The sequence below is a fragment of the Apostichopus japonicus genome, chromosome 11 (assembly GCF_037975245.1).
Source record: "Apostichopus japonicus isolate 1M-3 chromosome 11, ASM3797524v1, whole genome shotgun sequence".
NCBI lineage: Eukaryota > Metazoa > Echinodermata > Holothuroidea > Aspidochirotida > Stichopodidae > Apostichopus > Apostichopus japonicus.
The window spans coordinates 19,870,390-19,942,478 of record NC_092571.1 but is presented as its reverse complement, the minus strand read 5'-3'; the positions used below and the strand labels follow the sequence as shown (position 1 = coordinate 19,942,478).

Below are 72,089 nucleotides of genomic sequence, written 5' to 3'. Positions count from 1 at the left end.
TATCTATATATATCTATCTATCTATATATATAAATATATATCTATATATATATATAGATATATATGTATAAATATAAATATATATATATCCAATATATATATATATATATATATACATATATATGTATGTATATATATATATATATATATATATATATATATATATATATATATATATTAGAAATAAAATTGCACTTCTTCAGTGTATTTATACCTTTGAAATTAGCTTGTATATGCTATTCTCTTACGCATAACACACTTTTCTCTTTCTATGCAATCATCTCTATTTACAACATTATTCCAACCTTAAGAAACAGAGTTTTTTTAAAGTGATTTCAGTCATTTTATAGATAAATTTTGTTTATCGTTGAGAGATGGTAAGTACCACCATCATCTTCGTTTACAACAACTCTCCCTCAAAGCAGCTAAACTGGTGTCATTTGAAGATACTTGCATATATTAAGTATTCCTTCATATACAAGACGAAGACTTGAGCAAGTTTAAAATAGTGCCAACAATTCTTGACGTTGTAACCGTTTACTTTATACATTAACAAACTGTTTTTTCTATTACTTTTACTTTTGATGTATTGATACACGTGTGATTGTGCCAAATGTTTCTCCTAGAATTTTTCCCTTTTTTACGTTTCCTACGTTACTGGTACTGTTCTCAGCAGCCTATATGATTACCTTGTATGTATTGTTTCCTGCGTATGTGTATTTACAGCTAGTGTGTGTATTACTGTTTAAGTTTTTTTTTTGTAGTCTTAGGATGATTGGTTAGACTATCGTCCCGAGCTAACATCATCATCATTTATATTGTTCATGTTACTTTAAGACAGCCTTGTAGTGCGAGTACAACACATGAGTACCAATACTATTAGAATTCCATTCGTATTAGTGACTAGGAGTACAAGGCTCAACACGTCAGTACAAGTACTTACTTTTGCACTAGTATCAATTCTATATTCCAACATGTCCCGAGTACAAATTCATGAGGTCGAGTACACGTGTGCAATCAACCATGAGTACCAGTGTATACGGACTCACTTCATGATACCAAAGAAAATTAAATAACTGTAAGATATGGATAAATTGAAGGAAAAAAATGATATATCTCTTTAATGTAGGCTAAACCAAGAAGGACCTACCACATATGATAGAACTTATATTGATGGATAAGAAAAGCAAAAGTTACTTAAAGGGGTCGATAAAGTATGCAAATGTGGCTATAATCCATCATTTATACAAGAATATGGCATTTCTATCAGTTTGACCTTTTGAATACAAATATATTCCATACACTTTTTATTCGGGGTATTCTGTTCAAACCACTGGCATTTTGAAACGTAAGCCAATGTTTTCAAGAATAATAACACGCATGGTTAATGGAAGATTGCAAAATACTCACAGTATTTCGAAATCTATCTCGACATTTACATATACGGGGCTCAATGGGGCTGTTTTAAAGATAATTCTACAAACGTATCAAAGATCAAAACTTCTGAGAAAGTGACGTGTCCTGCTTTTGGGATATCACGTAGAGAGAGAGATATAAAGAGGTGGAGAAAGAGAGAGTCCTTTACAGGCAGATAAAGACGTGCTGGGAGGCAAAATGTCCATACGGGGTGAAAATCAAAACCAAAGTTTACGATGTAGGATATTTTTCTTTCTTCGTACAGAAAGTTAGTGACGATTTCGTTCTATACAGTACGGTACCTCGTTTTTACATCGGGTTCAAGTTCACAAATATTCAACAAGTGATTCAACTTTGTTTGATTTCAGTGTCGTGAGTGGAAGTGTTGGCTTGACCGAAACCAATAGTAAACCTTAAAACTATAGGTGTATTGCTTATTAGTACTTTTTAAGATCCTAAAGAAAATCACCAAAAATAGACCCCGGGGGCAAGATAACTAAACCAAGTTTAATGTAAAGATTCATTTTCATCCTCTGTCGACCCTAATGTCGGGGAGGTGACCACGTGATCATGTCGGCCTTACATTATCGCGAGTCTCATAAAGATTAAACATATTCTGCACATAATCAAAACTTTGAACAGATACATAAGCCTGTCGTGAGGGGGGGGGGTGGGTATCAGGGGTACAAAATGCCTGAAAAATCGGGGATCAATAATAATTTATTTTCATTCTCATAATCAAGATATACGCAGACTTCAAGAAGCGAGCCCGGGGACCTATATTTTCCCCTGGGCCCGATTTGGCTCCTGACGCACCCCCCCCCCCCGGAGGTGTATCAAATCATTAACAGAGGAGAAAGACAACGATTTAAAAAGGTAGCATGTGCAGCCCAAGTAACAAGATGCGAATAACGTCCAATTCTATCGCCCACTTTGTTACGCTTGCTGAATGTTTGGAAGGGAGGTAATACACACAATGAAATGTAATTACAATTAGATAACACATATACCAATACTATTTGAACCGGATTTGTTATAACTATTATCACGACTCAAAATTGTAAATAACACTGAACCCTTTCTTCTCTCTTGGGGTATTTTTCGTCATCAAAATGAAGTTTGATGACTTATTTGATTAAATGTCGAAAAAAAAAACTGGAAAAAAAAAAATTTTCAAAAAAAAACTCAGTCCCTTTGATTTTGGTTTTCAGTGAATGAAAAGTTTGAAAAGCGCAAAATTTGTGTTCATGAAATCGTGCACGGATTTTCACAACATTATTATTGAGGTTTAGAGTCTGTAAATCCAATGTGCGATGCTCTGTGTTACTGCTGTATATTGTTAAAAACATAGAAATGCACACAGTTCTACGAAAAAGGGAATAACCCGGGGGACATCAAAGGTAATTCAACCTGTGACATTTTCAAATATTTCTAGTTTGCCACTTACTATACGTGATTGATATTTCAAATAATAAACTAATGGAATACACTAAAGGCACTTTACTTCAGTATCAGTAATAATCAAAACTTGAAACGTACCTGGGGGAAATATTATTTTCATAACCATTACGTAAATACCACAAATGAATATCGTCTCATGAAACTGGTTAACATTAAAGCCTGTCGTACAAAAGAAACAAATTCACCGATTTGTGACGTCACGGTTATCCGCGTCCAGGGCCTGGTCGGTAGCTGGGGACAATTATACCACCGGGTATCTTTTTGAGGTCTTCATTTTTTGACATATATAATGAACATGAGAACACATCATCATTAATCTTCTATTTATCCCTTTCACCCTTTTTACCCCAAGCTCCAGGCTGTAACCACTGATTACCCCCCCCCCCCCCCTGCCCTCGTCAGGTCTGGTCACGGTTACAGACAATGAATGAAAATCAAGTACTGTTAAGATGCCACACTGGCCTCATAAATAAATGTACTATGTATACGTATGTACTATGGAATTCATCTAAATGTCCGATGAATGTCCTTTGGATATTGTGTAAATATATCCCAGCAATGTTCTATGGAGGTTCATGAATATTCATGTCATCATGATGACATTGCTCGACATATTAAACTGTGTACAAAACGGTTCTCTTGAGAAATACTGTCACGTGAGGATTGGCTGTAATGACACCTGGTTGTTCCATATGGCTGTTTGATGGATGTCCTATATGGATGTCCTGTGCATGCCACACATCCTGTATGGATGATTGTGGGTAATACCGTTCATACGGGGCAAAGCACTGAAGTTTATACTAAATATTGTGTGTTAAAAATGATGTGGTACTAGTATGGTAATGTTGGCTGGTCCTCTCCATAATACATACAGAGAGAGAGAGGGGTGGAGGGGGGGGGGGGTTGAGTGCATGCAACTGTAGTATTACTAACAGTTCAAAACGTTCAATGTGCAAACTGACTTTATACATCTCATCTTCAAATTGTTCCCCTAAAAAGAAAGATTTTTACAACACATTACTGCTGTATATTGTGGGTTTGCTAAGTATTTATAAGTGTAGTAGTCGGTACTAAAATTGAGCCTTTCTACATAAATTCCCATAAGATCTAATTGTTTTCCACCTTCAATATTTTACCTTTCTCAAGACTATTCACTATTTTCTCTTTTTCCAAATAGCTGAAATTTGACCTTTACCACTTTATGACAATAACAACTTGCTAATATAGCCTATATAGGCTTAGGCCTATAACATAAGTATAATGCCATTTTCATGGACATTTTCATGGTACCAAATGGCATCCGATCAATACTGGCCTCAAATATAAAAGAAAGTTAAAAAACTTTAGCAAGTGTGGATAAAATTTTGACGAACTTTGAAGAAACTAAAAACATGTTGATTTTGGGTTTGCAGGAAAGAATCACATATTTTAGCGATTAATAAAATAGTAAAGATCATTTAGTCAACATCCCAATGTAAAACATAAGATGACATTCATAGCGCTGTCGGAAGCAACAGTTAGCTAACAAGCTTGACATCACGTAATGAGGGAGCACTTTAATACCTTTAAGTACCCTCTAAGTTTATCGTTATTTCTCGACATATGAATGATATAATAGATACACTTATTTTCATGGAACAAATGGGGCCAGGTTGGATCAAGTGGAGGGCTCAAGGAGATATCAGTTGCATTGTAAACACTTATAGCCCACGTGTCAATGTATATGATTATATCTATTCGTATATACAAAAGGTGAGAAAAAAATTACTAAATGACGTCACGTCACGTCACGTGAGGTGAGGTGATCTGACAGGGAACCAGTGCCTTTCCATTGTTTTCTATTTGTTGAGTAATTAGCTGGTGGGGTGCATTAAGATATATAATGTAAAGCATAATGCATTTGCTTCAAAATTGTCATGAAATGTCATTCTCCAAAGAGATTTGTGTTTCGTTTATAACTTACTGACACATGTCGCTCTTTTGGCAATTTCGTCCAAAAGGCAATTGGTAATAAATAAATGAATAAATATGTAAATAAATAAATAATTAATACAACTCTTTTGGAAATATCATTTACAATACTATGTCTTCATTAATGAACAAAGCGTATGAAAATAATTGTAATTAACAAATTACAGCCACACACCTTCCGCTCTATATAACGTCATTTTCTAGACTTGCTTAAAGTCTCCTCTCTTCACCACGTCGGTCCCAAAATTGTCCCCCAAAACAGAGTCTGATATTTTTTTTTGTTCATATTTAATGTTAATTTTTTTTTAGATATTTGATCAAAGTAGTTTTGGTATTATACCTTGCACGTTAAATCGAAATGAATAGGCTGAGTAAACCTTGAAGATATTTCAAAAAGATGAATTCTTAAAATAACCTCGACCTTCCAACTAGCTTTCACCATCTCTCCATCCCGTCTGTAAGTATCCGTGGTATGACTTGAGAGTTATTTTATAAAAGGGCAAAAAGTGATTTCTTACTTTCTTCCGAAAATTACCTGATAGTAAAAGGAAACTCGCACTTGAACAGTTTTGACTCTCGTATCAACGTTGGTCATTGAACTAACGAAAAATTAATACAGCACACTGCTGTCGTATCGCGACATTCTGCTTGTCTCTCTATAACTCCTGAAAATGGGCATTAGTTGTAAGAAATAAAAAAAACTTGGATAAAATAAAAAGGTTTTGTGGAAATGAGCTAATTTTAAACCTATATGCTACACAATTTCTTTTATCAGTTCATTCTACAGCGGTAGCCCTCTTCAACGACATGTGATTTATATTGCGTTGACTTCTCGGTAATCTCCTAAAACGGTTGTTACTTTAAAGGCCGACTGCGTCAGATCTAAAAATGTAGTCATTTGTGAATCACCTATATACAGCATAGATACACTACACAATATATCCTGTGTAACTGTGAAACTCTGAAGGTGACCAAGTACGACGGAATTCGATTCGACCGTTGGAGGGGGGGGGGGGTGGGTGGGAGGGGAAGGGAGGGGACACAAACTGCGAGTGATATTAGGACATGGGACTCTGAATTGAAGGGCGAAGTATAGCAAACCACAATGTATTCTGAAATATTGGCCACACTTTACATTCAGTATCACAACTTAATACTACTTGGAAGGATTTTTTTTCAACAAAAGTACTGTTTTCATAAAAACAGGGTGTAAGTTACGTTCAAGAAATGTAAAACTTGCTATCTTCATTAATTCATATACGTCATTACCCCTGTCTTCCCATAGCATGGGGCGTAGATTTGTTATAGAAAACATGTACTATTGATGCGAATACGCAAAACTTGTCTGCGCTCGGGGCAAGTTTGGGGGGGGGGGTGGGAGGGGTGGGGATGAATAAGTGAGGTTAATACTTATATCACTGATCGCTGTCTGTTCTCGGTCAATTTCTCATATATTCATTTAGAAGAGACGAGATGGGGTGTGGTTAGGGTGTGGGTGGGGGGGGGGGTAATTATTGTTACGTTGCCCCACCCATAGTCTACGCCATATCCTGCAATTCTGAAACTCCGTTATATTTTATTAGTTTGTATACCGGTATACTATACCATGCAAATCAATGTCGAAATATTCCTAAAATTAGGCTAAGCAGTTTTTTTAGGCATCGAAATATTCACCTCTATTTATATATGGAGATGTAGCATGTAAGAATAAACAAATTAGAATATCAATTAAAAAATATCATTTTAAGAACGTAAAAAATAAAGAAAACAGGTAACTGACGTAAAAATATGGATACAATTTTGAATGTTAAATCTGTATCACTGAATGTCCTATATTTTTATAGCAATCATCACAGTGGACTCAATATACAATATGACGGTCTTCCTTTAATTAAGGGAAGGAAAAACACAATGTTGATCCGTTTATCTTATAACCTACCTCAAGTAGTCGATTTTTATGTCTAAACCACGGAGGCCTTTTCCTTTCATTGCTCTGTACAGAATCGCCTTTCACATGTGTAGAATTAGTTAACGTCCATGGCTCTATGACAAATGTTTTACGACTTCATGTGTATCTGTTCTTCTGAAAATAAACACATAACTCTTTCGTGCAAAGTGGAATTAGAAAACCGTACTGCCTAAGAGGGGAATTATGGGTAAAATGCTGTAAAAAAACAAAATGCTGTGACAAATTGAGATTGGTTGGTATGGACTTTCTTTGGATACAAAAGATTTGTATATATAATTCTCAAGAGCAGAATTAAATAAGTGCGGTTCTCATATAAAAAGTTGATCAAAGAGCAAATAATAGATCAAAATTTTCGTTCATTGGGATAAAATTCGGCATTTATTGATTATAATATAAGAATAGCGTGAAGGTCAAACAAGGTCTTGGACTGCAGAAGTCCTCGTTAACTCAATATATCACATAAATACCATACCACAATTAGAAGTAATGTATACATCCGCTCTTAACCACTTGATGTTGAAGAGGATTTAAAGAAAATCTAATAATGGCTGACGAATCCCGGATATCCCGGATATCTCGAAGGGGGAAGAGGGGAGGTAAGAATATCAGTAATACTAGTACTGAAATAAGTAAGAAAATATCGATAATATGTAACGAATGCATGCCGACGCAGCAAGTAAAAAATATCCAGTACTGATGTTCTTTATTATCACCAAAAATTATAAGTTTGGAGATTCAAATTCAAATTCAGAAAGGTGGATAACCTCCGACCCGCCCCCCCCCCTCCCCCAACTGGATCTGCTCCTAGGTGGTGTAAAAATGAGGATGATTTAAACCATTTAAAACAAAATCGTTTGTGAAATAGGCAGATTATGCAACAAGATACTAGGATATATCACATCTATATGACCTCGTGACCTCGGAAACGGTGAGGAATTTAGCGTGTAAGTCAATGGAGGAATTCAATGTGATATATACGACATTATTTACCATAAAGGTGATTGTTGTTTTCTTATTTTTAAAATGTTAATTTACACATTTTTGTTCAGCTATTCTCACATATTATTGAAATCGTGTTCGAAATTGTGAATTAACTATCGAACAACAAAAGACGTTTAATGTAACTTTCGATTGAAGTTTTGCATTTCAAAATAGAGAGACATTTTAAGAGCCATGAATGAATATGACACACAAGTTGTTTCGTGGGTTTGATTCTTTCTCGTAAAATATTTATTTTTCATAAAAACGTAAATGTTTTTATTTTCGTTGTTGTCTATCTCTCTTTTTCATTTAAGCAATTCGTCTCAATCTCCAATCAGTGGCGATGAAATTTAATCACTCTAAACTGAATTTTTTTAACTTGTCAAATTATCGAGAATATTTATTAGTTTATCCTAAATAACACCCACACTTACCTGCCACGACCTATCCGGATCAGCAAATGTGATCACTAAAGATATTTACAGACATTAATTATTATGGCTGCCATGTTCAATTCTCCTTGCGTCGCTAACATTTGCTTTTAATTTATCATAAACTTGTTAACTACACTTAGCTATGAGCACCCGGATGATTCTCGGCTTTATCAGTTAAACTGCTGAAGGTGTGTACCCGTTGACTGGACTAACCATACTACTCTTAAGGTTTCGCCAATAATTTTGTACACATATTAACAACAAGTGGATAACACTTTATTACAAAAAGCTTAAAATATGCAATTTGAACCATCTTTACAAGGTAAACTTACTAGTCAAACATAGGGACAGTTGTTTAGACTCCTAACCAGTCATTGGTTGAAACAGCCTATGAGTAATGGATTCGTCTGTTTTTTTCCAATTTTCCACAGTAACATATACTGACAGGTCTAACATGTGTTACTGTGTTATAACACACTTCAGTTTATACTGATTAACGGTTGTCTCTTATTCACAGCACAAAATGGATCAAGTCATATACATTGGGTGCACAGTAGCATCTGATGACAGGTCTAACATGTGTTACGGTGTTATAACACACTTCAGTTTATACTTGTTAACAGTTGTCTCTTATTCACAGTACAAACTGATCAAGCCATGTACATTGGGTGCTTCGAGGCATCGACTCTTCGCTACTTAGCGAATCACAAATATTTTCATACACATGCACACAACACGAGGATTCCGGTAGGCTATACCTAAATTTCTCTACAAAAGCATGCAATGGTCAAGGAATATATATCACTTCCAATGATGTATTTCAATAACCAAAATGACAAGAACGTACTCATTTCCCTTTATGATATCATGAATACAAAGATTCAGCGTGGAAAGTATCAGCGTAACAATTTCTCATTTTGGCCCACTTTACGTACTAGGCTTATAAACGCGCTGCATTACTCGTCGTTATTCAGTTTAAATACTTTGTAAGGGTTAAAATTAAATGGTGGAAATTTTCTACCGGTTTTTAATCGGCTGCATGGCCTGTTTTATGCTCGATTTTCAACAAAGTCTTTTAGATCTCATCAGCCTGTTGATGACAATTTGACAAAAAAGAGCAATTTTGTGGCTTAATTATAACTGGTTTTTTCTTGCTTTATTGATATCAGTTCAGTAATTGGTATCGGTTACGATGAGTGTAGAAAATTCACGAAGTAACCGAAAACACATAGTCATACGTGAATGGTATATGTGTTTCTGATTTAATCATACATATACCAAACTCCGGATATCAGCGATACATCAAAGCGAGAACGAAATGGTGTCCTATATGTTTACATGATTTGAAATCAGAAATAACGTTTTTTATATTTTTTTATCTTACGTATTTGGCACGAACGTTTTCCTAAATCTATGCCTTTCAATATTTGTAAAATAACTCAGTTCGACATTTCAAAATTAAAAGTTTTTAAGACAAACATTACCGAGTGTGACAGCGTTATCTGTCATCATTAATCATATTAAGTTTATGAAGTTGAAAGTTTGATTAGAAAATTAATGGTCCGATGAGATTATGGACTTACGAAATGGCTTACAGATACGAAAATTCGAACCTCTTCTTGAGACTATATTTGAGGAGCTCATTTCTGTAGATGGTAAGTTGAAACGGTATTATAAACATGACCAGGAAGGTTTTCTTTGATTCGGTAAGAAAAAAAAACATATAAAAAAAAAGACTAAAAGATAAACCGAGATAATTAAGTCAATGTGACATGATGGATTGTGTGTTTACATAGATGTTTATATATCGTTTTTATTGATTGCATTTTAAAATGAAATATAACAATGGTATGACTGTAGTTATTATTGTATCAAATAATTTATTACTATAGAAAAAATAATAAAGAATATCATCAGTATATTGTAGTATTACTGGAATAATACTTCATAATTATGTAATATCACTGTTGACTGCAGTATTACAATAGCATTCATGTAGTATACCGGTATCACCTCATTAAAGTATAATTAACTGATTGCCTTTAAACTACACTATTCATTTAGTATTATTGTAATATTGATGCAGGCTTAGTCATTATATTAATGTAATAGTTTATTAACCTGTCATTAATGTTGACTGCAGTATTACAATATCATTCCTGTATATATATATATATATATATATCACCTCATTATTGTATAATTAACTGATTACTGTAGACTACACTATTCATTTAGTATTATTGTAAGATTGATGTAGACTTAGTCATTATATTAATGTAATAGTTTATTAACCTGTCATTAATGTTGACTGCAGTATTACAATAACATTCATGTAGTATATCAACTCATTAATGTATAATTAACTGATTACTGTAGACTACACTTTTCATTTAAGTTTTATTGTAAGATTGATGTAGGCTAAGTCACAACATTACTGTACATAGTTAACTAACCTGTCATTAATGTTGAATGCAGTATTACAATAGCATTCCTGTAGTATATAACACAACTGATTAACATTCTATCTACTGCAGTATAGTACTGTAGAATAATCCGCAACACTACTGCTGTTATATTTGTCATATTGCAATATAGTACAATAAATGTACTGTGGTATTAATATTGTAACTATTGTATTGGATGTACGTACTGTTGTATAACTGTATACTATTGTTGTAATATTAATATATTTCTGTTGTATTACTGTATTATTGCTGTTTTATTAATATATTACTGTTGTATTTCTGTAGTATTTGATGTAATATTAACGTATATACTGTTGTTTTATTGTATCTATTGTATTGGATGTTCGTACTGTTGTGTAACTGTATATTATTGTTGTAATATTAATATATTACTGTTGTATTACTGTATAGTATTGCTGTAATATTGTTGCATTGCTGTTTACTTACTGTGGTATCGCTGTAATAATAATGTATAACTGTAGTATTACTGAAGTATTTGCTGTAATATTAACGTATAGACCGTTGTATTGCTGAAGTAGTGTGTTTAGTGAGATAGAATTGTCTTACTGCAGTTGTACTTTAGAACAGTACTATTGTAAATATTGTATTGGATGTACGTACTGTTGTATAACTGTATAGTATTGCTTTTATATTAATGCACTACTGTTGTATTACTTTAATATTAATGTTCTTGTGTTATATTAATGGAATATTCTAATTATAATATTACCGTTGTCTTATATATATGTTGCATTTACACATATACAAGAATGGACGTCCCCACCCTGCACCCCAAACTTCACCCACCGCCCCTCTCCTGATTCAATGAAGACAGTTATGATAAAAACAAAGACTACAATATGTTTACCCTCTGCATTGTTCCTTTACTCTATCAGTTTTTATCTCTTTAGCCCCCCTCCTCCTCTTTTTTATACCGTCACACATCGGGTCATGTTACCCAATTGAATATCTAGTGTACATGTACAGGGAAATTATATACTGCTGCATAAAGTTTTATGATAGCTTCCACGGAAATTTAGCACAATATAACTTTCAGGCCATCGGAGATTTTTCATCTCTTAAAACGCTCTTCATGCAAAACGAGAATAAAATAAGTCGTAAAATGTATTCTATGGACAATTGGTTTCAAAGTACACGCATATAAATATAGAAGTTTATTAATTTTTTTTACCCCTGCTTTTGCCAATATATTTGCGGCTAAGATTAAATATGGAGATTTAAAGAGTTTACTTGTTGATCGAAGTACTCGGAGAAGAAGAACGCTAAGGCAAATCATTAAATACAGCTTACCAGCATACACAGATAGTTTATATTAATAAATTCACTTTTGGCCACTCTGGCGTCCCAACGGAACCATTATGAGACGAGAAGGGGTGTTTGAGTGGACTTGCGCTTTATTCTCTGACGTCACCATGTGGTTTGATTGTTTAAGTGGTGCGTTGAGCCTAAGGATTACCTAAGGTGTAAAATAACTTTCTGAAATTCTATAGGTCCTCCTTTGACAAGAGAATAAAAAACATGTCTAGTTTAAACTTAAAACTTAATTAATTAAAACGTGGAAGAAAGAACAGACGGACGACATGAATTTTAACGCAAGATTTTAATTAAAAATTGGTTTAACAGTAAATGTCTTGAAACTTTACTTCAAGTAACTTTTTTGAAAGCAAACATGTTTCAATTTTTTCCAGAATATTATAGTAATTGTAAGATAGGATTAGCCTGAACATGTTCGGAAATGAAAAAGATCACAAGGACCCCATTTTGTTTTCGGAGGGAGCTTTCCTGACGTCAGACAAAACTTTGTGAAGTCTCATCTTCAAGATATTCAAAAGTGGAAAATTAATTATAGCCGGACAATTTCGGTAAAACTTTTCAGCGTATTGCATTCAACATGAGGCCAATGGGGCTAGAAACCGACACACACTACCACCAATGACGTCATCTTCGTCAGATCTGGTGAAAGGTGCAGCATAGCTGTGATACAACAGATGGCCTTAAAGTAATAAGGTATATCTTTAAAATTACACAGCTATGTAATATATCTTACATATTGATGCATGTAATGAACTTTCACAATCACGTAATGTACTCAACACAGTAATGTAAGATACCATTTTATAGCCATGAAAATATGTAACTCACATATAGTCATGTCATGTTACTTACATAGTCATGTAGTGTACCTCACATAATCATGTAATATAATGTAACAGTCACGAAAAGATTACCACACGCAGCCATGCAGTATACATTACATAGTGATGCATGTTAAAAAAAAATCATGCATCTTATACAGTAATGAGTTAATATCTCTCATAGTAACTTAAAGTACCTTACATAATTATATAAAGTATTTTAGCAGTCACGTAAAAATATCTAAAAATAAAGTTATATTACTTACCTAAAATAGTCATGTAATGTACCTTATATAATCATGTAATATAATTTAGCAGTCACGTAAAAATACATTAAATAGTCATGTAATGTACCATAAATAGTCATGTAATGTACCTTTAATAGTACCTTTCACAGTCATGTCATACATCTTACATTATCATGCATGTAATAATATTACAATATCATGTACCTTACACATTAATGTGTCCATACTTAAATAGTCATGTAATGTACCTTACATAATCATGTAATATAATGTAGCAGTCACGTAAAACATCATTTAATAGTCATGTAATGAACCTTAAATAGTCATGTAATGTACCATAAATAATCATGTAATGTATAGTCATGTAATGAGGGAGGACCACATATCAGCCTACTTGGGAGTCGGATTCAACAACCTCAGGACCACCCCCTCCTTTTCCTAAAACTGAACCGCCCCTGCTATATTCATCAGCCATCCTCCAACCGTTTTACTTCAAGCACACACTATTTATTAGGAAAGTGCCAATTCATTTCTGAAGTGTTTATTCATCCTTCAACATATTCGAAATCTACAAGTCGTAAAGATATAACTTGCTCACTAATGTGAGTTTTGCAGGATGGACTAAACCCGAACAAATTCTGGTTTAAACGAACCCCTCCCCCACCCCAGTATGTCTCACTACCTTCCCATAGTAATATTCTTTTATTCACATTTTTCATGCATGTCATAGTTTTTTACCTCTTTTTAAGTGGCATGTCCGTACACTTGACAGTGTCCCTAGAAGAATTTTGATGCGACGCAGAAATATAAATTCAAAATACCAAAATAAGTATGTTATTTTGAAATAATAGAGATATCCAAATTTTCACAGATAAATCTTACAAAAACCAAGCATGGGTGTTTGAGATGTAGAAACAACGAAGAATTAATATGGGTGAATTTATGGACTCCTTATAACAACTCAGTGAGTATCCATTTTCTTGAATTAAGCATTTACTTTTATTTCTCTGACTTGAGCAAGATTATATACATTTCAGAAATTTGGAGACCGAAACCTTCGCTACTCTCCTCTTATTTGCTCCTCTGTTACTCTGCGTCTTTATTGAAAGTGTTTTTATTTTTCAATTTTATTTGATCTTTCTGTTCGACAAGGGTAACAGGAAACCAGTAACACAAAACCCCATTGTCAGTTCGTGACAATTTTTCAGTTTCTTTCTCCCTCAGGTAGTAACAATGCAAATATCAACAGTTTATACAAATATTTGACCAAGTTATTAAACGAATTAATTTAATTTCAACTCAGAAAAAAAGCACTTTGATAAATTAAACAACAACTAGGGTGAAGAAATATTTGTTAGTTATTTTGTTGAGTCGTAAAAGATTACGAGTCTGCCGTTTATTTGATTGTAAGTGGTAATTCTTTGAATAATTAATTTATCTCTTCGATCCAAAAATGAAAAAAGTAGAACGCAAAAACATAGAAAGCTTACGGGACATTCATATCGAAATGCACGAACATGAATGTGCGTTCATCATTTCAGTAAAATGTGAAAATTTCGATGAATATGTAACCAGATAGTTAAGTATACACTTGGAAGATTGATTAAGTTTTAGCGGTTTTTCATTATACATATTTGCCTCTCCTTGGTAACGTAAATATTGCGAATTTTTTACAAGAGAACGAACTCCTTGAATTGAGTATAGAGACGTGCTCTTATACGTATATGCTTTACTGTAGATTTTAATTAAGGCATATATATATGTATACACATGCACACACAACTGTATTGATTTGGTGTAAAATAAACTTTCATTCGTACAAATAAACTGGTACTTTTGTTTAATTAGACAATTGTTTTGTCATGTTACTATGGCTTAATAAAAAACACGAAAAGATGTTTGAAGATACTTCGATTAAGCTCCAACTTTTTCGTGTAATTATGACGGCAAAAATCGACAATGCAGAAGATTTTCAATAGAAGCTTTCTCTTTTAAAAAAAAAAAAAAAAACACAGAAAAAATGTGTTTTAAGACACCACTGGGTATTAAACATGTGTATTATGTTTAATCAGGTTGCACACCAAACCTATTTGTTTCATATATACCATTAATTAAATAAAACAATGCCATAATAATTAAACAGTCTGACTTGTCACCAGTCATTCAATCTCACTTTCATGATTTTAAATATGATATTTCATTTTTTTTTATATAAACAAAGAAAAGTATGTTTGTTGGGAATACATACAATAAATTCTGTGCTAGTGATTGATATTTCGTACAGGGTAAGCAAACGACCGAAAATCGTTCTGAGGGCGCTATCTTAAAATGCTTTCCGTCATATATTGATTGAAGCAATTAACGCTGGATACATTATACAGGCCATGTGCACGTGACCAAGGTATGCACTCGACCGGCCATCCTTGCGGATTTCGAGATTAATCTCCCCTGAAAATGTGATTATTCTTTTCAGGAGAAATAAACCAAATTATACCGGTAATTCGCGACTGAGGTTAATAAAAAACATATTTTGCTTTGAGTATGATGGTATTACTTAGCATGGAGTCTCTTATAACTCCATGGTATTACTACGGAGCTTTAACATAGCTTCGTAACTAAGTCTTCATCACACGGTTGTCTTTAAAAGTCATCAGTATTAGCACCAACAGCCCAACCGCCCAACCGCCCACCGCCCAACCACCCATCCACCCAACCGCCCAACCGCCCAACCGCCCAACCGCCCAACCGCCCGCCCAAACAGCCAACCGCCCATGCAACCTTAGTTATTGATAGTAATGGAAACGTGCATGTGTATCTCAAAATGATTAACGATGGGAAGCTGGGATATGCTATACGGGAATTTTTACCTATCATTGTATGCCACCTACATTTTTACGGAGCAAAATCATGCTAAGGTGTATAAAAATTGACCACAGTACCTTCCACCCCTCCGCCCCCACCCCCCCCCCCACAGTCCGTCTACCCAGTGCATCCTTAATACCGTGTTGTTTGTAAATACACTGATATAAAATCTAGGTTTGGTTGACAAAGTGATGTCAAAGTCAACCTATTTATTTCGATTGTATATTTAACATAAAGTTAAGTTTGCAGAAAAAAAAAGCTGGCTTCCTTTTCCGTTACTCCGAAACCCAATTAAATCACCTTCTTTGAATGTAGGTCAGGTTTTGAATCGAATTAAACAAAATTTAAAGCCCTAAAACAATTATTGTGTCTTTGCAAAAGTTCAATTAACTTGTAACATAAGAAAGACCAAAATCTCTGAAGGAAACGAATTATTCTTTATGTCGTAACTCGTGGTCATCTGACATAGTTCTGTTTTTTCTTCTTCTTCATATTCCTTTTTATTTCTCTGTACCTTTCTTTTCCTATTTTTCCTTCTTATTTGCCTCTCAATTTTTCGTTCCCTCCATTCCTTGTGCCCTAAACTTAACACTATCTAAATGTAATGTTAGCTTTTGTAAACAGTCTCAAGGAGAAACTCAGCTAAAGGAAAACTGAAAGAATCCTCTTTTTGGACAATTTTCAGGATTTTGATAGAAATCGATATAATCCAACAAGAGGACGCCGTTTACTAAAGTAAAGTCGCATTTGCAAAAAAATAATGCAAAAACTTTGCGATGAAGCTGCAAGTTACTTCCATGTCACTGGTTATGTTTCCCACTCATCCTCTAAAGGGAAAACGACAGCAAAGTCTAGGATATGAAACAAAATATATAAAGAAAAGGAGACACATTGGTCCAACTCCCGCCATTGTAGATTGTAGTTTTATATAGGAAGTTACCGTATAACTCGTTTCTGCATTGCACATATTCTGACTAGTTGTTATTCATTTCATTTCAATGTGTAATAACTTGTGATGTCATAAATGGACAACTCATCAAGTTATCTTAGTTTTTCCCTGATGTAATCAGGACTCTTCAACTATTCAAACAAATTAAAATGAAGTCGCTTGATCCTTCCCAGGGCGTAACAACCATAGTGAATCAAGTTCAATATTTCATGTCCCAAACAGCATGAAGCTGATGGGAGTTTCTATGTGTGTGCTTTGTTTCCAAGCTATGTATTGTCTACATATTGCAATTCCAGACTTTGTAATTCCTGAAGTTTGAAGCCATTTCACTTAACTGCAAAGCATAACAGAAATTTAATGTAATTGGCAAAAAATACAATAAATCTACTTTTGGGATTTATTGTGAAAAAATCAAACGAAAAGCGGGAATTACTTATATATTAATAAAACAAAGGAAATGGTAATAGATTTTCGTAAGTGTGGGGCTATCCCGAGTCCTGTCCGTATTAAAGCCCATGATGTTGAGCGTGTGGATCACTTTACATACCTAGGGGTTGTACTTGATAATTCCTTGTCCTGGCATAGCCATGTTGATGCCACACTGAAGAAACTTAACTCTAGAATGCACTGTCTGCGTAAAATGAAAACTTTTCAAATTGATGAACGTATTCTGACCATGTTTTATACTTCCACCATTTGTGGGGTATGGAATTACAATTTGATTTCTTGGGGCGGGAATGCGAGAAAGGAAGATCAGAACCGTATAGACTCTTTAATCCGTCAGGCGGGCCGCATAATTGGCAACAGCCAACCCTCTTACTCATCAAGTTATACCCATCTACTCCAACAGAAATTAGACAAGATTTTAAAGGATGCCGACCACCCACTGCATAGACAATTTCAGAATGCAGTGATTCCTCGGAGCGGGAGGATGAGGCTGCCGACAGCCAAAACCAATCGTCACCCCTTCTCATTCGTCCCACAGTGCATCAGAATTCATAATCAAAATTACAATCGCTAGTGTTCTTGCCCTCTGGTTACACCTTCACTGTTTTTATCATACTTAGTCTTGCCATTATTGTCTTATTGTTTTATGTGAGTCATTTTCCATGTGCTGTATTTTAATGTTATATCCATCTTATTCTGTACATCGAGCATTTAATTACCCGAAATGGGTTTAATAAAGTGAATCTTATCTTATCTTATGGAATCAACATTATTGAGTTAAATTGCTGCATATTTTGGCACGCTTGATTGATAAGCAAATTCTTCTACCAGCGTCGATCAGTTTTCATATAGGAAGGCCTCCATGCGTGATCATGTGACGTGACATACATATTAACAAACATGACCAAACATCGCATAAAGCATGTGTGTTGTTTTCTTATAAATCAGGTTTTAAAATTTATGAAGCAAAGCAATTTTTGTCAGTGAAGTAGAACTTCGTCAATCCATTGTGCACTCAATTTTTTTTTTTTATGAAAACTAAAACTACCGAAACCACATTTATGCTTATCGCCAAGTAACATGTAAAACAATTTCTTCAGAGATTTATTAATATTTTTTTTATTCTTTGTACTTTTTTTTTATTGAATATGGTCTGCAGTCGTTTCTTCGAATTGTGACATACATTTCTCCTCTAAATGAAAAAACAGTCAACTAAGTACAATGTTTTATGACCAAAGTGCAAATTAGGGGCATATATTAAACATATTGTTTTTCGTAATCATAGTCTTAAATATCACAAGTACGTGAAACACGTGACGTTATGAACTCCATGAATAAACATCCAATGCCATCTAGTGGGGGCTTAGGAGGGGAGGGGAGGGGAGGGTGAGGGAGGATTTTCTTCCACCGGCGTAATATATGCCAATATTAGAAATAATAAGAGTAATTCCTATTTCAGAATATGGATAGTATTTGTGCTTTTGGAACAAAGGATATCTGAAAAATGTCAACGGGGCTCTCTCCTCGTGTTGACTCTGTCACTCTCAACTAAGAAGGATTTATCCAACAATTAGAAATATTATACAATGTCACTGCTGAACCCCATTTGATTTTATTCGTGGTGGACTGAGGTGTACATAACCAGTGGCGGAGCTAGGGGTATTGGTAGCGGGGGGGGGGGCGAGATTGGTCTGTAGGGGCGCTTTCGACACTATCTAGGCGGAGCGCCACCACAGATTGGCGCGGAGCGTACATAATTTTTTTGAGTTAAGATACTCCCTAGATCGCCGGAAATGAGCCTTTTCGGGCCTTGCTAATTTGCAGATATACGAAGAATAAATAGGTGTCATCGCCATTTTGTCAGAAATTACTCCAACAAAATGTGACAAATATCAATAGGTATTTGAAAGCGCAATAAAAATGTCAATAATCGCGAATAAGTAAAAAGGGGTAAAAAGCTGAAAAGGGCGCCAGCCGTCCATTTGAGTCCGTCAGGGGGGGGGGGGCATCCGCCCCTCTAACTGTATGGACGCTCCGCCACTGTGACATAACTAGTTCAATAGTATGCTATACAGTAACTTACAGTAATTACCACTGTGCTTCATACATATACGAAACCGTAGTGCAGCGAGTTGTCTTCGGAGAGAAAACAAAAAACAAAAAAACGAATAGGTGAACTCTGATGTAACGAAAGAAATATCCAATATTTTTGATCTGTTGGTTTAATCTCTATCTTGAAGAAGAACCGTCAACATTAACCTCTGCAAATATTCTTATTACGAGTTTATGAAATTTATTTCTAAAGTCCTTTCGGTGAAGAGAATTAAGATGCGATTACAGTTTAATAATCTTCCTTTTTCTACAGTTATAGAAGCAAGAGATCAAATTCACCGCATTAAATAGTAACTGATTTATATGGGGGCAGTTACCTATTGAATAAGGCCCGTTCTAGGTTCCTCCCTGTCAAGTTATTATTTTTTATTTCCTCCCTCCTACCCCTTACGTGTATCTTCCTCCCCTCCTCCCCTCCCTCCTCCCCTCTTTCCTTTCATATATTTACACCATAATTCACAAAAATATTATTACTTTTGCAGATAAAGGAGTCATCAGGTATACGTCTTCCATCAGTATATAATTTTATATCCTTTTCATTAAACCTCCCATCTTATTCATCATTGTAGATTGCTACTACGGACGATCAATCTTAATATTCTTATTCATCATCTGGAAACAGATTGTAATAAAGTTCATTAAATTGTCAATTCAAAGATTATATATTAACCAAACCGAGACAGCGATATTTATTGCCACCACCGCACACCGCCCACGGTACACCGACAATTCCTGCTTCCCCTATATCTTCATCCAGTGCGGCATATACAAATCATCATCATTGTTGACTAATAGTTGTAATTGGTCCCTTGTGGACGTGCAGGTTTTTTTCTTCATTTGACTTAACAATCTAGTTTGACAGTCATTATCTATCAGTACTTTAGTTGGTATGATAATATAGTTAATACTTCCACAGTCATCTTATGTTCTTCTCGAAAATGAATGTCATTACCAGGTCTATTCGTCTTGGTATATATCTCCCATGTTCTTCCTCAGAGCAGTCTTGACCAAATTCTCATAATGTCTACTATATAAGGTTCTCATGTTATCCTGACCCTATCTAAATTTGCTATTCAGTCTAAACGGAAGGAATACGGCGGTTAAAAACAAGAGACACAAACTATACCCATCACTTCCTCTCAATTCATAGCGTTTTTATACTAAAGACTATCTGTGTGCACCCGTCCTTACCCCACATGTTTGCATGGTAACATTGTTGTAAGCACTACGGACAATTTTAATCCTGCCGGGAATTGCCAGTTTGTCCTTGAAGAGAATGTTTATTCAAATGGTAATATGCACCCCTTTCACAGTAACGATTCTCAGACCATGCAACGTTCTTGATGCCCTGAGCTAGCCTGACTAGAGGGGGGAAGTGGCTAAGTGTTGGGAGGACTGCATCCCACGGCCCCTAGTGGCCCGTAAGCAGGGGGTGCGAGGGGTCCTTCCTCAACTCCCCTCTTCCCCAACCCAATGTCAAAGTTCCATATTGAATTTTATTCAATAAACAAATATTGTGTATTTTACGTCGTCTGTCGACACACAACGTAATGACTATAGGAGGCTCGATTGCAACCATACACGGTTGCGATGACAACCATATACAGTTACGGTGACAACCATACATGGTTACGGTGACAACCATACACGGTTGCGATGACAACAATATACGGTTACGATGACAACCATATACGGTTACGGTGACAACCATATACGGTTGCGATGACAACCATACACGGTTGCTGCTGTTTTTCGTCCTTTCTGTCTCCTTGTCTCGTTTGTCATTTTTTGAATTTGAAATTTCCACTAATTCTTGTTCCTTCTATTGTTGTTAAACTCAGTCGTCATTCAGAATGATCTCGTTTGTCTTTTAAAGCTTAACATATTAAAAATAACCCCAACCGACCGTGGATGAAACCTACATTTTCTTGATATTAATATTAAATTTGTCAATACCGTTCCTTTTCGTCTTATCTTTTTTCAAGCTCATCCGTTATCCACTTGGATAATATTTGTCTCGCCTGTCAGAATTATCCTAAAAAAAAAAAAATTAATAAGTATTTCTACAAATTTGGTCTATGCAAATATTTTATAAACTTACCAATGCAAACTATATGAAGTGTGTTATTTACGTAGACACGTAGTACATACGTCTTCTGGTCTCCATGCGCGAAACGAAGCAGGCATATTTTATGAAAATCATAAAAGTAAGGTCGCTAAACCCAACATTGTTTTTGAAATCAGCTCTTCGTGAACCAATTCCGTCCGCTTGAATATGATGACTGTAAGCAAACGTCATAAAGAGTACGGCGGCCTCAAAAGAACTACCTCCCCCACCCCAAACCCTGCGGTAACTGTGAAAGAGTTTTAATTGCGGTATTTGTAAAGGCACATATCCTACGTCTTACGCATTGTTGAATTTAATTAAAACTTTTCCTAAGGAAAAGATCCCTCTAGAAGTTCACATCAAGAATATGGAATAGTATAGAAACAACAACTGTGTGTTTACATTATGCATTACCATGGGCTGATGTGTCTGGACTACAATTATACTCAAATAACAATTTTGTGTATTGTGATATATCTTATACCCATAATACTTATAAAAAGATACAATCGAATTGACTTTATGTGTTACCATGTGCTGATATGCCTGTACTACATATATACTCAAATAACGTTTTGTGTATTGTTGTGCATCTTATACCCATAATACTTATAACAAGATAAAATCGATTCGACTTTATGTATATTACCATGGGCTGATTTGTCTGTACTACATACTCAAATAACAATTTCGTGTATTGTTATGTATCTTATACCCATAATACATATATAACAAGATACAATCGAATCGACTTTAACTTTATATATTCCATCGTGTGGTAGTTACGTTATATTTCCTTATATGGGCCGCGATTCAGTCAACAAAAAGAGAAGAAAAAGAAGAAGAATGATATAGAAGAGAGAGAGACATCGGAAATAGATAATTCAATTTTAATACAAGTTACAATTATTGCGCTCTGATAACGGAAGGGTGGGAAGTTGTGTTCTTCGAATCATGAATAAGCTTATTTAGCGAATTAACAAGGAGCAGCGAGAATATGGAGGACAAACTAGAGACACTGTTACACTTTTAGATCAACATGTGATACTGAATGGAGGTCAAACGGAACTAGATGTCGACCTAACCATTGTACTAAACAAACAATCAATTAGCATAGTTTAAACATGTATTCGTTTTTCAACATATACGAACATGCGATCATGTGAGAAGACTCATATTATCAATGAGCTGGACCGCAGTTCCATAATTTATCCTTCTGGTAACATGTTGAATATAACATAATATAGTTAATAAATAGGCTGGAAGTTTTTTTCACTGTTCTGGGTTTTTCAACTCATTACGATTTCAATTACACACACATGTATATATATATATATATATATATATATATATATATATATATATATATAGGGAGTGTTTTCTAAGGAGAAATCTATTTACAGTTTTATGTCATAGTTTATGTATAGCGTAATAGTCAAAACGTTTCACAACTTTCTTCGAGGGAGGAAGGTAGGAAGGGAGGAAGGCAGGGAGGGAGGGGGAGGAATGGGGGACAGTTACATGCAGGTAGATATCGACATTACTATTGCATAAGAAAACATCGTTAAATGTAAGCGACTGTGCCCGCTATAGCAATATAGTTTACGCTGTAGTAACTTCTTTGGTCAAACTTAGGCCTATTTACTATGTTTGCTGCTTATTGATATATAGTACCAACGGCATTTCAGTGTGTGGGATTTCCCTTGACACGCTCTTGCCATATATTATATCCATGATTTAATAAGATATAGCTAGAAACACAGTCTTTGTAACTCTTACCAGTTTCTTTAAATGTCCATCGCATCTATAGGGAGGCAATTACAGAGGGATATGTTTTACCTTGAGATTCTTTCTCCTCACTACGCTCCCCCGCACCCCCTCCCCATTCCCAGTCCTTCATCTATCCTTTCCTTTTCGCCCTTATGGAGGACCTTCAGCCAATTGCACAAGATTCTTTCGTAACAATGTGTAATTGCTGGGCATGCACTTAGTAGCCTTACCTATTATATTATAAGATCATAATCAATAATTAATTCAAATGGACTAAATCAGTTCAGCTACGTCAATTAATTTGTGTTTTACTTCTATAGTGCACCTTAAGTAGCCGCCAATTTGTAAAACTTACACTTTACCCGTTTCGCAGTTAATAAATTCGAAATCGTGGACAAACATGAATAAAATCCTACTTTTGCAAACAATTGTTACATCAGAACCCATTTCTGCATTAAATCTTTACGTTTTTAAAGTTAACGTATGAGAGCTGACATTTCGAACTACAAGAACAGAAATGAAAATAATTAAATTTTGCAATTGGGCAGCACGCCCTATTTAATACAATGTGCCTCATCTGTGAAAATATTCAAATACATAAGGGCATAAACTATTGCCGTCTTACAACAACCACCTCCCTGCATTTGGTTGCCAATTTACACTCCTTTTTTTCCAGACCTACCTCAATAAAACTTTGTTTGAAGTAAATTTAACAATCAATAAATGAATCTTTATTCCATTCTACATGTTTCTTCACCTGGATAAATTTGCAAAGCACATTTGTATAAATGACATGAAAAACAAGATAAAATAGTTGAAATAATTCAAATTTTCTGTTTTGTGCTTTCTTCAGCCAACGGATGTACAGTAAAACACTTTTTTTCTTTCAAATTTTTTCTACATTTTTTTTGCGGCTCAAAATGGTGATACATCGAGTCTGCATTTGATAAACTTGCTTTACCTTCCTAAGTGTGTTTACTCACAATAAGAACACATATGTTACGACACAGTTATATTCGTATATCAAACTAATAAATTATGATAGATGTGTATACAATGCAAACATAGCATTTCATCTATACCTATACCAAAAAAACAAACTTAAAATGTCGTACTCAAAATAATGTTGAAATTAATCAAACTACAAAACATTACAAATCATTCTACCAAATGACCTTTATTTAGTGAAAAAAAAATAACAATTTGGTCGCACAGATACCCTGACTACCCCCATTGCCCTTAGTTAAGCCTGTTCATGGGTAAAAGCAAATACACTTTCAACCACGACTATTAGAAATCAAGCAACACTGGCCAAGCCAATGGATTACATTGTGATATGTAACTATATACGTATGTTTATGTATCTGTGTGTATCTATATCTGTATATTGGTATCAATGTGTATGTGTATATGTACATATGTATATGTGTAGGTATATGTATTTATATTTACACACGTATGCGCGTAAGAATTTGTATTTGTGTATGTATATTTGTATATGTATCAATTTGTTTGTGTGTATGTACACATGTGTGTATGTGTATATGTATTTATGTTTACACACGTATATGTGTAAGAATTTGTAGGTGTATGTGTATATCTATATGTATATTTGTATATGTATCAATGTGTATGTGTATATGTACACATATATGGGTGTGCGTGTGTTTGCAAATGTATGTGTGGGTGAATTTGTATGTGTATGTGTATATTTGTATATGTATCAATGTGTATGTGTATATGTAGACATGTATGGGTATGTGTATATGTAGTTATGTTTACACATGTATGTGTGTATGAAATTATATATGTGTATGTGTATATGTATATTTGTATATGTATCAATGCCTAGTTATATATGTACACATGTTTGTATGTATGTGTATATGTATCTATGTTTACACATGTATGAATTTGTATGTGTATGTACACTCATATGTGTATATTTATATCGTTATATGTAGCCCATATGTTTATGTATATATTTGTATGTTTATGTATACATGCTTGACAGACTTTTAAATAATAAGTCTGTTTCTATATGGTTTTATGGTTTATTATTATATTCTTAATCTCTTAAACTTTGGTATGTCTTAACTTGTTTTGTTGATGTTCTTCGTTGTTATCATTTTTATCCTACTTATATATTTTCTGTAAATTTATGCTGGAATAAAGAATGAATGAATAAATTAATGAATGGCTTCATTGGTTATCCATAGCTGTCAGTCTAAGGAAGTCCATAATGGACTGTATGTGATATTTAACCAAACTATAGTATAAGAGAGTAGCATAATTTATCTGCCAATGGTTTAAGCTATATGCCATATTTACTGTTACAAATGAAAACAATTTCTACACATATGCAGAGTCTGTTTTCATAATTTTTAACATCCATACACCGTCTACGTCCATTTTGTTTTTAATTACTTCAATTTCTGCCCAGCCGTGAGTCTTTCCCGTGCGTTTCGTCACAGTTTTTTTTTTTTTTGTATTTGCAATAACTATCCTTCCATAACTACACACATACATCCGTCATATAGTTATTATTGCAGCAAGCACATATTTGACAGTCTGTTATACTAATCCAATCAAATGACGGCTTTATGAAAGAGAGAGAGAGAGATATAAAGCAAACAAGCAATTTCTCAACCATGTCATGATTAAACGGCGTCTGATATAAAACAGGACAAAACCCCCCCAAAAATGACGAAATCTTACGAATTTGATCTAACGTTTTGTTCAATATTAATTTTCATCTTATAATATTTGGTATTATATCTCTTTCTACGTAAAGTTCCGCCTTTATTTCCTGCCGTCCGATCGTTACCGCGCTCACTATGTAAGTTTGTTCGGTCATTGACCACGCATGCGTGTACAGTTACATCTTCAATGAACCTCGGTTCTGTCCATATGCATGGTCAATGTAAAAATGCGTTCAATAACTTCTACAAATATCTATGAAATTTTTAGGATTTTTTGTTGTTGTATAATTTGGATATTTTGTCGAGTTTGGTAATTAATTTCTTTCTTGCAATAATTATGATCTTATATATTTTTTCAAACATTTTTTTTTACTGTATCAGGATAGCCTGATTTAGTGCATAATTCTCGGGCTATTTCTGTATATTCATTGGCATGATTTGCTAATGAAAAATAAAGAAAGCACAAACAGTGACGGGTATTATGTCACATCACAAGTATCACGAGTTGTAGGCATGGTGGAACAGCCGTTTAGCTGTTCCACCAAGCTAAACGGTGGAACACATCACAAGTATATATCACGAGTTGTGAAAGAGCCAACAGATGGAATAGTGATTGATGTTAATCTTGGAACGCCAATTAAATCAATCAAATAAAATTAAGCCACCCCACCCCCACCTCACCCCAGCCGACCTCAGAACTTCATACAAAAGAATGACACAGATTGAAGGGGTGAATGCAATCCATATGCTGATATATTCAATGTTTCTATATAGCCCTACAGGGTTAAGATAATGTAATAAATAAAAATGACCTTCGCGTACTTATTGAAAGTGATACGGTCCATTTAGCAATGCGTGGTTATGCGTGTTGTGGTCATCCGATGGACCACGAATCGCGATCAACAATCCGTAAAGTTTAAGTTTATGTCCCACATGTGACGTCATATGTCATTATCACCAAAGACGCGTGACGAAATTCGAAGCGTGTCGACCCCGTGGTTCTGTATACTAGTTAACTAATAAGATTCTTTTTCGTAAGTTTTCATAGTACGGATATTATGAGGTCATCAACTATAAAGTGATGCACCTTCCGGAATTGGGTCGCACTCGCTTCCCTACTACGTAAATTAGCCTATATGTAAATTATATATATATATATATATATATATATATATATATATATATATATATATATATATATATATATGTATATATGTATTATATTGTGTATATATTGTAGCCACCCGACGTGAAAATCTCCCACTTTCGTGGTCGCTAAAGCGTCGTAAAATAACTGCCTGATTATTATAATAATGATTATTATGATTAGTTCCTTCATTCCGTTCATGCCCGGTGACGAAGATGATCGTAGTGCGGGGGAGGTGGGGTGGAGTTTCGAGGTCACGTGAGTTGAATGTTCGAATTGTCAGAATAATAATACGTCGCAAGTCTAAACTTATACAGAGATGGAATAAAACATAATTATAACATGTGCATGCCTGCAGCCAGTGTGCTGGGGTCACAAATTTTATTTTATACATTGTTTATTCCATTTATTTTCATTGATGTTAAGTTAGATCCAAGTAATATATCTTTTAAATTTTATGTAGGTCATTACATGCTTGTGGCATGACGTCATGTGATGTCACGTGACATGAGCTCACTTACAATTGACGTGTAGGATTTAATCTCCTACAACTTATATCCATTAAAGATTCACATAATAACGATGAAAAGTAAAATCACACAAGATCAAGCCTTAGCTCGCACAGTGCAAAATGTAATCTTATTGAAATGAAGCACCTTATAATTAACCACCGAATAGAGAGACCTGTTTGGGATGCTTACAATGACTACGGAAGTTATCCCCAAACCGCTGTTGAAAATAATGTTACTTCACATTAATACACGAAATATGATTAAAAAAATATATACAGAACAAGAACCCAGTGACCTTTCTATACCCGTCTTTCCGAAATTTATACCTCCACCTTGTAAAATAAAATTGTTCATGATTCAAGTCAGGCGAAAACTCTCATCTTCACGAACCCTCCTGCTCTACCCCCCTCCCCACACACACACACACTTACCCCATCCCCTCTACTGTCATTTTTATATATGGAATGGAAGGCTAGGGTATCTCGGGTTCCGTTACATTTTATACATGCACATTTCAACGTAATAATACAACAGGTAGTAGATATAACACTAAGGAAAAAATCTTGGACCGTTTCTAGTTTCGCTGATTGGATCCAAGGGAGAGCGTGAGTTTGGTGACTTTTCACTTGAGGGCGACCTTGGTGATTTGCGTTTTCCAGTTTTGGAGCCTGAGGTATTAGATTGAGTGGACGCTGTTGATGATGTTGATGAGGGGCGTTTAGAACGAGAAGGCTTCACAGACTGTTTCCCAGAACTGGTGGACCTAGTCGTACCGGTACTCGCCGTCGATGGTGTCCTTGAAGATGCGGTGGGGGAAGCGACAACTTGAGCAACAGCATCAGATCTTCTCCGAGCTCTTTCTTTAATAGAGTCAACTCTTTTCTGTTTTTGGGATTTTCTGCCACGGAAACTCCCCTTCAAACGTTCCTTTTCCGACATCAAATAGAGATCATGGTAATCGATCTTGGTGTTCCTAGTATACGGACATAGATTATCGGCCAGCCTCACGATTACATACAGAACTACAATGTAACCAATGCAAGCAACTGCGAGAATATTCTCTAAGTTCCAGCCTCTTCCACTTGGCTTAAATGTTATACATGTAGCATTGTTAGTATCTTTACGAATCTCGGTCGAACAGGCAACATCTTCATCATCATCATTACCGCCCGATATCGGTATCAAAACGACACACCCGCTATACGTAGAGATTAACCGTAGCCTTCCGAAAGTATAACGCGTGGGTTGCCCAAATTCCGTGAAATCAAACTCGGACTCAATACCCCAGGAATTCTGCAAGAATGTGCAGTAACCGCGGATATCGTCAGCGTCAACTTCATCCCAGCATATATGGAATCTATCGGTAGAGTTGTCGCATGTTCTTAATCCGATGGCATTTGGAATAATATTTATTCCAGAAGCAAATGATATTAAGGCAGCTATGAAAACAAGTCCTAAAATAGTACTATTTGTGCCATGAATATCCATGTTTATGCTGATTACTCATCTACTCTGAAAAAGATTAAAGAAAGACAGGAGAGATGTTGTTTTACACTGATGCAAAATATGAAAAAACTATGCTATTGCAGGGACATTTTCTCTGTATAAAGTAGTTATTTAATACCCAGAAAGACTCGCTGCTTTCCTCAATCGGTAAAAACAGAAATTCGTAACTATACAACTGAGTTTTTCATACATGTTGGTGGACGGATGTTGCTGGCAATGACACGGACACTATGGATCAGTTCAACCAATTTGTTTACTCTCTCCCTCTCACCTATATACCCGTCATTAGGTACAAGCCGTGACCACCCCCCCCCCCACCCTCCCTTACACCCTCTAAACTCGAAAAAGGAATTAGTATGGAAAGAGGCATTTGAAATAATAAAATACTCACTTTGTAGAGACAGTGCATATATATACGGTTTTCAGTCCATTAATGACAATGATAACATTATTTACTTTATTTATTTACTTTATTTTATTTTGTTATTATCGGTTGTATATTCTTTAGACTCAATACTTTTCGACGAGGAAAATTGATACAGAAGGCAAAACAAACGATAAATATATCAAAATAAAATAAAACTGTTAGCGAACTGCTTATCCACTAAAGAGCCTTTGTAAGAGAATGTGTAAAAGTAAGTTGGCCTGACGTTTCGATCCTAGCAGGATCTTCTTCAAAGGCTAAATGACAAGTAACAGTAACAGAAGGGACAAAAACATGCACAGAATACAGACAGTCTGTATTCTGTGCATGTTTTTGTCCCTTCTGTTACTGTTACTTGATAAATATATCAGTCAGCACTTACCACAATCAACACAATTGTCGTTAACGAACAGATTCCAAATCTGCTTAACTTCTGTCTCTGAGCTTTGTCCAAACGTTGGAATTCTTGTTGTTAACTCGGTTAACCTTCAACGTACTTGTGCACATATAAAAGCAGTTCCAAAGATTTATTTCTGATCTAAGGGAGTTAACCAAGACTGTTGGCCGCCATCTTTGTAAGCATATATGAAATGTACATATACTGTGAACACAACAAAAAACGTTTAGAACCTTGAAATGCTATACACAGATAGTATGCGTTGTGAGTAATAATTATCCCCGTTACGCTCGTCCGCCTTTTAACAAATAATTGTTTTTCTTTCATTGAAACAACCAGGATTTGGAATGACTATGAAATTCTATAATTAGAGAGGTTTTTGTCAAACAAGCGTTTTGCGTTTCAAAACAGAAAAACAAACTGAATGGTTATATGAACTATACCTGTTTGGTTATACCTTGAAGAAACGTATATGACCTCATAATGACAAAAATTAAAGGGACATTGTAGGCCTATGTGTTGTTGTATTTTTATTTCTCTTTCCCCTTCTTGCATAACCCTCTTGAGCAAGCCACTTGATCACGATATCATATCACAAACAACTCTTGATAATTTTGAAATATTATGTTTCCAGTGTGGAACCCGTATGTAGGCTATGCGTGTTGCAATATGTATAATATAAAAACACCAGCATTTTGTCTTCTTGTTATTAGTGTACTGTTGCTGTAGTAACCCCATTTGCTCTTTTTGTTGGTGATGTCGTTTTTGTTGTTGCTGTTCTTACCGAGTACGGTACGTCTTGATAAAACCAGTTTTGATTATCTTTATACTTCCACTCATTAAGAAACAGTCGAGGCTTTTGGATACATTATATATCCTTCACCAGTACAGCTCCTTTGTCGACAATGATGTGCTTAAAAGTCATAATCATTACCACCCTCAATATCTGAGCAATGTGGAAGTTGCTCAAATTTTCAATAATACTTTTCTGAAGATTTATTCTTTAAATAGTTCCCAAACTTTGAAGGAAGTTGAAATCAGACAAGATATGTGAACCTAAAAGCGAAAAAAAGTTATGCCTGATAGTGATGGAAGGAAAGCTTCGTATATATAGGCCTATACATATTGGCTGAAAATGCCTCCCAGATCGCTGGAAATGGCACTTCCCAGGCCTTGTAAGTTGCATCTTAGCATTTTCTCTTTTGAAAATACTAGCGATATCATAAAAACATTAAAAATAAAAAAATAAAATATGCTCAAGGGGGGGGGGCGGCCTCCCCCTTCGTCCCCCCCTTGGTTACGCGCCTGGTTGTGCCCCTGGAACAATTATGTCATCATGGGTCCCCCTTTTTGCACTCTTCATATATCCCATACTTTTCGGCCCGTTCATATTTTCTCGGGTGCCAAATCGATCTCCGGCCCCAGGGATATAGCTCGGACCCGCCCCTCTCGTCACATCTGAGCATTTTATAGAGTGACAAGAAGTATATACCAATGATTTTTTGTTTGATTAAGAGTGCTTGAATTTGAAATCATGCGTTGTAAATTACAATGAACATATATTTTCAAGGAAATTAACGTCAGTAAACCTACAATGCCATTTTGTTCACTTTGGTGAAAATGATCTAGCTTTTAGAGAACAATTATTTCACATCTCATCGATTTACACAACAGACATATTATAATTTACACCATATTCTGGGGCTGCGGGTGTGTGTGTGGGGGAGGGGTTGAACTCTGCTATTTAAAATGTCGCTCGGAATCAGTTGAAAAATAAGTATTCTTTCCCATCAACAGCAAGATGGTAACAAGTTTTTGTAGAAATAGTTCATCGCAATCTTTCCCACTTCTATCACCCCGATCGCTTACTATAAATGTTTTATGGAACCATGAATGCGTTGCTATGGCTAAGTGACAGAAAGTAGCTTTATGATGATTGGCTCTTGACTCCATTCTAATCCACGATCCACCAATCGCATTACCTTTTAGTGTTGTAGTTTATTGACTTGCCATTCGAGAACTTGTCCACCACGGACGTCAAAAAGCGCTACCAATGATGTCGTCAAAAGTAGCCCGTGAAAAAGGATATATTGGGGACACTAGAACTCAATTAAGACATGGTGATTTTTCTTCTTATATAATCTTGTTAGGTATCTTGTTACCTGGTTTATAGTATATTTTATGAAGAAGTCTGAGGTTAAGGCAAAAGGATTTCCGAAAGATTGCAAAGACCTTGTTCACGTTATACTTGTACCTGTTTAGCTACACTACACTTCTTAAGTATTGCTCGGCTATCCTATTGACGTATTGTAGCATGGTGGGCTCATAACTGACGCACTAAGGGATTTGATTAACGATGTCTATCAACCAAAAATCCAAATCACTCAACTCTATGCGTTTTTCATATGTGTAGTTCCTCAGAAATGTAATGATCCCAAAATATTTATTGTTCTGTGCCTACGCAACGTACAATTGAGCAGAATTTGACCACAAAATGTCTGCCGTGTCAAGTTCTTTCAAATCATACCCCTAAATTGACATATTCGTCGATAAGCTAACGGTAGTGTAGTCCTAAGTATGCATCCACTGACTTTGGATGCTGTTTGCTATGCTCTAAGCCGCTAAGCTCAGACAGGTCAGGTCCCAGAGAGTACTAGTGGTATCATACTGAGGTAATTTTGGTTATTTTTAGGGAGTAAGATTTCCAAATGCCCCAAAATGTGTAAAACTGGGGTGAGGGTGTTAAAAGCTTAAAAAAAACACAATTTGATCAGCATATACCTGAAATGGATTAAAACTCATCAAATATCATGTAACTCTGCTTGACTGCAAAAAGTGTACGTTGCCTGCTGTTTCGATATTTGAAAGTGTGTCAATTACAAAGGTGCGTCAATTATGAAGCCTTTACTATACAGTAGGATGGTGACTTCGAAGTTCGGCCACTTAAGACTTAAAACACCCCAAAACTAAATCTTCTGGTATAAATCACCAGAAAATATAGTTCATATGGTGGGAGAATTTTGTTATAGTACGATACACGGCCAAACTTTCTTTCCTGCAAACTGTTTTCACGTTGTTTTCCAAGAAGATTCTTCGTGATTGTGGAACTGGTATTTCTTGCTAGAGTATTGCGAAGTTCGGACACGCAACCCACAGTGTGGCGCTGGTGATAAAATTGGTGGCGCAGTTGCTCTTTCAGTAATTATAACAGACTTCATAGATCTTCGTCATTTTATTGACAAATATGTAAGTAATTTCTTGCACACGGGTCATTTTGGAGAGAAAATAACTGTAGCTTCGTACTTTTTGGTGAAATTTGGCTCTTTCTGTAGGTTTTCATGGTGAAATCGTGTGTTTCTTAGGGGTGGCCGATCTTCGCAGTATGCCGAACTTCGCACTACTGACTATATACTAAGAGGCATGTTGACAATTAAGTTAGGCCTATCATTATATCAGTTAAAAATGAAAATAAAAACAAAAACTGTTAGCAAACTGCTTATCCACTAAAGAGCCTGTGCAAGAGAGTGTGTAAAAGTAAGTGGGCCTGACGTTTCAATCCTAGCAGGATCTTCTTCAGAGGCTGAAAAGGCTTCTTTCTGCCTCTGAAGAAGATCCTGCTAGGTTTGAAACGGCATGCTCACCTACTTTTACACTATATTGGTTAGGTATTCAATTGCTCCTTGAGCTTGCAGTAAATTTGATACTATATGAATTTTATTTGCACAACAATCAAAACAGGAAAAACAATATCTAGGCTTGGCCTAGAAAAATACATGAAAGCAAGATAAGCTGAATGGCTATTACGATCTAGGCTGTTAAATATTGCTACTTTATTTAGGGTAGGCAACAGTGTTTTTGATTGGAGTCTTCTGTTGATTCAATATATTATTTTTATTGATTTGTTAGTTTTTGAAATGTTGTTTTTCAACTTTGCTCAACAAGGCTGCACTGCATTGATGCTTTTATCACCGTCAGTAGCCTACTGTAGGCCTATTTGAGTTGAGTATACTTTCATCCGTCTGATGTCAATGGGGATGTTAAATATTGATAAATAGCCATCTTGGGAGCAGGAATTGGTGTGACGATGTGGGTGTCCCTAACTTTGTATACTTTGGTGTAAGTACAGTGTGTAGCAACACCGATAGACTAAGTTAGTTTACTTGTAGGCCTAGGCCTATGTCAAACTAAAGTTAAATCTAGTAGGCCTACACAGCTTCAATGAAAATGGCTATCCCATGCAAAGTGAAAGAAAGAAGCAATGAGGCACTTTGAGTTGACAAATTATTTCACCTACTGATGGGATTTGGCTTAAACATCACATTTAAGCTATGCATGAATCTAGCATTAAGGTTTCCTTGCTGCAACTGTTTTTACAAAGATAACTTCTTAGTTAGTGTTATCAGGTCTAGGCCTACTGTAATCTGTTTTGGAGGAATTGACCGTCCATAGTAATTTCAATTGCAAAAAAGAAACCAGCCATGTTCATGGTTTATTCATGATATACAGAACTTTCTGAAATCTATTATGCATGTGACCAATAGCTTGCAGATTTTAAAGTTTGCATCATCTAAATTTGTAACTTTAAAACATGTTGCATTTTTCTTTGCCTCTTCCCTCATTCTGATCAAAATTTGAAATTGTTCAATGTTACGAACATTGCCTTTCTTCTGTCATCATTGAGATGCATTTTTTCACATACATATTCAATGAGAGTTTGATAAAATATTTGGAACTCTTTGGAAACCTGACAGTCTAGTGAACATAGTTCTTAGCTGCATTATCTTTCACACAGTGCTTCTAAAACTTATTACAAATCAATCAATTTGATTAGCCTCAAGTGTATTTTTCAGACTATTTTTCAGAAGTTATCAATCTTAGAATTCATATAGATCTTAGACCAAAAAATCTGGACCCCATTGTTTTTATTTTTTTTCTATCGTTGGACTATGACATTTGAGCATGAAAATGCAACTACCTAACTGTATTGTTTAATTCCCCAATTTCTTTTTACAGGCTACGGGATTTACAAGTATTCAAACCGGTTCTTTCGGTATGAAGGAGAGTGGAAAGAGGGAAAGAAACATGGTAAGTTGGCTTTCATTTTACAATACTAAACCATTTTGACAGACTATTGTTACAGACTCTTCTAGAGCTGAAAGCCTCAGTGTTTCAGAAGTTGACTTGACTTTGATATTGAATTTTGAAAGCATGCATTATATACTGTACATCTGACTCAAGAAATAATTTAGAATGAAATTTTTGTCAAGCAGTTTGAAGGTTCTGAACTTATCAAGTAAAACAACTACTGTATGTTTCCTGTGTACAAACACTGTTATCTTTGCACTTGTATAGGAATTTGCACATTTTGCGATGTGACACTAGATAATCATAGGATGAAAAATCCCCGAACTAGGACTGGGGATGAAAAAAGTCTTGTTCATATACCCAATCGATGTCACTAATAAAGTCCTTTAAAGTGGGACAAGTCTCAAGTAGAAGACTTGTACAGTAACCTAATTAGCATTATTGGGGAGACAGTTGGTTTCTATAACATGAGAAATTCAGGATTTAAGATATTATTATAATCATGGGTTACAAATGAGTGGGAAATATTTTTCCAGGTGGGATAAATAAGGTATAGGCACAGAGGTCACAAATTTGAGTTGAGTGATATTGTGCAAGTGGTCTGTTCAACAGGCGTTTGTAATATACTGTACGCTACCGCCCCAGAGGTCAGTTAGGTGACCCGAGTACATGTATGTATGAAGGAGTCAGAGAACATAACACCCTTCCCTCTTTTCGTAATTAACAAAGCAGACTGAAGACCCGGTAAAACTATGTAGACGATTTAACTTTCAGTTACATTGAAAGTTTTATCTTAAGTGTATCTAGGCTCAGCAGTATGAGCCTGTAGCAATGTTAATACAAACACACCGACTGGAAGGGACGATATCTTCAACATGTTTTGATTTACAAATCATGATGGTTTTATATCAATATTCATTAGTCAGCATCTTCATGCATGCTTAATACTGGGCATGTTTGGTGATGTTAGCTTCTGTTGACAAAAACTACATTCACTGGTTTCCTATCAAAAAGCAGCCTGCAACACTTTCTCTGTGTTTTTATCAAAAGTGGCAGATATTTCAACGAGATACACCGCCCTGCCCTACATATATCATTCCTGTTTCTCTTTCCATTGCTACTAATTTCTACCGGGAATATTTTTTATTTCCAGGTCATGGTAAACTCGTGATGGCAGATGGCAGCTTCTATGAAGGAGAATTTATTAACGGTGAAATAGAAGGCCACGGGTTCAGAAAATGGGCCTCTTCTGGAAACACTTACTCGGGTCAATTTTGCAACGGGGAACTCAACGGGTGCGGCGTGATGACTTATGGAACGGGAGCTGTTTATGAAGGAGAATTCCAGAACAACAGGAAGGAAGGTCAGGGAACTGTAAATGTTAAGATTTTGTTCCAATAGTTTATACTGTAAAGAGCAGTTTACATTATACTATTGTGTTGATCATTCATCAATATATTTAAACATCACTGGTTTTGCACATGGTTTAGAAAATGTTAAAATCTTGCTCAAGTATTTCATAAAATGTCTGGTAGACTGAGTTCTGTGGAAATTAAAATGAGAAAGGGTTTCATGCCTGAGAAAAAGTAAATCTTGAACAACCAGTTTCCTAAAAATGCCTAGTCTTAAAGTGTTGAAAAAAAACCCATGTAATTCTTTCCTCTCTGTTGACTTGCACTTACGGACACCCAGGTACTTTTAAGCTACTTGGTTTGTCTTTTTGCAGCATAAAGTTGGAGGAGACAGTAGCGTTCATAGTCTCCACTGAATTGTGAAAGATTTGTGGAACTGTTTTTGTTTTTATGTGGTAGAGATTCCAGTTACAGATCACATGTATGATTACTGACAGAGAGCGCTTTGTGTCTATAGATCAGAGCTTTCTATGTACAGTAGTCCAGTTCACATTGGAAGGAGAAGAGATCTTACAGGCTAAAGGCCCGGTCACACTACAGCGATATTTTATCGGAATACGGTCCGATTTATCCGATTTTAGGCAGAACAGTGAGGTTTGTGGTAGTAAATGTAATGAACGCAGTGGAATATTCGAATACCTACTCCAAATCTGAGGGGTTCTGGAACGGACTACATTCTGAAGTGACGTCACATCGAAAAACGATAAAAATCGTAAGAGAAATCGGATAGCTATCCGATAAAAGGAAACGGAGTCAATATCAAAAGTTAGGAGAGGGCTATTCCACATCGGAATGGCTCAACAGATAGCAAATCAGGTCCTTTATCACTGTGGCTGGAAGACCCAAACGAAAAATTGGCAGTTTCGATTCCTCCGGGAAAATCGGATAGTATTTCGATAAAATATCGGTATAGTGTGACTGGGCCTTAATTCTGTATTATGCGTATCTCTGCCTTGACTTGTAACGTAGCTGATTGACATTTGACATGATGTTGATAATATTAGTCATGATATATATATATTATATTATGCAAACGCTCATGCTTACGCAGATGGCATCCGCTCCCAATCAAGTAGGTAACTATTCCTTCCTTACAAGCATACATAAGGACAGCACAAGGCATTCATTAGCTTCTTGGGTAATGTTACAACAGATGACCATAAAAGCTGCGTTTCATGTTGGGCTGTAATTTGTCATCAGTTTGACCAAATTCTTGTATTTTTCACACATAGTTGGATAATGCTGAGTTGCAATCAAGTAAATACTCCTAATTAGCCAGTAAGAATTGAGCTAATTCAATAGAAAAAAAATTCTGTCCCACACTTGGAAGTACTGCAATGTGTTGTTTGTTGTTTCATTTGCATGCCTTTTTTAAAATTCATGACTTGTTGTATTCGTTCCTGATGAAATTTCAGTAACTTTATCTTTGCTTTTCCTGGTTGAGTGTTCTTAATATTTATTTTGCATGACAATCATATTACAATATATATTTTTATTTTGGTCTGCTCACAGGAAGAGGTGTTATGAAGTTCCCAGATGGATCAATATATGAAGGGCTCTTCCATGATAATGTACGCCATGGCGAGGGCTCGCTGACATTTCCGTAAGCCCATGTTTCTATCTTATCTCATTCCATAAATCCGCAGCTTTGGAACTGTTTCCTGATAGAAAATAGTCCTTCTATGCATGAACAGCTCCCAGCGAACATGGATGGAGAAAAAATAGAAGGATACTTATTTAAATAGTAAAATGTATTCAGAATACTGAACATCACAGATAGCCAACGGCTTTCTTGATGGGTGGGGGGAGGGGGTAGGGAGGGAAGGGGGCGTTGTGTCTGCTGGTGTTTTCGATAAAACAGCACACCTGGAACTGAGTGCAGTAGGCGGATGAAGCTGTGAAACTATGCAGATATTAGAGGGTGTTTGCAATCTGAACTAAGCAGCCCAAAAATAATTTTATTTGTATTCATATATATGTATTTTAAAGAGAAAACAAAAACTTTTAATCATACTTGTTGAGGACTGCTGTCCATTAGAACCACAGATGGTATTATTCTGCACCAGGTATGGCCCGAGGACTTCTGGTATCCCGTACAGGCTGTCCTGTTTCTCCTCTTCCGTTAAGATAGGGACATATCAATACGCAGGTGGTCTAGGTGGCATGCTTATTCTGTAAAAGATGGCAGTGTTGCTATGGTTTATACACCTAAATCTAAACTTTTCACTGAGATGAATGTTTGCATAATCTCTACAAGGCTTCTACCAGGTTTTACAATTTGTCTTTGTAATGTGTCTGTTTTTACAGCAATGGAGATTGCTATATCGGAGACTGGGTCCAAGATAAGAGGCAGGGAAGTGGTGAACTCAAGTTTCATGATGGCTCACTCTATGATGTAAGTAAAAGTCCTCTATGTGCCCCCCTGGTTCACCTCAGTTCTCACCCCATCCATCACCCCCTTCAGTCTTTGAGCTACTGGTAAAGTGTTTATTCATGATGTTTTAATTCTTAAAGTAAACTCAAAAATTACAAAAACAATATTTCCTGTTAGGTACTGAAATATGAAATTTCAACCACAGATTAACTCACTTATTTGTGAGAGTTTAAACTGTTGTCATGAATGATTTGTCAGAAAGGAAGGACTCATTGTCTGAAGAAACATTTGATTTTGTCCAAGTTTGAATGGATATCAAGCCCATACTGGTAGCAGCTCTAGGTAGGTACTGTGTTGTAGTATCGTTACATTTCAATCAGACAGGCCTAAATGAAATAAACTCCCTCAAAGACCTTGCCTCTTGGAGACAATCCAAACCTCTGTCATTCACTTGTTTTATTTATGATGCAAGAGGTTTGGGTGTACATCATCTTTCAACTCAACTGCCCTAATCATTCACCCGTGCCAGTGTTGCAAAATGCATTTCCTAAATTACCATCAAAGTTGAAGTAGTATAAAGTCAGAAAACATTTCTAACAGTTTTGGAACTTCTTCTCACTATTTTGTTCCTCTACATGTGGCCTTAAGCTCTACATATGGCTGTATCATTAATGTTAGCAACTTATTTCTATTAGACACTTACTTTGTTGGTGTAATTCAAATTCTTTGTCTGTTTCATGTTTTATTGCTGAGTTTGCTTTAAGTTGTAGTTTCATTTGAAATGTTTGCTAATTTAAAATGTACTCTGAATTTCAAGGTTTCATTTCAACTTCATGAATATTTCACACACACAAGAAAAAACAGAAAGATATTTTTTGGCTCAGTTGACATTATAATGTCATTCTCTCCATTGTTTTCAAATACATTGTTAAAATTTCACCAAACTTGAAATTATTGTTAATCAGGAAACAGTAATTTGACACTTTTTAGAATTACTTGGATACAGTAAGAAATTATGGTCATGTGACTACCTAGGCACATTTACATGACCACATATCTCTGCTCTGATTGGGTATTAAATATGCAAGTTTTTGAAGTGTCACAGTATACCCTCTGTGTAAGCTGATTTGAATTTGTGAATAAAAGAGATAAGTATCAACTGCCACAGTTTACTTTACCTCCTCACCTGCCTCAACACAATGTCAGCACACTTGCTCTTCCATTTCTGGAGTAAGGCAGTAACCCTCTTAGGTCTGCACACCCTTATCTACTGATCACCCTCTGGCTCAACAACCCTCCTTTTTCTGCCATACAAAAATACACCAGCAATCATTTAAGAGCAAAAACACTCATCAATTTCTCAGCTGTACCATCACCTACATATGCGACTACCTTTACTTTACTACTTGTTAGACTTTAAAAGTTGTCAGTATGATTTTTTGTCTTTTTTAATTAGTTCTCTTTGTTTTGTCCTTTAGAATGTAAAGTATCTGAACATTTGTATGCATCCATTATCACTTCTCCCTGTGAAATTCATTCCCATTTCAGGGCCAATGGAGGAATGACTATTACAATGGTGCGGGTACCTTTATCCATTGCTCTGGAATGACCTACGATGGTATGTGGATCAATGGCCGACCAGCAGGTATGTGTGCATTTGTTTTTCTATCTGACCGAGGACTTGAACAAAAGAATTCCAGGTCCTCTGTTGTGATTTCTAAAGAATCACCACGTCCTCGGAAGAATTCTGTTGTATGGGGTATTGTTAAGGTTAGGGTACGTGAATTTGAACAATGGAAAATACAATGGAGTCCTTGGTCTGAATGTAATACAAACATGTGTGTGTGGGTGTGTGTGAGATATATTTCATGAAGAGTTACAAGATCTGGCATCATCGCCCCCATCATGACCTCTACTCAGAATTATCATTTCACATGACGAGAGATTCCGACCTTCCACTACCACCCTGCCAGTTTGTAAACATTCAACAAAGATTTTAATAAAATAAAACTGTTAGCAAACTGCTTATCCACTAGAGAGCCTGTGTAAGAGAATGTGTAAGTGGGTCTGATGTTTCGATCCTAGCAGGATCTTCTTCAGAGGCCAAATGACAAGTAACAGTAACAGAAGGTACAAAAACAAGCACAGAGTACAGACAGATTAATGAGTATGGTGAACACAAAGAGACAGATGTAAGGGGATTAGTAGACAAGGGATGGAGAGAAAAAAAAAGAAGTCAAAGATAACAGATGTAGGTAATAGAAACTTGAATATTATCACTGTGGGACAGTAGAATGGAATAAAGTTGTCCACGTTCTTTTTGTGAAAAACAGTCATCAGATTTCCCAAATTGTAGCCTGCAACTCTAATTTCCACACAGAACACCAGAGAATAGTTTATCCAGTATTACAAACTGCTATACTACTGTAGATGGTCAAATCACTATACAAGATGGTCAAATCGCTATACTAGATGGTCAAATCGATATACGAAGTGCAAAGATGTCTAGTAGTTCTTGGACAGAGTAAACATAGTATTTTGTAAGAGACTTCAAACCTGCTACATGAAATTTGAATGCTAAATTATGTCCCTACCACCTCATACTGCAGCCACTAAATGCATCAGTGACCAATAAAAGAGTTACTTGTTGTTGGTGGAGAAGGCGGGGGGGGGGGGTTAGGGGGATGGATGGGGCAGATGGGTGGCTTGAAAAACTAGAAGCCATCGTCTGTAGCCAAGGATATAATGTCAGAGATGAGACAGCATCTGCCTTTGCCATGTGGCATATAAAAAGATTATTTATATCAACGTTGAGAAATATAACTCTTTCATGTGAAGCAAACTCCAGGACTGCTAAACTATAACCTGCATAGGACTTCACACTTTACAATGTCCTTAATTTTAAAGGTAATGAGAACACTCACTAGCCAGCTATGTTTGTGTTCTCCCCTTTTCAAATTCCATGGTAACGTTGGTCTTGCCCTCAACTTTTCAAATTCACATCCTAAATCACGAATTGGAGGCAGCAAAATATTCTAATACTTCTATTTTAGCATTTGCCATCTCATTATTTCATTATTTGCAATGTAACGTTGAGAAATGCTGATGCTGAACCCCGAGGGGCCATTTAAGCACTGATCCATGTATCTCACCCCCCTTCTTGAGCACCCATATACATTAGCCGCTGTAACCAAAGTTTCCCTTGGGAAAAATGAGTTTGCTCTTTGGGGGCCAATCGCAAGATATGAAAATTTATGTCAGCTTTTTAAAAAATATATTTCAAAATGGGGAAATAATGAGGGGGAATAGATTGCCACTATAGACTTATTGTCACCACTGGAGAGGCTGGTTTTGCTGTTGAAATGTTCAAGATAAAACCAAAGCTTTTGCCAAAGGTTTGGCAGATCAAACAAGGTATATCTGTCTTCTTATAAACACCTTCCAGCCTCTCTGGAGAGTAAGCAACGAGCTACGTTTAACAGTCTACTGTGACACGCAACGGCATGGATGGGATGGAAGGATTAATACCTCATAATCACTCTCGTTAAAAACTAAAAAAAACATTCACGAGGATCAGTTTCATCCTTGAGTTTGAACTTTGGCCGGTCATCAGGATTATTTAACCACGAAATATTTGCAATTTCACGCTTGGATGGTATTTTTGTCATCAGAAACATTTAGAACGGAAAGGAAAAAGTTCAAGCGCGTCCTTGTAGACGGTTGATGAAGGGAAAAGTTGTTAATTTGAGGAGAACCATTTACTGGATTGATATTCCTTGCAAGCATGACATTTCTCACATTTGAGAAGGATGGAAGTCTTTTGTTTTGTAAAAGTTATTTGAAGAAAAAATAATACTTTTAAGGGGTTCATTACAAGGGAATGATCTCTTAAGAAAAATAGACTTTTGGAGCCAGAATTATTACATTACACATTTATATTCCAGTCTAAAGTAGCCAAAAGAATATACCATAACTAGATACACTTGAATCAAAAGTTCAAAGGAGCTTCGTTAACTCTGAGTTTTCATCCATGGAACGCCAGGATCATTGATTCACAAATATTCCAAACAGTTATGATATTACAGTTTTATTGACATATTCTTTACCATTTCCCCCCCCCCCTTTGATAGCAAGAATTTTCTTAACAGTGTAAAGGATTTTAATTAACCAGAAAATGAAATCTCTTTGTGACTCTTGATCTCAATACCAGGAATTTATGATGAAAACTAAAAAAAACTAAGAATTGAGGAGATTTTGATTGAAAAGGCAAACATTCATCAGGGATATCAGTAAAGGCCTAGATTTAAAGGAATAACTTGGAAGCAGGCATATTGAACACTTACATGGAAAAATATTAAACAAAATAAGTTCGCACTGTTGGTTGAAGACCCCCCATCTGAATATCCTATTCCTACCATGAGATATCATTGATAGAATACAACCTATCTTGACTGGCAAAAGCCTCAATTCTTCCCTCAGAGCATTGTGGTCAAGTGGTTGAGGCAGTGGACTTGAAATCTGAGGTTTGCAGGTTCGAGTCCTGGCCCCAGATCATAACAGTTGTGTCCTTGGGCAAGGCACTTTATCTACATTGCCTCTCTACACCCTGCAGGTGTATAAATGGGGACCTGTGAGATAAACTGTCAGCTGGGCGCTGTTTAGCTGCTGCCGTGTGGATGGATTGTCTCTATGTTTGACAGGTTATTGTTGACCAGGGTGTAATATTGTGATGCACCATGAGCTCTCCATGATTGGTGGATATGTCTGCGCTTTATAAATCCTCATTATTCCCTGGAATGGATCACAGTGGGGGCTCTGTGATGTCATAACGGCAAACCTTTAAAATCTTGTCTTCCATATTATTATCTTCTTGTTGATTGATTCTTGAAACCTGATGTATATATCTGAAATATTTGCATAGCTTCTAAGGTCTTCATAGTATTAAAGCATTTCAACAAAAAGCAACAATTTTGTAGAAATATTATTATATTCATACACTGTGATGAGGTGATATATATGCTGTATTATCAAGAAAAAACAAAAAGAAAATATTAGCAGCTAAGGGGGCAATCCAGATGTATCACACAGTTCAAATATAAATCAATAAGGATTATTGATTATTAATATAAAGGGTAAGCAAGATTTTGAATAAGAGCTACGTTGCTGACGTCAAAGACCAGTTACTGTCACGCTTTCTTGGAGTAAGGGAACATTGACAGCTAAGGGAGCATTCCAGATGTACCACACAGTTCAAATATTTATTAATAAGGATTATTGATTATTAATATAAATGGTAAGTAAAGCTTTATGAATGAGATCTACCCTGATGACGTCACAGACCAGCTACTGTCACACTTTTCTCGGAGTAAGGGACTGTTTGGTGAGCCAAAATAACTCACATTCGATCAACCATATCTTGAGTTAGGGATAAAAGATAAAATTGGAATGGGGTTGTCAACAAAAGATGTGGAATATAGTTCTCCTTGAAGCAAATGTTTGATTTGTCTGCCACCAGAATGTATCCCTTTAAACTACTTTGATTTTCATTAAGCAGGAATAAAAAAAAGAGCATTGCCAAAAATTGTCATTTCTATCAGTTGGGGCCTCCCAGAAATCTTTGGACAAATGTGTGAAGAATCCAGGAAATTTGCCAATATTGCATAACATAAATACCCATGAGATTGTCTGCTAATGGAGAAATGTTAGAGGTTTGAAAGGAAACCTGGTCTTATTAATTGTATGTTTACTCAGAAATGGCATCTAAGGAATAACTTTCAAATTCCCAAATCTAGTAGCCAATATCAGGATTTTTTTCAAGAATTTTGATCAGGAAATTTTTTATATCAGGAATATTGGAAATTTTATTTCAGAATGGCTGTGTTCGAGACAAATTCATCTTTTTTCCTTCTCTGATTTATTTTGTTTTCATTTGATTCCCAATCGGTTAAGGACAATAAATGAGATAATAAGATGAATTTAAATTTGTACATCCTGGAACGGTTGTAATTTCTTAAATGGTAGAGTGTTTTCTGTACACATACATAATGTGATACTATTTACTGATTTATTCATGAATTCATGAATGAAATAACATGTTTCAGTTCTCATTCAAATTCGATCTTTGAAATATTTTGATACAATTTTACAGAAATCTTATCGGGAACTATCTCTAACAATTTCAATCCGTGTGATAAAAAAGCATTTTATGGTATTACTGATTGTATTATGTCATTTACCTCATAGACATAGGAGGGGGAAGGGTGGGGTGGGGGAAGGGTAGTAGAGGTTGCAGGATTATGTTTCATCCCCCTCACTCTTTTAATGAACATGCAGTCCATGGCAGTTCTAAACCATTGATTTTAGTAAGGCATCTAATTTTAGATTTTTTTCTCTCAAAACTTCAACAAAGAAGTCAAAATTTTGTCATGGAAAGTCAACATTTTGATGAAACCCTGAATTTGGTACACTTTAGGAAAAGTAGCAAGTTTGACATAAAATAGTCAAACTTCCAATGTCTCATCTGGGCCATCGTAGCATCTACATAGCAAACATTCTTCTTGTGAAGACCCCACCAACATTCTGCCCCCTTACTTTTTGATATCTTCCTATGCCATTGTAAACATGTGGTGTATATGTTACAATCTCTCATGAGGTGATTTCATACAAATTTAGAATGAACCAAACAAATGAGCCAATAATTGAGACAAGAGTATAACATTGCATTGTATGCATATATTGTACGTTGTTTCCTTTCTGTTAACTTTTCCTTTTTTTTCTGTTTTTATTGTTGTTTTCTTCCTCTAAAAGTGGAAGCAGCAAAAATAGTGCTTACAAACCCAGAATGTCAAGAAATCACCCAAGATGCAAACTTCACGATCACTGTCGAAATACAAACAGAAGACGACGAGCTGGTGACAGACGAAGAGGGCCGTGAACTCCACATCTCGGCTGGGTTTAGACACCAGGTACCAAACCAGGGGTCCCCGCTGCTAGATCTAATCGAAGACATGGAGGAAACACCTGTATCGACACCATAGTAAGTCTACCCCCCTTCAGTCTAATCATGTGATATGTTAAAGTTAAAGTTGAAGGTTTACAGTCTTGTATGAGGCTATGGCCTCCTCACACGACTTTACAACTTAACCCTTGGTCATTGGTAACTTGTCACACCCACACACCAAAGTGTGCACAATTCAATCAATCTCTCCTGGGGCACCACAGTACACCACAACCACGTGTCCCCCTGGAGACTTCCCATAGGGTGCAGCCACAAACCGGCGCACGCAACTATATTTACAAGTTACCTCGCAGGTCCCCATTTATACACCTGGGGGAAGAGAGGCAATGGAGATAAAGCGCCTTGCCCAAGGACACAACGCAATGATCTGGCCGGGGCTCGAACCTGTAATCCTTAGATCACAAGTCCACTGCCTTAACCATTTGACCACATCGCCCTCCCCTCCCCCCTCCCCTATGTCATAGGACCTGTGGTGGTATATGCTTGACCCATGCATGTCATGTCATACTGTATACACGACAAAGATGAAACAGACACCCCCCCCCCCCCACTCATGTCATCAGCAGTAGGTCGACTTGAGTGACGGACTTGTGTAAATGATGTCAATAATTACCGATTTAGGGTTAGGGAATCAGTGTTACGTTTCTAGCGAGTGGTCGGGATCCTCAAATGTGTGAATCATATATCAGAATAAATAAAATAAAGAAAAGTAAATCAAAAACTAATAGCTCTGCCCTTAGTCATAGTCAGAAACTTATTTCAAATTAAGGCTGTGGTGAAAAAGTTGGAGGCAATGCAGAGGAGTGTTTGAAAATAAGCCTGCCGAATTGCCGGGAACCATGCTATCAGAATTGAAATAACATACAGGCCGAACCTCCACTAGGGTCTCTTGAAAAGGTTGTTGAGAGGATCCATGTTGGCTGCATAACAGGGTAAAATTCACTGTAAAACAATCCCAGACAGTCTTAAGATAAATTCTCAAGGGTCGCTACGACTACTTACGGAATCATCGTTGGGGACTTACGGCAAAATCTTGTCATATTAGCCCTTCCTTCAATCAGTCATTCTCTCATCGAAGCGTCCTAAAGAGGACAGAAAATCTATACGAACCTACTGTAGGTGTTGTTTGTGCAGTTCAAGACCTCATTAGAGTACTGCGAAGTTAGAGGAACATAAGTGGGGGTTAGTGAAAATAAAATTGATATGAATTTTATGATGCCAGTGAGTACCCCTTCTGTTTCAGTCGTTGACAACATCTCGCTGATCCATTTACATGCTTCTTGGAATGATAGATTTACATTTAAAATTTCCATTTTCATCAGTTTGATGATTTTGACGTTTTTGCTTTTTTTTTGGGGGGGGGGAGGAGTAGGAGGGAGATAATTTGTATTTTAGTAGGAAACAGTTTTGATTGCATTCTTCAATTTGTGTTGATGGTAGATGAGGTTTAATCAGTGACCTTCCATCCCCTTTCACCCTGCCCTGTTTCTCTATGTCATCTTAAAAGTATGTTATTAATAAAAATCCATAGGCCCTAAATTGGTCCTCTTTACATCTTATTCTTGAGTTTTCAAAATTACCACAGTGTGGATGCTTTCAAAAGTCATCTTTCACAAGATCTTTCATGTCGGTTTGGTCTAGAGTTAGAAAATATTTCCCGACCTTTTTCAAGCTTTCTCTAGAGAAACCTCTTTGCTTCGAAACGTGAATTTATATTTTCATTTTTAAATTATTTGAACGTGACATGATCCACTTACAGTTCATAGAGTTATTGAGAAAGGAAATGGAAATTTATGTTGATAGTAATTATTCCACCGTGGAAACTGGAAACTACCAAACTATATTTCATGATCAACTAATCAAGCACAAAATATCATCCAAAATGTTGCTATGTCTCATCCCTGCTCTATTTTTTCCCCCCACTTTTTTGATGGATGAAAGGTTGAAGATAATGAAGTATTTTCATTGAAATGTATGCTGAATGTATGATAACATTTTTGCTGCAGCTATGATGTCGTCAAGTTTTGCAGATACTGAATATTCATTGATCTAAGTAGCTTCAAGATATGTAATGAACTATGCAAAATTCCAATGAATATGGAATGTATACTTGGCCTACACTTTGCTGTAGCTGTGTTTTAATCAACTATGAACTCACTGAATATTCATTTGGGGATGAAATGTTCAAGGTAATAGATTATGCTGAGATGAATCGTGAGATGTATCATTATGCTATTTTTGTAGCTATGATATCATTAACTATCCATTCACTGAATATTCATTTATGAATGAAAAGTTCAAGTTTCTTGAGCATGTACATGGAGATGCATACTGAGTATATGGTTACAATTTTCTTGCAGCTACTGTATAATGTAATCAACTATCCAATCACTGAATATTCATTTCTGAATGAAAAGTTCCAGTTTCTTGATCATGTACATGGAGATACATACTGAGTCCATGGTTGTATTTTCTTGCAGCTATGATGTCACCAACTATCCAATCACTGAATATTAATTCATGAATGAAAAGTTAAAGTTTCTTGAGCATGTACATGGAGATGCATACTGAGTATATGGTTACAATTTTCTTGCAGCTACTGTATAATGTAATCAACTATCCAATCACTGAATATTAATTCATGAATGAAAAGTTAAAGTTTCTTGAGCATGTACATGGAGATGCATACTGAGTCTATGGTTATATTTTCTTGCAGCTATAATGTCATCAACTATCCAATCACTGAATATTCATATTTAATGGATGAAAAGTTCAAGTTTCTTGATCATGTTCATTGTGGTAAATATTGAGTCTATGGTTGTATTTTCTTGCAGCTAATAATGCCATCAACTATCCATTAACTGAATAATACTTTATGGATGAAAAGTTCAAGTTTCTTGATCATGTACATGGAGGAGTTACATACTGAGTCCATGGTTGTATTTTCTTGCAGCTATGATGTCATCAACTATCCAATCACTGAATATTAATTCATGAATGAAAAGTTAAAGTTTCTTGAGCATGTACATGGAGATGCATACTGAGTCTATGGTTATATTTTCTTGCATCTATGATGTCATCAACTATCCATTCACTGAATATTCATATTTTATGGATGAAAAGTTCAAGTTTCTTGATCATGTACATGGAGATGCATTCTGAGTCTATGGTTATATTTTCATGCAGCTATGATGTCATCAACTATCCAATCACTGAATATTCATTTATGGAGGAAAGGTTAAAGTTAATGGATGACTTTGGTCTGATGGTACCACCTTCAACCGGGTACAGTGAAGCAGGAACCAGTCCTAACCCTTCAGCAGCTCCCTCCATTAGAGGCGAATCACCAAGTCGACTGGAGGGTAAGTGTTGACTCTTAAACAGGGTTCTTTATCCCTCTGTCTTAGAAAGATACATATATTTATTTGTGTAAGATAGGGTCAAAGCAGCTGAGGAATGTCATTTCTAAAATGATACAATCCTGACGAAGTTTGCATTAGATCCACTCATTTATGACTCATGTCACCAGTACGTTGTTCCAGATGAATTACCCGAGCCTTATTCTCAACTGTAGTAAAAGATGTGTAAGCCTGATCTTAATGTTAATTACATGCAGGGAAAATATCTGATGGTAGTAGTCCGGCAGTCAAAGACGACCAAATTTCTAGTCAGACAACCAGTTCAGTCGTGGAGGTGGTCCACGGGAGGACCAGTACATCAAATTCAGATTTCACGGAATTAATTAATTAATTAATTACTCTCCAATATGTAACATGATAAATTGATATCACCAATCAAACCTAGTGTTCTATGCACCAACCTACACATCTCTACAGTGTGTATATTGGTGATTGTTATTTTGCTGCTACATTTCTTCGGATAAACAGATTAATTTCCCGACAACCAGTATGAGGAAAAAAAAAGACCTTTAGATTTGCCCTGGCAATATTTGTTTACCGATGAGGTTTCAGAGTAAAGCTTTTTAGATATATACTGCCATGCACTAACACTCTCATAATAGTCAAACATGCAGTGCAGACCAACGTGCATACTTGTGTTTAAACAAGCTCCACGTTTCACGAAAGCCGCCCGAATGTTGCGTTCGTTCTTCTCTTCCAAATCATCTCAAGAAATGTAATAACTTGCTGGAGAAACGCAAAACATGGAACGCTATATATTTGGTTCCACAATTGTACTCTTGCGCTCTCCAGTTGCACGTTTGATGTTCATTGCAAATGTCTCCTCCATCTCGACACGTTCCAGGTAATACAAGTTATTCCTGTGAGGGTAACGGTCTGTATTTTAATGAGAGCACAAAGGGAAGGGGATGTAATTGGAACTTTGTAATTCCTTGGTGTTATGTATTAAATTTTCACTCGCGGTTGATGGTTGTCTCTCTCTTTCGGTTATAAATCATTCGTAAAATGTGCCATGCGTGTGAAACAATTTCGGGAAAGGGAAGTGAGAATTTCAGAATTCTATTCTTCCTCATGAATGTTGTCTGCATTACCAAGGATATGTTCAAAAGGATGAATAATAGATATATATATATATGGCAGATATAGGATAAAGAAAAGTTAGCCCCTGCTTACTAAAACCCAGCTCAACACCTTGTTAATAGTTACAGATACATTTGATGCAAGATGTGTTTTAAATTAAAGACATTAAAGACATGAATTTAAAGAAATGTTGTATTTTAATGAATTTATACATTATAAGGCAGAAGTGATGGTATTTTCTATTCAGTTATCTCAATCATTGTATGTTTGCTATTCTACTTTCATGAAGTATTGTAATTTGTAAAAAGAATTTATACATTATAGAATTTATACGTTATGAGGCAGAAGTGATGGTATTTTCTATTCAGTTATCTCAATCATTGCACTCACCAAAAGAATGTGAATTAACAAGAACTAAAAAATCGTCCAGTTTTGATTCCAAAAGATTTATTGCCAAAACACTTTATCTACTGTTAATCACATCTGTGCAAAGAGTCAACCAGAACTGGTCTAAACACTTGACATTTTCCTTATCATTACTTGAAATGAAATGTAATTAAAATCATTATAGGATTAAGGCATTGAACATATATAACATCAGCTATGTATAAAAATCAGTGTATAGATGTTAGCTTAAATGTCTTGTTGCGTATTTCTGCTCTATATCAAATACTATTCACTTTAAGCATCTCATTGCATGTGGTTGGCAACTTTTGGAAACCAACCAACTAAATAGGCTATAGGTCAAAGTAGGTCAAACACCCTCCTTGTTCACCAAACTTAAAGTGAATGAGCAAGTAGGGAATGTTTCTCATTTGGTATTCAAAGTTTCGCCTTTGTTTCAAGTTATCTACTAACTGTTACTGGCAGTTAACTGTAACCCAATTGTTCACGGCAAACTAAGTCAACTCTGCTGTAAAAAACGGGTCTGGTTTCTTTCACTTTCTGTCGTACAGAATCTATCGTTAACCTAGAGACGGACAAGACAGAGGCTCCACCGAAGGAGAACACATCGCCACAGGAAGCATCTTCCAAGCCTACCATAGAGGAGACGGTTGAACCAGAAGGCATAGACGTAGTTACTAGGTCTATTGATCCACCACAGGAGATAAGTAAGTGACTCAAAGCTGCAATGTCTGTTGAATTTGACAACAGTCCTTTGGTTTAATACTCGGCTCCTTCAAGTCAAGATGAGCTACTTTTAGTAAAATGCAACTTCTAATAAGCCCATCAAAATCTCAAGAGATTGAATGAAAGTTGTCCATCAAAATCTCAAGATATTAAATGAAATGAGTCCATCAAAAATCTCAAGATATTAAATGAAATTAGTCAGAAATTGTTAAAGTTTTCCTGCAAGTAAAGCTTTGAAGACTTGATTTAGTTTGTGGGATGCAAAACTTGAGGTGTATTGGATTGAACGTCTAATAACTAGCAACAACCACTTACATATCTTAATTAGCTTGAGTGATGTTGAATTATTTCTGTGAATGTTGCACACACAGTCACAGCGATGTACACACAAACCAAACACTAAATACAGCTTCAAATAGGTGACCTTTTGCAGAATTTTTAGTCTAAATATGTATCATGTTTCAAGAAAATAGAAAATTTGTTTGCTATTAATGTGTGTCTATACTTATATTGGGTTTCCAAGTTATTTATCTTTCATCTGGACCTGAGATGTCCATCGCTGCCATGTGCACTGTGTTGTAGCTGCGTGTATTGACTGTACACTAGTGTCTAATTACCGACGGTAGCAAGGTGTGTGTGTATTTTCTGGGATCGATGGTGGTGTCTAACACTTCTGTTACACCTCATTCGAAACTAGGTCAGATTACCGAAATCAGACATTTCTTTGTGCGCGAGTCTTTACTCCCTTTAAGGGTTAAATAGATGAATGGTGTTCTACTCCTCTTTGCAAGCCTAAATGTTAATCCACTGTCATATGATTTCTGCTAACTCAACCAAACCTTGTTCTATTGGCTTCATATGGACTAATGTGCACAGCACTCTTGGATGACATTGGATATCATTTGGTTTTGACAAATTTGTAATTTAAAAAGATTAGCCTAGTTTGGATATCAGAAATTGGACTGAAGTTGTTCATATCATCATAGCTATTGAAGGTAGTCTCCCACTAGTTCAAGTTTCAAGTTTATTAAAATCCAGTATAAATACATGAAAGTACATATTTATAAATAGGATATGAAAAACAGTTAAGAGTTATAAAACTTAAAATAGCATGTTCTTTATGTACAAATAATAAATCAAAAGTTAATAAATGAATTAAAGCAGGTTTTGTGGAACAACAACACCCTGAATAAATATGGCAGCCCTATAAAGAAAGAATTGAAACATAACTAGTCCAACTGATACACTACAGTGCTATTTGATTAAAAAGCCGTCGAGATCATCACAAATATTTAATAAAAAACCAACTCAAGAAGTTGCTTTTTAGTCATTTGTTTCCCTTCAACAGGTAATATGCTGGCAGCCAACTGTGTGAGCTACCCCTGGGCTGTCTGCGATGCTTTCAGCAGCATCTAATTAGCTCTAGTTTCCTCTAGTTACCTAGTAGATGTAGCTTATTAATAGTTGTTGAAAGAACCAGACCTAAGTTTTGTGAAGAGTTGAATGTCTGTTCTAGTTCTCAATTTATTGAGCCTCATGATGAAATAAAATTTCATCAAAAAGTAGAGACTACAATTAAAAGTAGATAATGGTATAGAATTCATACCATTTTTTTTTTTTTCTTTTTAAATTTTGCAATTTCAAACCAAATAATGAGGAGTGAAAACCAGACATATATCTGAAGATGAAAGCTTTGAATTACGAAAAAAGAACCAGCGGCTAAACAAAGTGAAACTGCGCAGTAATTTAACTTAGCGTTAAAATAAACAATGAACAACTATTTGCGAAAAGGGTTCTTTGTATTTGCCAGCTGAGTTTACCAAGCAGCTATAGCTGGCCACTTAAATGCATAACTGCAAAAATACACTCGTACTTGGTCACACCGTCTTTTTCTTTAAATTAAAAAAAAAATAACGATAAATGAATAAATTTAAAAAAATAATACATGGAACAGTTTGCCAACATTCAAAACAAATACAGATACTTTACTGTTTTTATTTTTTCTTGCTTATGTCCCCTTTTTTTTGTGCTTTCTGTCTGATGAAACCTAGCCTATCTTGTTGAAACTATGAATTTTAGATTTAAATTGGTTTACCTGTACTCATTGTATTAGGCATTCAAGACACCTTTTTAAAGTGAAATTTTTTTAGAAGGATATCATGTTCCCTATGAATTAAACAAAATTTAGAAATAAATAAAGATATGCACAGCTTTTCAGCTCAGGCTAATTGAGTAATGCAGAACAGATTAAAATATTGCAGAACAAGGTAAAAGGTGGCGCTCTCTCAGAAACACTTCCTCCAATCCTGAGTATGTTTATGGAATGTGAAACATTAGGTGATAAAACTAACTGTCTTGGAAGAAGAACCTCTGAGAACTGTCGAAAATTGCAAAAATATAGCACAGTGTCAGCTCGTGTAAGAAAGCATTTTGATTTTGAGTTTTGTACCAGTGAATATTGACATGTTTGTTTGACCGTCTGCCAATCTTTTGGGCTGTCTGTCTAACTATAATTGGGTTTTACTCTAATCATTTGAGGTGTGGCCTCAAAAGTTCTTGAGATTATTTCCATTAGCGAGACACATTTTCACATGACCAAGTGCTTGGTCAATGCGTTTGGTGACAATGCTGCTTATGGTTTCAAATTAGAAACTGTTTCATTGAGTGTTGTTTTCTACAGTGCTCTGAAATTTAAAGATGTGGTAGGACACATATGAAGTCAAATTGTGGAAAGGGGGGAAAATTCATCTGTAAGATGTAACTTCTTCTTTTTTTCACTGTTAACGGATAGGTAATGACGTTGGTGAAGGCAATACAGAGGCGGAGGTCAAAGGTCAGGGAGAGGAGAGAGATATGAGTGAATCACCTGTGCCACCTCCTGTCTCCGATAAAAGAAGCCAGTCGGGAAAAGTGGAATTTGAAGTAAGTAATACCATGAACTAATGAGGGAAATACAACCATGCACCTCTACTGTACCTGTCACAGAGATGAATAGGTGGTATTACTCCTCCAAATATCAGGAGGAACAATGAGGATATGACCAGGGGCGAGTTGTGTCCATTATTTAGTTCTTTAATGACATGATCTGTAAAGACATTCAAATTTGAGAGAGTTCCTAGACTAAGCGAAGATAATTAACGTGTTTCAACTTTAGTTATGTTGTGAATAATGGAATTATGCAGGCAACTTTAGAAACAGGGTTTTCCAGTGATGATGTAACCAAGCCAGGTGTAATTTTTCCTGATAAATTGAATCTCTGTTAGTAGCCAAAACATCAGTAAATAAGATTTAAAGGAATAAAGGTAACCAGGTAGACTGCAGAAGAGGAATGCTTTAGAAACAGGGTTTTCCAGTGATGATGTAACCAAGCCAGGTGTAATTTTTCCTGATAAATTGAATCTCTGTTAGTAGCCAAAACATCAGTAAATAAGATTTAAAGGAATAAAGGTAACCAGGTAGACTGCAGAAGAGGAATGCTTTTGAAGTTGCAGCTACATTACAATAAAGAACTTATTTCTTGAAATAACAGTCTTTTTCTGAAGAAAATATGTTTGTGTCAAATTATTATCTCTCATTGTGTAATACTGCAAGACAGTAATATTCTGGTTTGATATGATCAATCAATTGCTGAATATGGTTTCCTATTGTTAAGATACCACTACACTACAAATTTCAATTTTCTAACTTAAAAGGGGGGGGGGTAGGGGGGTGTTAACAGTCGATCCTAAGGAGGCTCTGGAAGCATAGGATATTGAAATGCAGTTTTGCATTAAATTAATTTAATCAATGAACAAGAGAGCTGGAATGGGTGAATGGTGACAGGGATGTAGTTCAGCTGTTGATATCTGTTACATTGTGAGGTGGGTGGGGGGGGGCGGGGCATACTAAAACAAGTGGTTCAAGAAAACTTTCAACAAAACGTTTAAAATCACAGAGTTCAATTATCGTCCCTTTGCATTAATTTTCAGAACCTAATATTACCAGGTGTTCCTCCTACGGGAGAGACCCCTGCCCCGGTGTCCCCCCTTGCAACTCCCCTTCCCACCAGTGCTAAAAGCACCAAGGGGAAGGCCAGGGGGGGCAAGTCAAGGGGAGGTAAAGGTAAAGCTACATTTGCTGGTCTTTTAGAATTTTTGTTGCATTGTACTTCAGCATCGTTCCTGTGCAATCATTAATATCTAATTTGCATGTTAAAATATCAAGCTCATGCATGTCTCTATAGCCCCAATGTATGGCATTTCAACTCCTTATTTAGTACCAAGGCCATTACCTTTATTTGCAAGCAGTATTAGGTTTGGAATATCATGCAGGGTTTCTCTAATCTTTCCTGATAAACTCTCCAAAATGTTAAGGCATCCATCCTCTACCACAAAGTTATGAAGAACTTCAGTCCCCCCCCCCAATTTTTTTGTCTGTTGTCATACATGTGTTTGGCTGTTTCTTTCTCTTTCGATTCCTATTGGAGGCATAAGGAATCTATGCGCTGCTATGATGTTTTTGGTGATTACAGTGTGGTCAAAGTCAATTGTATGGCAAGGAATCACAAAGCTGACTAGCTTTCTGGTGTGTTTTTTTTTTTTGTAGATTTAGGTAGGAACAGATATTTTATTCTCAGTGATTTCTTAGAAGGGCAGAGGGACTTTGTGATATTAAGTGTGTGTTATGCAGGGTTCTTAGTTGATGTTTTGTATTTCTTGCCCATTTTCAGTTTACCTTCATAGTTCATTTATGTTCTTCCCTTTCACCTTTTGATGTTAGTTTTGCTAGCTTTAAACTGCATCTGTCTTTGTTTAAAGTTTGAGTTGTTAATTTCGTGATTTATTGTCAGCTTAGATGTTCCTCTAATCATACCAATTGTTCTTGTAATACATAATGGAGAGGCTCATCTTGTTGTAGTTCTCCAAGTAAAACAACTTTTAGAATTTGATCATATAAGAAGAATCACAAGGTGTAAAAGTTTTCTCTGGTGAGGGAGACAAGTTTTATATCAAAAGTAGTTACAGAATCTGGTACACAGGTAAAATAAAACACTATAGGCCACTCTGAACAGGGAGTAGTTACAAGAAGAACCATGGTCGGAATGAAAACTTCTGATCGAGCCGTGCAAGGCCCGGCTCCTGCAAGTTAGTTACAAGAAGAGAAACAAAGTCTCTATATAAAGACCTTCTAAATAGATGATAACTGCAGGTCAACATCTGAAGTCTGTGTGTGACACAATAACTCAAAAAGCACATCTTGTTGAAATTCGTACAACAAAAATGTATGATAGATTACAACACTTACATCGGATACTACAGCTTAAACATGCCAGCAAATCTGTAAAGTTTTTAATACACAACTGTACCAAACAACTTCCAAAATTACCCACCATTTCCTCCTTTTTCCTATGCCTAGCCTACCGTAGGAGTCGACAACAATGTGATTTATTCATTAATATTTTGAGGTTATATTGCCATTTATTGAAATGTCCAAACAAAGACTGAGATCCCTGGTGATATCTCACATAACCTCAAAGTCCTGGTCTTTGTTAATTCTTTACTTTGTTACACCGTCGTGGCCTAAGTATGACATGGTCTCTATAAGAAAGGGTGTTTGTCTAGCCCTAGGCTGGTTTTGAAAATGTGTAACATCCAAGCTGTGAGTTCTACAGTATTTGCTTTGTCAGGGGGAAAAGCTAACACACTATGGGAAAGCAACTGTTTACTCTTGTGTTACGGAACGACTGCAGGGGTAAACATACTTTTATTCTCAAGAATGCTTTAGAAGTTCCTACTCATATGAACTTGAGAGCCCAGAATGGATAATATGTAAATAATACAATATACCCATACAGTTTCTAGTACTATGTGTGTTTGTACTATTAAGTGTAGCTAAACAGGGACCAGAATCACCTGCAATTGGTATTCCTACCAAATACCAAAAATGCATTTCAAAAGCGCCCTACTAGTGAACACAGTGCTTTACAAGACAAAATAAATAATGAAATACACAATACAAAAACAAGAACATAAATACACTACGACATGGAGAAAATATACACACATAATATGAACTAAAATTATGTATGATCAACCAAAAAGTTGAGTTTCAAGGTGGGACTTTAAGATTTGAATGGATTTGGTTTCCCTGACGTTTCATGGGAGATCATTCCATGAGCGTGTTTCAGCTATAAGGAAAGTTTGATCACCGGTTACAGTTCGCAATGACAGTTCGTTTCTGTGGAATATTGAGAAGTTATTTGTCATTCAAGGATTGAGTAGAGTAAGTTGATGTTGCCAGAATAATGAGTTCTGAGAGATAATCTGAAGCCAGAGAGTATAAGCACTTGTATACACATAGACGAGGATTTTGAAATTAATACGAGTCCTTATTGGAAGCCAATTATGATTTTTTTATTTTTTTTATTTGTATATTATTGTCCTGCTCAGTGCAGAAACACTGCTTTCCAGAGGAGCCCTCAAAACAAAACACATATGCAATATTATGCAGTAGAAAAATGGTAAACATCCAAAAGCACAAATAGGACGGCAAAGAGATAGACAACAAATATCAGACATCTAAACAAAATATGTGAGTTTTCATATTGCGTTTCAAAATATTAACATTTGGCAAGCATCTTAAATTTGGGGGAAGACTGTCCCACGACCTACCTCCAGAAAATTTAAAGGACCTTTCACCATTCCCAGATCTAACAGGAGCGAGTAAAACATTATTAGAGCAGCTAGATCTAGTTCTGCACTAATGGCTATGGAGACATTGCAATGACACACTACTGGGATGGTCTCGTCCAACTAAGTATATTAGTCAAGCAGCTCTGTGTGCAGTCTTTGAATTCGTGTAAGATAGTGTTTAGTGGCTCCCAATAGCAATGCATCACCATAGTCTATTCCTTGATACTTTAAGGGACTGGATGGCCAGTTTGCAGCTTGATTCATCCTTCAAACTGCGTATGTGAGTCAAATTTGCGCAGATGGAACTAACACACTATAACAGTGTTAGTAGATCTCTGATCAGTCACATTATTCCAACATTCCTGAGTGATGTTGTTGGTGCTACAGTATTTGAGCATCACCCACTTCAAGTGTAACACAGCTGCAAGGAGAAACAGATCTCGATAAGCCAGGGCTAGAAAATTCAGTTTATTATTAAGTTGCAAGTTGTTGAGTATCTTACAGTTTTTAATTTGTTTGCCATACACGATTGTAGTGTGCAAAGAGCATCATCATATGTACCAGCAGTATTAAGATCAAACATCACATACATTTGAGTATCATCAGCATAGATACTGTATGGTAGCCGATGTTATTGATGAGCAGTATCTTGCAGACAGGATGCGTATAAATGCTGTACCCATGCCGTCCCATAATCAATCCTTGTGGGAAGCCATAGTCCATAGCATGGGGCATGATGTGATGCAGGAGATGCTCACCCTGTCTCTCCGATGATGAAGGTAGCTGTTAAACCAATGTAGTGCTATGTCTGAGACATGAAAATGTGGATGCAGGCGGTTAAGAATTTATATTGAATCGTCTATAGTGCCAAATACTGTGCTGAAGGCAAGCACAACTAGAAGATTAGCCTGTTGCTTGTCAGTGGCAGATATGAAATCATACATGTAGAAGAGCTGATTCGGTAGAGTGGAAAGGCTTACAATCACACTGATATTTTTCAGTCAAGTTATTCCTATACAGGTGCTCAGTTATGCAATCTGCAGCAGCCATTTCAATAACCTTGGCAAGAATCTTAATGTTTCACACCGGCCTGTAGCTATCGAGACTGTTTTCATCCAGTGTCTTATGTGCAATATATTTCTCTCAGGTGGACAAATACATGTTAGTAGTTTAAAAATAAGCACATGGTTCTTGCAGTACATAGCAAGAATTTCCATCCATTAATCATGTAGGTCCTTAAGAAGTCATTAATTTTTGTTGTTGATAGAAGCAGTTTTCCAAGTCTCTGACAGTCTTGGAATTTTTGTAACAAATTCCCAAAGTATGTATTTGGAATCGTGCATCCTGTTGCTTGAGGTGCACCGATAGTCACATGGCTACAGGTTAGAAAAATGAGCAAAGAATGTGGTTTATGAAGCAAGTTGTGACATTCAATTTCATTGAACACTATTTAGTTGCTTCTCTAATAATACTGGACATTACTACAATTATATCTAGTAAACCCCTCATGTCTTAAAACTGGTTTAGATCAGCAGTTCTCAAAAGTTGGCTTGTGGGCCAAGTCTGGCCAGCAAAAGGTTTCAATCCCAGCCACTGAATAAAATGGGCCCCAATGTTGCACTTTATACAGTAGCATTTATCTGGGCCCTTGAGTCTGTATGCTGGCTGTATCACCCTACCAACCTATGCTTCACATTGCTCAGTCTAAGAAGAAAATGAGATAATGTTGCTGTGGTCTCTGTGTTTCCTCTGCTCCAACTGATTTTTTTTCTCTGGTCCTGGTAGAAAATTAATCTTGAATACCTGGTATGAATCATCAAACTTGACCACTAGAAAGCTTTGTTTCAATATTTTTGATCAGTTTGATGGTGTTTCGATAAGTAGGCCTACTAAAGACGAATGTATTTACTTCGTTCCTCGCTTACCTGTCTCCCCACAACCTATGCACCTCATTCTACCGCGCCTAGAATGTCCTGGTAACCTTTTAACACTGTGCACCCTCTGTGACCCGGCTTCACGGGTCACCAACCTTCCTTCTAAAGACGAATGTATCTACTGTCCTATTAGCCAAAGTGATGTATTGGTCTCCAAGAGTTATAATTGATATTTTCTTTACCAGCTCAAATATAAAGTACCTTGCCTTGCCTAGTAGGAAGGAAGGTTAATGACCTGGTTACCTGCTTATGAATGTCAGGTTTATCCTGACTCTGATATCCAAATTATGAACTGCTGTGAGAGGGTTTTTCCCTGAGGACTGATCTCACAGGTGCAATCTTTCAATCAAAGTTAACTTAGTTGGGTGTGTAAGAGAGATGTTGTAAGACACCCTCCTCTAACTAAGAAAACTATACTGCTTATTATTGAAGTATAAAAGGTGCATTGCAAGGCTACCTCATCACAATAACAAAGTAAATTGGCATTTATGAGGTAAGAAAGTGGTACTATTAGGCTAAATCATCAAAGTAACAAAGTAAATTGGCATTCATGCGGTTTGGAATAGGTATTATGAAGGTACCTCATCAAACTAAGAAAGTAAATTTTCATTTATGAGGTTTTCATTTATGAGGTTCGGAAGTGGTATTATGAAGCTATCTCATCAAACTAACAAAGTAAATTGGCATTCATGAGGTGTGACATGGAAATAATGGGACAACCTTATCAAAACAACAGCAACATTTTTTCTTTTATTGTAACAAAATAATGGAGTTACAAATAGCCCTTTTACTCTGACTTGAATGGTTGTTTTGGGTTGGTGAATATCTTGCAACTTCATACCACCAAAAGGGATAAGAAATCCACAAGTCTGTATAGTTTTTGATCACTTTCTTGGCCTACCACCTTTCAGGATATCAGCCTACCGCCTCCACCCCCAGGGTATCGCCCCTTCTCTGTCCTGGATATTAATCTGGAGGAGGAGGCTAAGGCTAAAGTACGGAACTCCAAAACAGGAGCTCTCGCCCAGCAGTTGAAAATTGGTGCCAAAATGGGGAAGAACATAGGTGAAGTATTTGAGGGATTGTCAGAGGAGAGTGACAAAGAATTTGGCTTACTGTGTCTAACACCGGATGGTTTGTGGTGTTTACTAATCGTTAACTTCATTTAACACGTCGCATAGCTTTAGCGTGTCCACATTAACACAACCTTTTAAATCATTAACACCATCATATTGATTTCTAGTGGTTAGATTCATATTAGTGAGGTTCATTACACCATGTCATACTGATTAGGGTACAGTACCTCACATCATGCTATTCAGGCCATATAGTTGAGGTACAATGCTCCATATTATACAGTTTGGGAACAGTGCCTCAGATGCAGTACCTCACATTGCACAAGTTCAGGTTCCAGTACCTCACATCATGCAATTCAGGTCGTCCTATAGTTGAGGTACAATACTCCATATTATACAGTTTGGGAACAGTGCCTCAGATGCAGTACCTCACATTGCACAAATTCAGGTTCCAGTACCTCACATCATGCAATTCAGGTCGTCCTATAGTTGAGGTACAATACTCCATATTATACAGTTCGGGCACAAATTCAGGTTCCAGTACCTCACATCATGCAATTCAGGTCGTCCTATAGTTGAGGTACAATACTCCATATTATACAGTTCGGGTACAGTGCCTCAGATGCAGTACCTCACATTGCACAAGTCCAGGTCCAGTACCTCACATCCTTCAGTTATGATAGTGTAACAAAATTCAGCTGCAGTACGTCAACTGATGTTTTGAGGTGCAATACTTTTCATCAAAAACTTCCAGTGCCTCATATCATAGATACAATACCACACACCACTCAATTTAAGTATAAGACCTCATCTCATACAACTCAGGTGCAGTTAAGATGCGATACCTCACATCACTCAATTCAAATACAGACCTCATCTCTTACAATCCAGGTACAGTACTTTACATCCTACAGTTTAGATGCAATACTCAATTCAAGTGCTGGACCTCATCTTATACCATTCAGGTGGAGTTCCTTACATTGTACAAATCTATTGCACTACCTCATGTTACAAACATGACATACCATACATTAGACATATCATATATAACTGTGCTCTGTTCATCATAATACCTTATAGTACCTCATTTCATTTAATGCAAAAGGTCATAGACTTGAGAAATAACATCATTTTGATCAGATTTTACAAAATTTGTTGCTATGACACCATATGGAAAGCAACATTGACACTTTTTTGGCAGATAAATAGATAAAGAGTACAGTCAGTTGTCTCTCCTCCTTGATATTGCCTAATAAAGTCGTAAGGCTCAATACAAATTATTCTGATATGTTTTTTGGCATATTTACTCTCTCGATAAAATTGCCTTTTGCTGTGTCAGACATACAATGTGCAAACTTGCACTTGTAGCATGCATAATGAATTCAAATTTCAATTTTCTGTTGTTGCAATATTTGATAATCGATTCTTCCATGTGGGGGAATAAAAGAAGTTCTTCACGATTGCCATGGTTACAAGCCATTTTCATGACTTCAATGCCCAATTTGATGAATGACCAAAAGCAAGTGAAGAATTGTGCTTGTCTGCTAGATCATTATTATTTAAAAGTTAAGTTTGAACATTGTTTTCTTTACAATGACTTGTTAGCATATCTAACATTGGTTGTCTACATTGCAGATAGCTTCATTCATCCTTTTCAGAAGCTCTGTGTTTAATAACCTTTACTAACTTTATTAGATAGTTGGCATATATACACACTTCCACTCTGTGAGGTAAATCCTAGATAGAGAGCTGTTTTGGTAAACTTGTGGTATTGCTGTAAATTGTATTTGTTTTCTTGGACACTCCCTTTAATATTTGACAGTGTCCATCTTAGATGGTTATAGATACACTTTGAAAATTTAAGTGTCTCTTTCATAGCCAGAAGTTTTTTCATTTTAACATTTTAGACTTCACATCAGATTCTGGAAATTTTCAGCTTTGATAGAAGTAGATAAACTTAACACTTTAAATTATCTATATCATATCCTGTGGTTGGTACAGTATATTAACATCTTAAAACTGTTTTTATTCATATTAAACTGCACTTTGAAATATAACATATCCATCTTAGATAAAGATGCACCATCATTCTTTGAAGTGTTGTACAATTTTTTCTTTGTACATTATAGACTGTTGTCATTCTTATTTTAACTGCACTTGAATCTTTTAAAGTGTACACCTTATATTGGTACTGATGCACTTTCTTTGTTTGAAGTGTCTGTCTCAGATTCTGTTTATTAATACCATAACATTATAGACTCTTGCAGTAAACTTGAACTATTACTACTGTGAACAAACAAACCTTGTCACATTTCCTGTGATATATTTCTTCTTTTCATCATTTTTATATCTTTTGATAGACCGATTCTTTGCCTTGTAAATGAGTTGCATGAAGAACTATATTCTTTGTGCTTCCATATTAAGTTTCTGTTCCTAATTTTGTATAACATACTATTTTATATAGCTCAGTGTGTTCTTTGTTCAGTCAATAGACTTCAGAGCTTCTCCAACAGTTTTTAAAGGTATAAATATTGTTTCTAACATTAAGCAAGAATAAATCTAGTCATATAACAGTTTCCACAAGTACCCAATGCTATTAATGTTTTCAGCAAAAACCACTTATTTGTCTCTCTTAAGTTGTGAATTTGTTCTCCTTTTCATGTATTAGTAGAACGTGTGAAATGACGGGGTGGGGGAAGGGTGGGTGGTGTTTATATTGACCTAGTTTGTGAGAAAATATTATCAGTTTTCTAGCACTAAATTAAACCAAACAGAATGATCAGAGAATGGAAGGTATTTTCCCACTACTTGGACCTATTTGATTGATCATATGTTAACATTACAGCCTCAGCCTTACCCCTTCCCTTCTAAGCATGTATTAATGTTCTATAATTACTTGTTTATAAATTTAACCTTTTTTTCTTTGCCGTTTTGATTATTTCTCCCTGCTGCTTCTCTTGCATGCTATCTGCATCTTCTCTGTATTCTATCTGTTGACCGTATCAACAACCGGTAAGTTTTGATCCCTTATTTGGCCAGCTCTCTGCACAAAGCTTTTATGAGCTACAAAATATTCATCTACATCCTCCAACATTTCATCTTAGTGAAAAGTGTGACGGCATCTTTATCGTTATAGCGTGATAGTAATTGCATTATGAAAGTGTGATGGCAACTTCAGTGTGACAGCAACTTCATTGTTATAGTGTGATGGCAATTTCATTGTGACAGTGTGATGGCAATTTCCTTATGACAGTGTGACTGCAACTTCCTTGTTATAGTGTGATGGTTACCTTCATTGTGACAGTGTGGTGGCAACTTCCTTATGACAGTGTGATGACAACTTCATTTTGACTGTGACGGCAACTTCCTTCTTATAGTCTGATGGCAACTTCATTGTGACAGTGTGATGGCAACTGCATTGTGACAGTGTGATGGCAACTTCATTGTGACAGTGTGACAGCAATTCATTTGTTTACTGTGAGGTCAAATTGATTGTTACAGTGTGATGGCAACTTTGATTTAAAAGTGTTATGGCAACTCCTTTGTATGATAGTATGACAGCAAATTCAATATGATAACATGTTAGTATGATAGCAACTTCAATGTGATAACATGATGGTACCTTCAGCATGATGGCAAATTCAACATGATAGCATGATGGTATGATGGCAGTTTCACTGTGATAGCATAATGGCAAATCCACTGTGATAGCATGATGGCAAATCCACTGTGATAGCATGATGGCAAATCCACTGTGATAGCATGATGGCAAGTTCAGTGTTGTAGCACGATTGCAAGTGATAATGCTCCTCGGTGATCATGACTACCGTTGCTGTGGTGACAGCAGACAACCCTGCCCAAAATGAAAGCAAGAACTTTGTGATAATAATGTTTTGAGACAGTTACAAATGTCTGTGTTGTTTGCGCATATCATTTCTGCTGCACAGATGTGACATGATTGCACCATTAATGATGTGATATCTACAACTTGTGTCATTTATCATTGTTTCATGTCTCATCATGCGCATCCCAGAAAATATGAAAACCATGATCATATCTATCATCATTTGTCAAAATCATTCTCTAAACTTCCTTTGTGTGTCATAACATTTAAGAAAGCTTGGCTCAGGACATTTTAATATTAACTTTGTGATATATCTGCAACTGATGTCAGTCGACACAATATTATAACAAAGATCTATTGTTAATTAACCTGGAGCACATCCTTCTGTTATGTAAATGAGCAACGATGTCCCTTTAACTCTCCTTTATTTTACAAACTTGAAAAATTGTCATTTGCAACTCATCAAACACCTTGAAAATACCATCTGTGAAAATGCATGTCAAGATTTAAAACCTCTACAAGTTATAATCATGACCTTACAAACAAAAGAGGTGCCACCTCAACTGTGATGTTGTTAAAACACCAATCTTCACAGGTTAAATTCACATGTTTCAAGTGTTTCTAAATCATGTGAAAATGTGTGGAAATTTGTGGATTTGATATGCAACAGTTGTGAAAATGTGTGTTTCTTCCTGATGTCAATACAAGTCAATACAAGGCAAGAACAGTACAATACGTAGACAACTTTGAAAATTTGTCGTCACAGAAATCGTTGGTCGTATGCACATATTAGCATGTTGGATATCACAGGTTCCTATAACAAAAGGTGAAAACTGGCAAATCTGTATCAATGTGTGTCAAAATCAAACATTTGTTTTCACGATCAAATTCATCAAGTTTACAGGGATAACCATAGGTCACCACACATGAATTTTGGAACCTGTGGCATCAGGTTTATTTCATGTCTGAAACCTTGGATGTCTAATGAAAGTATCTTTGAGAGATTTTAATAACTTTACTGAAACAATTCTTGTATATATAACTAGAACTTTAAAACATTGTCACTAGCAATGATGTTGGTGTGAAATTGATTTAACTTCTTTACAACCTAATCCTGCTCCTGAAAAAATGCCTCAGAGCAGAGTTTTCAGACACAAATTTCTGCTGTGTGCTCTGTTTTGTCAGTTTTGCATCTTCTGTGAAAGCAGATGGTTTGTTTTGTAATTACATAGACATATTTGTCTGCCCACTGTCATCACCCTGCTGGGGCAGATACAGGGAGGGTGACTGGGGGTTCCCCCCACCCCCTTCTGAAATTGTGCTGGCATTAAAATTTAGCAGAAAAAAAAGAAGAAAAAATTGCAGTACAAGTGCTGTGGGGAAGTGTTAGCATGCATTTGTATATTGAAATGAATATAATAATTATGCAGCCCTATATTTGAGTTTTTTCTATATCTACCAATACATTCCCCAGCCACCCCACCCCACCCCACCACCCCCACCCCCTCCTCCCCTTTTGAAAAATCCTGGATCTGTTATTGCTCTTCACATAGTATAACTTAGTTTTACTAAAAAGATATCATGTTACACAAATTTCTGATTTTATATGATAAATTGACAACAAATATTTGATTAGCATGTAATTCAGTAGCCATTAACTCATGTAGCAGCTGTTGTTTTGTCTATGTATAAATCTGTACTAAATTGATACAAACTATAATTAACACACTTTTTTTTTGGCTTTGTATTTTCTATTTAGATGAACTACCATTCCAACCACCAGACCAAGTGAACTTTGACAAGATCAAAGATCCCAAAATAACCAAAGCCAAACGAGAAAGGCTTTACGGTGACGAAAGGTTTGCAAGACCAGGTGAGGATGTGCACCTCTAGGCAGGAAATGTTTCGTTAAAGTAACATGGAGTGTTGTACAAGTGCTGCAGATCATAAGTACAGGCCTATGTACACCATGATTTATATATAAAGCTTTGTGCACACCTCACACTTATAAGGAAATAAAAATATAAGGAAGCAATGACTTAGTGTAAAAACCAACAAGGTCAGCACACATTGTAGCAAGTGTTTATATGGGAAGTTCCAAAGTGTTTATAAATATCTTACATTGTGTTGTGAGTGCCGCTATATTTTATACTATATTTTATACCAAATAACTGAAATTCTTGAAATTGACTGCAGCAGTTCTTTTTTTTTATATGAAATATGAAAATTAAACTTTACTCTTTTTTAAAAAGAGGTTTTTTTCTGCATTACACTTCAGTAGACTTTACATTACAAAGGGATAAACAGACCATTTCAGCAGAATCTAGCATTATTTTTGGGGAAGTTCCTAAGGCTTATAAATATCTTGCATTGTGTAGTAGAGTGGGTATCTCACGTACTTTACTGATATATTGTACAGCTGGAATCTGTTGTGGCAAAGCCATAACAATACCATTCTTTGTGAGCTGCATTGTTTAGATCAAATATCAAGCTGTGAATCTTTTTTTCTTTTTCCCCATTATGAAAATATATTCCAAAGCAGCTCACCATCAATAGTCTAGTATAGTAGTCTAGGCTTTCTGATAATATTGTCGTAGCTGATCATACACAACGAAAGAGATACACAAATCAGTATTCTTTTCAAATCATAAAACAGAATTGGTTTAAAGAGGGGAAGAAATAATATATATATATAAGAAAGTGGTTTCTTGTTTGGCTCCCATTGTTGAAATTTTTCAAAGAAAAATCTTTCTGAAATTAATGATTTTATTTTTTGTGTATTAAAAGGTAGAAGATAGAAGACTATTATTGCAACATAAGTGAGTCATGGCAACTATATGACTGTGAAGTTTTTTCATGCTATTGTAAATCTCTGGTTATCTCAGCATCAAAGATATTTATCCTACCATGTCATGTTGTCATAGTTACACCTAAACAGAGCCCAAAAAATTGCCTATTACATCCCACCAGATAGGCAACAAGTGTCAGAGGAAAATTAATAAACCAATTCTCCTTGTTTCAAATTTTATATGATTTCTCCACTGTCCGATAAGATGACTCTAAGATGACAATCGTTTCTTTTGTATTTAGGTGAATACATCATCGTTGTTTCCGATGTCACCAACCCTCCGTTCCTCGGCAAACATCTCCCTCCGGCCTACTGTCGAATCAAGATCCTCCATCCTAAGAAACCAAAGAAAGCAAAGACACCGACAAAGAGTAAAACTGGAACCAAGGCTGCTGACTAGAGGCCGACTAAGAACCGTTTACGATGGTACAAACCGTCAAACCATTCAAGTTTGCTATCCACACATGACAGTAGGAAACAAACTTGCAGGCACGTAGAAGGGGAGTCTGCTAGATAGTGTCAAAACTCTCAAACCTGCATGTTGTAGGGGAGTCTGCTAGATAGTGTCAAAACTCTCAAACCTGCATGTTGTAGGGGAGTGTGCTAGACTGTCAAAACTCTCAAACCTGCATGTTGTAGGGGAGTGTGCTAGACTATCAAAACTCTCAAGTTACCTGCATGTTGTAGGGGAGTGTGCTAGACTGTATCGAAACGCTCAAACCTGCATGTTGTATGGGAGTGTGCTAGACTGTATTAGACTCAAACCTGCATGTTGTAGGGGAGTGTGCTAGACTGTATTAGGACTCTCAGACCTGCATGTTGTAGGGGAGTGTACTAGACTGTATCAACTCTCAAACCTGCATGTTGTAGGGGAGTGTGTGTAAAAACTTTCAAACCTGCATGTTGTAGGGGAGTGTGCTAGACTGTATTAGGACTCTCAGACCTGCATGTTGTAGGGGAGTGTACTAGACTGTATCAACTCTCAAACCTGCATGTTGTAGGGGAGTGTGTGTAAAAACTTTCAAACCTGCATGTTGTAGGGGAGTGTGCTAGACTGAAGATTCTCAAACCTGCATGTTGTAGGGGAGTGTGCTAGACCGTCAAGACTCTCAAACCTGCATGTTGTAGGGGAGTGTGTGTAAAAACTTTCAAACCTGCATGTTGTAGGGGAGTGTGCTAGACTGAAGATTCTCAAACCTGCATGTTGTAGGGGAGTGTGCTAGACCGTCAAGACTCTCAAACCTGCATGTTGCAGGGGAGTGTGTGTAAAAACTCTCAAACCTGCATGTTGTAAGGGAGTGTGTGTAAAAACTCTCAAACCTGCATATTGTAGTGGGTGAGCTAGACTGTGAAGACTTTCAAACCTGCATGTTAGATCAAGACCAGAAAATGAGGTTAAAATATTTCTCTGCCACTTGAGAGGTAGAGAAAATCTCAGCATTTAAATGAGAGAAATTTTCTTTGGTCTCTCTTGGTGGGCACATCTACGGCCTAGGATGCACTTTGTTCTATAAAACACTTTCAGAGGATGTCAAGTCTGTGTAGCTGCTGTTTTTGTTTTATCTGTTAATGAGAAATAGAAAGCTGAGTGGAAAATTGGAGGAAAACAGGAAAAGAGCAAAAAAATATTATAATTTCTGGAGCAGGATTCAAAGCAGTAGAGGTCAGGTTTACAAACCATAGGTCTACCAACAAAGCAGTGAGCTCAGGTGTTTGACCATACTCTCTACCAACTAACTTTTCCAGCCCTTCGTTGATAGCAATCCCTATATAGCCATACGGTTGCTTTTCTCTTTGTTTAAATAGATTATATATTTAACACATTGAAGGTACCATATTGACTTAATGTTTGATAAAAGGCCAAAAAATATGAGAATATAAGAACCTGTAATATAATGTTGTTCAAAGCAATTATTTCATGAAAGGTTTTATACCAGCGGTAAAATGCTTCTCAAGTTTATGCACAATTTGCTCAGATATCTGTTTAAATAGACCATTGACCTGCAGATTATTTAGGTTACCTCGAAGGTCAATTTAGTTATGATGTATATCGACAAGGTGTGAAATAGTATCGAAGGTGATAAATCTTGTCTTGGACAAACTTTTGGAACAGTGATATTAGTGGCTGTTGTTTGTTTTTGTTTTTCTGTTGTTTTTTTTGTGTGTGTAGAATTTGCTGAAATTTCTGATAACATTCCAGACCAGTGTAAGGAGAAGAAAGGCACCTGCAAAATCTTCACACTATCTTGTTTTACTCCAACACACTAACATCATGGTTGTGCAGGAGAAACGAAATTAGAAATTTACGTCAGAGGTTTGAAAATGAAAAACTAAAGCATTAAATAAACTAAACATTGAATGAAATTTGTGGGACACAGAATTTTTTAATTTTTGTAAGGAATGATTAAAAATATGTAAATCAAGGGCAGGTAACTGACTGTAACTTTAGAGTTGGTTGAGTTTTAAGTGGATGGTGGGGGTGGGATATGGGGATAATACAGTAATATGTAAAAATAACAATGGTTTGGTTTAAAATCACCTAATGTGTTTAATCCAAAATGCAAAGCACAGCTGTACATGGACTTCCGAGGTTTTCATCCTGGTTTTGAGACCAAGCAACGAACAAAAACCTAACAAAATCATTTTTCAACCAATTTAAAATAAGAGCACTCCTGATGAGATTTGTTTAGTACCGAAAAATATGGCTCTGGACGATAATACTCTGATTTGATACTGATATTGAAAAGTGATGCTCTTATCACCAAACAATATGTATTTCTTGTTGGTTAAATTAATTTATATTAAATATTAAATAATAATAATAATTAATATTAAATAATATTACATTAAATTAAATTAAAGAAAATAATAATGATGTTAGAATAAAAGGATTTTGGGAGTGGTAGGATAGGGTTCCTATTTTGGTTTGGCATAAAAAGTACATTATATGTTGTTGAATGTGAACGGGCACATTGTATGAAAAACAGGAGACGACTGTAGCACCCACCTTTATCTACTCAGGCCTGACGAGCCTGAGAAAAGGTGCGGTCTGTGGATTAATTTGAGGGATTTATGGAATCAAGGTTCTCATGTTCACAATGGATTTAAGTCAGAAGTTAAGGCTTCAAAAGAGAGTGAGTTAATTGTCCTCTGTTTGCTCCAACCTGGGTATCAAGTTTCTGACGATTTGACTTGAGACTCGGCGGACATCTCACCTTGCTCATGAATGTAGGCTGCATATATAGTACAGTAGCAGGTCTTCACGGATAAATCACAGTCAAAAGTCAGTTCTAGTAGCTTATTGTATTCATATCTCAAAAATTGTATTGAAAGCCGGTTGGCTGAATTTTTCACCTTGATGTAAATGCATAGACTATAATAAATTAAATTTATACGAAAACGCCAATTGCTTTTTCTCATGATTGCCTTTCATATATTTTTCTTTGTTAATAACGCCGAATTTGTTTGTTTTTCTCATGAATGTCTTCTCGACTCATCCTTTTGGTCCTGTTTTGAATGCTGAGTTCGTTCCTGATTGAGCTTCTTCGACAGTCCGATCCCCCCACCCCACCCCAACCCCCATCGTCCATTACTGCCCCCCATAGCTAGGCAACTCTTCGGTATGCACACACTCAAGACACAACTTAAGTCAAACTAGATTCTACTTTATTGGATATGCCAAACTATCTCTTGAAATTGCCCAGGTGGCAAAATATCCAATCAAGTGAATTATTCTTAAGGTTGGCAACTCAAAAATGTTCATGAAAGCTATTTAAATGTTTAGTTCCAAAGGTTATAGAAGTTGTATACAACACAAGAACGGTTCTATGCGATGATGTTTGCATACATTGGCCAAATGGTAAACAGTGCTTTTGTAAGACAACAGAAAATGTACACTTTCTCAGGTAACTCTTGTTAGAATCTAGACCGGTCATGAAAATAGCAACAAACCAAAAGTTTGCAGGATTATTGATAGACGGAATTGGTTTAGATATGAATACTTCTTTCCTTCTAAACGTACTCTACCCTCTTACATGTATATAAAGAGTGTGTTTATGGCCACTTGTAGTTCGGGGAGCAGGGCAGGAATTTCAAAAAGTTTTGCAAACGGCGTGCAATATACTTGAAGTTTTTTTGTAAATAATCCCATGTTACTAC

The 72,089-nt window shown here is 36.1% G+C and overlaps 2 protein-coding genes across 9 annotated transcripts; one reads left to right on the top strand and one right to left on the bottom strand.

The window, feature by feature from the left end:
• Positions 1–27,255: 27,255 nt before the first annotated feature.
• On the bottom strand, positions 27,256–30,310 carry LOC139976250 (uncharacterized). Of its 2 annotated transcripts, none has more exons than XM_071984871.1 (2): positions 30,025–30,310; positions 27,256–29,219 (listed from the first exon to the last, which is right to left on the bottom strand). In XM_071984871.1, the coding sequence occupies exon 2, from the start codon at positions 29,198–29,200 to the stop codon at positions 28,262–28,264; it is 939 nt and encodes a 312-aa protein (XP_071840972.1). In that variant the 5' UTR covers positions 29,201–29,219; positions 30,025–30,310; the 3' UTR covers positions 27,256–28,261. The 2 variants fall into 2 exon arrangements, with proteins under 2 accessions (XP_071840972.1, XP_071840971.1); XM_071984870.1 differs by having other exon boundaries at positions 27,257–29,224; positions 30,025–30,308.
• Positions 30,311–32,020: 1,710 nt separating this feature from the next.
• Positions 32,021–71,337, top strand: LOC139975865 (MORN repeat-containing protein 1-like). Of its 7 annotated transcripts, none has more exons than XR_011795933.1 (13): positions 32,021–32,159; positions 35,053–35,124; positions 36,278–36,487; positions 38,049–38,139; positions 38,844–38,931; positions 40,459–40,555; positions 45,718–45,946; positions 49,115–49,290; positions 51,384–51,539; positions 54,350–54,480; positions 55,527–55,659; positions 61,075–61,228; positions 66,867–66,956. XR_011795933.1 is itself a non-coding variant. In XM_071984129.1 (13 exons), the coding sequence occupies exons 1-13, from the start codon at positions 32,093–32,095 to the stop codon at positions 68,329–68,331; spliced, it is 1,719 nt and encodes a 572-aa protein (XP_071840230.1). In that variant the 5' UTR covers positions 32,021–32,092; the 3' UTR covers positions 68,332–71,337. The 7 variants fall into 7 exon arrangements, 5 of the variants coding, with proteins under 5 accessions (XP_071840230.1, XP_071840228.1, XP_071840227.1 ...); XR_011795934.1 differs by having other exon boundaries at positions 66,843–66,954; XM_071984129.1 differs by lacking the exon at positions 55,527–55,659 and adding an exon at positions 68,174–71,337.
• The last annotated feature ends 752 nt before the right edge of the window (positions 71,338–72,089 follow it).

Excerpts from the sequence above, each read along its gene's own strand:
- LOC139976250 (XM_071984871.1), bottom strand. The coding sequence starts at position 29,200 with ATGGATATTCATGGCACAAATAGTACTATTTTAGGACTTGTTTTCATA.
- LOC139975865 (XM_071984126.1), top strand. The coding sequence starts at position 32,093 with ATGATGTCGTCAAAAGTAGCCCGTGAAAAAGGATATATTGGGGACACT. Across the intron at positions 36,488-38,048 it reads CCAGAACAACAGGAAGGAAG|GAAGAGGTGTTATGAAGTTC; the intron begins GTCAGGGAACTG and ends GTCTGCTCACAG. Across the intron at positions 49,291-51,383 it reads ATCACCAAGTCGACTGGAGG|AATCTATCGTTAACCTAGAG; the intron begins GTAAGTGTTGAC and ends TCTGTCGTACAG.